The following is a 71764-nucleotide window of genomic DNA, read 5'->3' as shown; positions in this document are numbered from 1 at the left end:
TGTACTGTGGGGTGTTTTTCTTGCCTTCCAGCTTCCTGGTTTTAGAGGTTTCTGTGCCTTCTTGTGTCTCTTTTATGATATGCTTCAATAGCCTCCTTGCTAAGTCAGGGAGAGAAGGAGAGTTGCAAGCCACCAATCCATACCAAAAGTAGTCTCAGGTATAGCTGGCTGAAATTCAGAATTGCCGCTTGGCAAGATATTTGGATATTTTGAACTTTGGAATGAAAAACACACACACACACACACACTCACTCTCGCTCACTTCTGCAAAATGTTCCAAAACAAAATATGCCCCCCAGGTCCCTGGCAGCCACTGGCTGACATTGACATAGTTGGTGTCAGCTTTGCTGCTACCACCCACCTCAGAAGAGCAGCTGGGAAACTGACAATAATCATATCTGTTTCAGTCAACAGCTGCCAGGGGTCCCAGTGCCTGCAATTTTGAGGCACCCAATTATGCGGGCTGCCCCAGAGCTGAGGACACGCAAAGCAGCTGGTTTACCAGGCTATGGGAGTCAAGCAGTTGGAGGAACCATCTGTCCCAGGCATCTGTAAACCCCGAGGTCCCTGGGACAATCTGCCAGGTGGGGCTGTCCAGGAGCTGTGAACGCTGCGATCCCCAGCGGCCCATCAGGCAGGAAACCAGGCAGGGTTCCATCAGAGGCCTGCCTGAGGTTTGTTGAAAGTTCAGTGAACTGATACATTTCTGCAAATCATTTCAGGTTTGACAAATCAACGTTTTCCAAAGAAATTCTCTTTTTTTCAGAAAATGTCTGACCAGCTCTGGTTCTGGGGCCCCTTCTGGAGCAGGGGTTAGAATATTCAAGTCTATGCAACTGAACTCAACATTTTCAGTTCGAGAAGCTTGTGTGAACCAAACATAGTGAGCTTTGCACAGCCCAACATTCTATGCCCAAATTCCCAATAAGAAAAATAAGCTTTAAGAAAATAAGATGGGTGAATGGGCTATGAGTATCGTGTGTATTTTTGTATAAGGAAGTAATTTTCACAAATTCGGCTCCTGGATTTCCCCAATGCTTGCTTATAAATATTAAGTATTTTAGGCTGTGTTCCCAAAGCTAGCACTAAATCGGTGGTGTGTTAAGGCAACTCTTTTTCATATCTGAACAAAGATGAAAACAAAGAGCTAGCTGTAAATGCACATTACTTTGTGTACAGTATTTTTAATTATTCAAAATGAAATAATACTTGGCTCTCATATAGTCCTGTTCATCTGTAAAGCTTGGTATGTTAAGATAACAGGATTTTTTCTTAAATGGACAATGTTTTGTTAGACCTAATATAATATTGTCCGGTACTCTAAAAAGTAATGTCACTTGCTCAAGAAAAAAGGTTAAATAGCTTCTGAAGTTCTTTTGACGTTCTTAAACTATTTTGGCTACAGAATTCTGCTGTGTTGTATTCAGATTTATGGATTTGTAAAAAATATTCTTCTGCTTCTGGAATTTACAATTACTGCTTTCTTATGAAGTTATATCTGTCCCCTGCTTTGCAGGGGCACCTGGGTGGAGTGGCTCTTATTAAAATTTTGTCGTTTTGCTGCTTATGAAACTGCCTCGATGGGAGTTTCTGTGAGACTGTGCCTCGGAGGAGGAGGAATGTATTCACAGGGCACCAGTAAGTGTAATTTGGCTTCTTGACCTTGTCTCCCTACTTGGAAGCTGGGTCTTATTAAATATTTGACACCCAATTCTATTTGTTGCTGGAATTTGTAGTAGATAGTATTGCAGACATATGCACATGTGGTTTTGGAAAGTATGAATGTAAAATTAAAATTAACCATTTATGTGGCTTTTCACTGGGACTAGATCTATGAATGTTCCCTTCTGTTGGGATTTTTTCCTTGATTCTTTTTTGTTGTTGTTGTTTTGTTGTTGCTTTAAGTGAGATGTGTAATGTATTTGTGACAGGGATTTACCACCGGATACGCCCAACACAGTCTTGGTGTGTGCTACTCAGGCCCTTGAATCTGTCTAGATTTCCCAGAACTTTAAATGTTATATTTCTGGGTATCGAAAGGTTAATACAGTGGCATTTCTATGAGTGAGAATTTGAACTAGTAAATAATTAGTCGTTTGGGGTTTGGGCAACTGTTCTAATTCCTTGCCCACCTGCTCAGGAATTTTCAATTTAATCCATTAGAAAGTATGCAGTTTGCTGCATTAAGTGGACATTTTGCTCTCTTTAAATCACTGCTTAAATACTGGTAATAGTTAACACATTATAACTAGGACAGTATGTTTGATACAACAGCTATACCTGATGGCACAGTTCTTCCAGTGGGCAATAGCTGCTTCCTCTCTTCTCCTGTCCCTAAGAAATCATCTCTTAGCTTTATTTTTTAGCAGATATAGTTCCATACATTCCATGTTATTTTCTTTTAAATGTATCCAGCTTGTAGAAACTTGAGGGAGGAGGAAGAATAATCCTTAAATCTGTGGAAGAATGTTTTATCCAGAGCAGAGTGAATGCCCACAGGTGAATTTGCCTCTTGTTCTTCATATATACAAGTGTACACAAATAATAGTGTGGGAGGCTCTAATCCTGTAAGAGAAGCTCTGGTCATTCCTACTGATCTGATTATTTTTCATAGAATTTACAAAGCAGGTAAAGTGCAATTTTAAGGTGTTGCTAGAGAAATTAAATTGACGTACCTTTATCAGATTGAATGTTTAAGTCTGAAACTAAAAATAAAAAGGTTGGCATGACTGATGGTCCTTTTAAAACACACACTGTTTTATATGACATGTCTGGGGGGGTTAGTCATAGAAGCTATCTTTATATGTAAGGTAACAAATGAACAATGTGAGGCAAGGGTTGTAGTTATGTACATTGTTGCTCAGTAGTATAGGATTGTAAAACCTGCCTCACGTGTTCCCCTAAAAGCTGTAGTAAAGAGTATAATTGGTAGAGGTTAAATTCTCTGGGAATAAACATTTCCTCAGCACAAAGTAAAGCCCTGTGAAGAAAGAAAAAAACTTCCTCGAACTCTACTCCAGAAGTGGAGGAACAAAAAGACAGCAAGAAAAATCAAACTATAGGAACAGATATTCTTTTCTAGGCAAAAAATGTGCTTATTCACACTGTCCCTTTTCCTCTTACAGCTTTTCTTTGGGCATATATATTCAATATTCAATATTTTCCCCTCATTCATCCACCAGAGAGCACTCTTCCATCCCCTTGCATTCTCTTTTAGGAGGCTGTCTCTTTTTTCATTATGAAAGGTGTGGTCTGGTTTGGTGGTTGGATTGAATGTCACCCACTCAAGCCATGGCTAAGAGCCAACCCTTCTGGGCAGTTCTGTAGTTGTCTTTTCCCATTTTCTAAAACATGATAGACTGGACATTGAGTTCTCAATGGAAGCAGTCATTGGGTGTGGTTGTTTTCGTCTAACTCTCCTGCTCCCTGAAATTCATTTTAGTTAGTTTTTTTACTTGCTACAGAAATCCCATCAGTTCTGAACTACCGTAGTCACTGAGGGGATAAAAATAGCAAAAATTACAAGTTAATCGAATTCATGCATCTAAGTGAACAAGTTCAAAATCATGCAGTGTTGCCAACTCTCCTGATTTTATCATAAATGTTATGTTAGTCTTAAGGCCATAGTTTCCAGATTCATATGATTGAGAGAATCTCAGCACTCTCTGTCTCTCTCTTTCTAGAACTCCTGGTTACGGGCAATAGCTTGCAAACATGATCCAAGTGCATCCAGAATGCAAATAAAAAGCATCTACAGTTGTTTATTCATAAAAATGTCATGATATTTTGGGTCTGACCTAGGATTTTATAACTCCTGGGGGTTGAGGATTCCAAGAATATCCCATTCTGCAGAGAACTAATTAAAGATGCAGATATTTTGAAAGAAGTGGTTTTGATGTATGTGTTAGGTTTTCCTTAAATTTAAATGGCTCTTTTTGTTTCCCATGATATTTGTGACCTTGAGGGGAAAGGCTTATAGCCTGTATGACTATTATTGCTTCCATTATGGGGGAAAAATAGAATTATTTTTGACAGATGTACTAGTTGCGCAAGTATGGAAGGTTAAACTGGTGACAAGAGCAGGATATGGTGAAAGGAAACTTTAGAAGGCTGTCAAACGTTTATTCTTGCTTGTCCAACTAGAGAAGGAAGAATAATTGATCATTTCTGAATTAGTCATTCAGTGGGAGATACAGAAATAGGGTGACCAGATGCCAAAGATGAAATATCGGGACACCGGGAGGGGGGGGAGGGGGCGGAGCAAAAAAAAAAAGCCGCTGGAGCATGCCCCCGCCCCACTGCAACCCTCTGCAGGCACTGGCTGGGCCCCCGGCTCTGCAATCAGAGATGCAGTAAAGTTCATATGAGATGTCTTGCATCTGAAGAAGTGAGGTTCTTACTCATGAAAGCTTATGCTCCCAATACTTCTGTTAGTCTTGAAGGTGCCACAGGACCCTCTGTTGCTTTTTACAGATTCAGACTAACACGGCTACTCCTCTGATGCTTAATTAAATTTAATATCCTTGTAGGGAGGATCTATCTCTCTCACACTCACACTCACACAATTTAAAAAGAGGAACTTCCCAAAACTGAGGACACTTGTTAGATGCAAATTAAAAGGGGCTGTCACAAGGGTTAAATGCCTGCAAGCAATATGGAGACTATTTAAAAACAGCATAATGGAGGCTAAGACTAAGTATATACCCCTGTGATGCTCTGAACCTCGGGGGGGGGGGGACGACACCCTTCACCCCCATGTTCATCCTTATAATATGATTGTGTGGTATCCAATGCAAAGTTTATCATGTTGGATGTCTTCAGAAGGCTCATGATGCACTGAGCATTGTTGTTATAGTAATGTTACAGTAATTGGTGTTATAGTGATGTTATAGGTTGTAATTTCATGTATATAGTTATGAGGCTGAAAATGTGTCCTCATAGCTTAAAACAAGCCCAGGCAAAAACTCTGCAAGAGCAGAGGGGCAGTTCACACCTCATCAGGGCATGTATGGGACAAACCCAGCCCAGCCTCACAGGAACAAAGGACGCTGGCCTAGGCAGCAACAAAGGATCCCTTGGACTCTTGAGTGAGTCACACCCCCTGGTCCCCATCCTTTGGTCAGTTTGGGACTGCAATGAGGTAATGCTCACCTGGCTTTGAAGGGGGGAGGAGGAGTAAAGCCAAGAGAGAAGAAAGAACATGATAAAAGGGAGAGACATTTGCCATGCTCTCCCTCTCTTTCACCTCCATCTACAGAAACAGTGCATTTGGTTTGAAGCATGTCAGAGACTCCCCTTGGGATAACAAGCCTGGTACATATCAATTTCTTTGTTACATTGATGAACTCATATAAGCTTGCAGCATTCAGCGGGCATAACTGGACACTTCTAGACGGAGGTTCCTAGGGTTGTGTCTGGGATCAGAGATATTGGCTAGTGTCATTCGGTTGCACAATCCAAGCAGTTTATAGGCCAGAGGCTGTGCATGGACAGCCCAGGAGTGGAGGTTCTCACAGCAGAGCAGGGTAAGCCTGGCTCCTAGAGTCGAGGATTGTAGTGACTAGCAGATCACTGGTCCAGATAACACCAGGGGAACGTCACACCCCCAAAGTAAGAGGACCAGAAGAATTTCACCATGACTAAACAGCAGAGTAATGGAGGCCATTGGGGGCAAAAAGGCATCTTTTCAAAATTTGGAAGTCAAATCCTCCTGAGAATAATAGGAAGGTGTGCAGACCTTTTACACTTCACCTGTAAAAAAAACAAAAAGCAGGCCAAGAAAGAATTTGAGAAGGCACTAGCTAAAGACAACAAAAAATATCAGTAAGAATTTTCTTAAAGTACATCAGAAGCAGCAAGCCTGCCAAACAGGTAGTGGGGCCAGCCGCTAGATGACTATGGTGTTAAAGAAACACTCAAGGAAGACAAGGCTATTGCAGAAAAGCTAAATGAATTCTTTGCATTGGTCTTTACTACAGAGGATGTGGGGGAGATCCCCTCATCTGAACCATACTTTTTAGGTGAAAAATCTGAGGAACTGTCCCAAATTGAGGTGTCAATAGAGGTGGTTTTGGAAAAAAATTGATAAATAGTGACCAGGACCAGCTGGTATTCACCCAAGAGTTGTGAAGGAACTCAAATATGAAACTGCAGAATTACTAACTGTGTGGTATGTAACCTATTACTGAAACAAGCCACTCTAGCAGATGACTGGAAGGGAGCTAATGTAACAACAATTTTTAAAAAGGGCACCAGATGAGATCACAGCAATTACAGACTGGTGAGCCTACCTTCTGTACCTGGCAAATTGGTAGAAACTATAGCAAAGAGCAGAATTATCAGACACACAGATAAACATGATTTGTTGGGAAGAGTCAACAAGGGTTTTGTAAAGGGAAGTCATGCCTTGTCAGTCTATTGGAATTCTCTGTGGATGTCAACAAGCATGTGGATAAGGGTGATTCAGTCAATATAGTGTACTTGGATTTTTGAAAAGCTTTTGACAAGGTCCTTCACCAAAGGCTCTTAAGGAAACTAAGTAGTAATGGGGTAACAGAGAAGGTTCTCTCCAGAATCAGTAACTGGTTAAAAGACAGGAAACAAATGGTTGGAATAAATGGTCAGTTTTCACAATGGAGAAAAGAAAACAGGATATATACTGGGACCTGTAAACAGGATACATACTGGGACCTGTACCGTTCAATGATCTGGAAAACGACATAAGTAGTGAAGTGGTAAAGTTTGCAGATGATAAAAAATTATTCAAGATAGTTAAGTCTAAATCTGACTGCGAAGAGTTAAAAGATCTCATAAAACTGGGTGACTGGGCAACAAAATAGCAATTGGAATTGAACATTGATAAGTGCAAAGTAATGCACATTGGAAGAAATAATCACACACAGTGATGGGTTCTAAATTAGCTGTTCCACTCAAGAAAGAGATCTTGGAATCACTGTGTATAGTTCTTTGAAAACTTCGGCTCAATGCTCAGCAGCAATGAAAAATGCTAACAGAATGTTATGAACTATTCGGAAAGGGATAGAAAATAAGACAGAAAATATTATAATGCCACTGTATAAATCTGTGGTGCAGCCACACCTTGAATATTATGTCCAGTTCTGATCACCCCATCTCAAAAAGAATATGGTGGGACTGGAAAAGTTTCAGAGAAGGGCAACAAAGATTATCAAGGGTATGGAACAGCTTTCATACAAGGAGAAACTAAAAAGATCAGAGCTGTTCAGCTTACAAAAAGAGACAACTAAGGGTGCATATGATAGAGGTCTGTAAAATCATGAATAGTGTGGAAAAAATGCATACAGAAGTGTTTTTACCCTTTCCCACAATATGAAATTCAGGGGTCATCTGATGAAATTAAGAGGCAGACAGTTTAATACGAAAAATAAAAGGAAGTACTTTTTCACATAGTGCATGATTAACCTGTGGAACTCATTGTCATGGGATGTCCAAAAGTGCAACTGGGTTCAAAAAAGAACTACATATGGTCATGGAGGATAGATCCATCAATGGCTATTAGCCAAGATGATCAGGGATGCAACTCCATGCTCAAGGTGACCCTAAATGTCTGACTGCCAGAAGTTGGGGGCGGGGGAGTTGTGTGGATCACTCTAACTGTATGCTCCCCCGAAAGCTCTGGTAGTGGCCACTGTCAGAGAAAGGCTAGTGGGCTTAGCTGGACCATTGGTCTGACCCAGTATGGCTGATCTTATGTAACCAATCAAGTGAAATTTGGAAGAACAAGAAGGATTTAGGAGACAAGTGAAGGAAAACAGTCAGCTAGGGTGGATGAAAAAAGGGGAATAACACTTGCTAAAGGCTTGTATATCCAAGTGCTGTCCCAGGGAGACACGAGCTTATTGGAATATGCCATTAAAGAAGCTATTCCAGGAAAGCTATATTTGTATAGGTAGGCTCTGTTGCCACAAAGCCCGCTTTTAAACAAAAAACTGGGACACAGGACAGTGAGGAAGTCTCCAACGAGAAACTGCTGAGCTGGAATTGATATGCAAATTAGATACAATCAATTTAGGTTTAAACTAGGGTGAGCAGACGTCCTGATTTTATCGGGACTGTCCCGATATTTACTTGTTTGTCCCGCATCCCGACCGATGTTTGGTCGGGACACTGGACAAAGAAGCAATTTTTGCCCTCCGCACTGGTTTGCACCCCCCCCCCGCCCCGACTCCACCCCCTCCTTCCCCATTGGATAGCTCCCCAAATCCCCGCCCTGGCCCTGCCCCTTCCCCACGCATGCCGCTTGTGCGCTGATCAGCTGTATGGCGGCGGCGCAAGCGCTGGAGGGAGGCTGGACATCAGCGTGTGTGACGCGGCCGCCATGAAGATTAAGAAGGTGGTGCGGTGCAGCAGCTGCGCCTGGAGGCCAGCGGAGGAGGGATGTGCGGAGGGGGGATGGAGGGAGGAGGGTCAGGCAGTTGCTCCGAGTCCGCGCCTCTCTCTTAGCGCGGCAGCTGTGGGGGGCTGGGGTGCGGGCGCTGTAACCCAAAACCTCCCGCCCGTGAGTGGAGCAGAGGCGGCGGGGGAAGAAGGAAGCGGCTTGGCTCTGCAGTCCCACACACACCAAGGCGGGAGTGCTCTGGTTTGTTCACTGGAGCTTATGGCAGCTACAGGGTGGGGAAGGGGGGGTCTGTGCCTCCTTTGCGGGACTCTCCCGGCCCTGGGTGGGTTCTCGCTGTCCCCGGCTCCTGTGGCCTTCCCGGCCCCACCCCCCGGGACTTTGCCTCCTGCACCAGGCTTTGTGTGCAGAGGTGGGACAAGCCCGTGCCAGGAGGGAGGCTGGCTTTTAGGGCAGAGGGGCAGCCGAGTGCTGCATCTCTGATTGCAGAGCCGGGGGCCCAGCCAGCACCTGCAGAGGGTTGCGGTGGGGCGGGGGCACGCTCTGGCGGCTTTTTTTTTTTTTTTTTTGCTTTCCCCCCCCCCCCCCCCCCCCAGGCGTCCTGATATTTCATCTTTGGCATCTGGTCTCCCTAGTTTAAGCAGAGACTGGGAATGGCTGAGCCATTACAAACATTGAATCTATCTCCCCTTGTAAGTATTCTCACACTTCTTATCAAACTGTCTGTAATGGCCTATCTTGATTATCACTTCAAAAGTTTTTATTCTCTTACTTAATTGGCCTCTCAGAGTTGGTAAGACAACTCCCACCTGTTTATGCTCTCTGTATGTGTGTATATATATATCTCCTCAATATTTATTCCACTCTATATGCATCCGAAGAAGTGGGCTGTAGTCCACGAAAGCTTATGCTCTAATAAATTTGTTAGTCTCTAAGGTGGTACAAGTACTCCTGTTCTTTTTCCAGTAGAGCTAAACTGGATTTCTGCTTCGTGGGAAATCTCAATATTTCACAATTTGGCTGCATTCTGAGTCAGAACTAAATCCCATTTTTCAAAATTTCTCACAAACTGGAAATCCTGGAGAAAAAAAAAATAATTTCAGAGACACTGACACATGCTGCAGCTCCTGGAAGCTGTCCCAGGCCCTTCTGGCAGGGAGCCTGGAAGCCCTGAGAGCACTTCCCTGCTGCTGAGCCAGAGCTCCAAGGGCTTTTGGACTCCCAGCTCTGCAGCCGACTTCTTCAGAGTCTCAGATCCTGGAAGTCCAGGGTCCTCTGCCTGGGGGCAGTCCACAGAGGATTGCAAAATGTAGGCGCCTATGCATAAAGGAAGCATTCTGAAGGAATGCTAAGTTACCACAAAAGTTGTTGCATTTATTAGCCCGTTCTGGAGACAACAGCTGCTGCTTATAGGACAAAGCACATTTAAAGTAATGTCAGGAACCATGCGTAAGACTAGCACAAACTCACTGTCAGAAATAACTCCGCTCTGAGGAAAAAGTCACTTGAGAGAGAACTTTTAGGAGGGGTTAGGTTTAAAATAATTGCCATTTATAAATGAATCTCACAACCTTTTGGAGCCTGGCTTACTAACACTTCAAGGCCCTATTGAATCGGTTTCTAAAGGGTGGGCAGTGATTCCCTGGTCTGACTGCCAAAAAAAATTGGCAGTGTCAAAAGAACAAAGACACACTCTTTAGAGATTCAATTTAGGACAGTGATTGCTCTGAAAACCATAAACTAATTTGGTGGCTGGCACATCACAGCCCTACTCTTATGAGAGTCCAATCTTCCTAAGTCACCACACTTGAAGAAAAACTTATTGGGAACAAAGCTCGAATTCCTTTTTTTTTTTTTTTTAGATCAACTGCTTTGTTACATTTCTCATTTATATTGAGGAGAATCAAAGGAAGCTTTTATGAGCCTGAACCAAAACCCACTGAAGTCAATGGAAAGACTCCTATTTACTTTAATGGACTTGGATCAGGCCCTGTAAGAACAGATGCTGTATGTCTAAAAGCTTCTCTTAGCTTAAAGTTTTTCTTGTGCATCTGGCAATGCAGGACTATTGCAGTTTTCATTTTTGTGTATCATATTTTAGGATACTGTGTTAGCTGGGCTGGTGTCTGGGGACCTGATCCTCCTCCCACTGAGGCAAATGGAAAAGCTCCCAACTGTGTCGGTGGATGCAGGATTTGGACCTGAAATAAGTAGATTCCTCTTTGCGACTTATTGTGCTATTCAATTTCAATATGACTTCTTTGATGTCTGTGAGGTATGCTCCTGATCACAAAACTTCTGAAAGACACTCTCAGATCAACATAGAAAATTGAATGTCAAATATTTTTGAAAGGAAAATCTGTCGAGAAAAAAACAAGGGTACACGAGGGTGGGTGAAGCCAGTGTTTTGGCACTCCCAGCTGCTGCTGCTCCTGGTTTGAAAGTAGGTCAAGGAATTGCCAAGGAAGAAAGAGGTTTTGCAAGTGTTATGGTGCTGCTGGCCACAGGCTAAGGCTGTGTTATACCATGGCACCAAGTGATTTCTCAAAGAACTTGCCACAGTTCTATGGCTTGGAAATTCTCTGGCTGAGCTCACATGACGTAGCCAAGATCTTTCACCCACCTCTTCCTTGACATTTTGTAGCCTGCCTTACGCTATTGAATTGCATTAAACTCTTACTTCCATTGCTAATTGGAAATCCATTTACTACTGATCCTAGAGTTACCTTCACTGGTAACAATTAATTTTTTTCTGATAAAACTACATACAAGATTTTGTTCCTCTTTTTAAATGCATTGTTCCCTGAATACAGGATGGCAAGGCAGTTCCCCCTTCACTAGAGAAATTCTTGCTGCTGATGGTGAGGGGCAAACACATTTAATTTGTTGTCTAATTGTCAAGTAAAGTCACAGACTGAAATTTTTTAGATAGAAAGGAGTTAAAGAAAAATTGTTGGAAACAGATTGCTAATCAGCCTTATGGGTCTAGGCGAACAGTACTTTCTCCTTACTGGAACACAGCCATGGTGTAGAAATAGACTGAAGTCATAGAAGAGAGCTGCAATAATTGCTTTTACTTTATATTAAAACGTTTTTGCTGTGATAACATCTGGGCCTACAGCTAAATTTGCCTTCAGATTATTTAAAAATGTTTCCACTTCTTAAGAGTGAAAGGTACACTTACTATTTTGTGTCAGGAGTGATAATGGGAAAGAGAATTCAATGTCATGGGTCTGATTTTCACAAGATCAGGCATGTAACTGAACATGCAAAAATGGGAGTATATTTGCATGTCTAATTTATGCCTATATTACCCTATTTTAATCTACAGTCATAGTAATCTGCACACACAATTGATGCTTGGAGCAGCTTACAAACTGGGGCGTGGCAGCAATGCTTAGGCAGCTTTGCAAATGCCAGCTGGTGAAAACGTAGGCACATACGGGCTTAGGTGGCAGCTGAGTTTTGAGACCATCAGTGGTGCCTAAATCAGGTGGATGTCGACACTTACTTATCTGTGGCCCTAACTCTATATGTGCTTCATTTCCCCTTCAGTAGAATTGAGATGATAATACTTCCTCACCGCGCAGGGGTGTTATAAGGGCAAGTTAATCATCTATCAACACAACTCTGAAGGTACAAATGCCTTGAGTTTGTAAGTAGAGTCAAGATGAGCTCTACCTGACATTTGGTGGTGAATTATGGTGACTGTGGAAAATAACTCCCGGGGCTGATCTTGTTTGCATAGGCACACCCACTCGCTTGGCATGAAACAACAGCAACTGAAAGTGGTTACTTTGGCTGGTGTGGGATCCCCAGTTTCTCTGTTATTGGGGCAGGAAGAATAAAGTTTTGTTACCCTGATTCTGTGAATCAAGGCCAGTGGAACTCTTGTATGACAGAAGGACTCACCATTACCTAAGTAGCACTTGCTTGACAAGGGGCATGGGTTACAAAACCCAGTGAATTAAGAGAGGATGGGGACAGGTATTTGTACCTGATGGTATGGGCCCCCTCTGAGGGCTTGAAACACCAATTGCACCACCTCCTCTCTCCACTGTTGAATGTCAGAGCTAACTTTGATTCCATTAGGAGTCTAGCTACAGGCTGCTGAGCTGAATTCACTTTGGGCCAATGGTGGAAGCTATATTGCTAAGCAGCTGGTGGAGCAATTTGCAGGGACAACTGGAGGAGCAGCAAGTGGCTGGAGTGGCTCACAGGTCGGTGAGCGGAGCAGCTCGTAGAGCAGAGCAGTTCGTGGGACGGCAGGAAGTGGACTGGCTCGTGGTGAAGGCTGCGGCGGAACCCCATGGAGAGATGGCTGGCCGGCCTCGGATCCCGTAAGGTGCCCCTTAACACCCTGCATGCCCCCCTTTTATTCTGGGGCTGCACTGACCAGGGACAGAGACTTTGGGGATTGTTGGACTTTTGGGACTTTGGGTGGTTGCTGGACCCAAGAGACTTTGGGGGTGTTGGACTTTGGGGACTCTGGGTGATTTTTGGGTTGCTGGATTCAAGAACCAAAGGGAAAGGACACGGCCCAATTTGCTGCGGTGGGTCTTTTGCTCATGGTTTGTGTTATGAATCCTGTTTGTGGTGTTTTTCCAATTTAATGCTGATGTCGTTTACCTCGTTATTATATTAAACATTTTCTGCTACAGTCAGACTCCGTGCTTGCGAGAGGGGAAGTATTGCCTCTTAGAGGTGCCCAGGGGGTGGTATGTAATTGTCCCAGGTCACTGGGTGGGGGCTTGAGCTGGTTTTGTATTGCGTTATTGAAATGGAACCCCTAGATACTGAACCCGGCCCTTGTTGCTGCCAACTTAGATGGGCAGAAGGGTTACAAGTTAAACCATAATTTCTAAGGAAAAGAGATTTTTCAATGCAAACATGAGGATTTAACTAAATGGAGATTTACTTGAAGCCAGATGGTGTCTGTCTTCAACAGAGTTGCAAGTGAAATACAAGTATTTTGACTGTTTTGAAAATTGTACTGGGATTGTATTGGGGGGAAAAGTGAAAAATACACATTAGTTGAATCAGATCTGAGGGCTTTTCTGTCTTTAAAAAAAAGTATTTGTTAGAAAGAGGACTATGTTAATGCAAACATAGGTGCCTTTTAGTTTGCGCTAGCAGTGTACCCACAGGGCAGTTAGACGGCAAGTCTTCGGTGTGCTCTGAAATTCACACCTGTGTAGTCTGCACTATGGTGCAGTGTAGACACTGCTTTACATGCCGATTACCATCTCTCAGACCAGCAAAGATTAAAAATTGTGCTATGCAATGGGGAGTTAGAGAAATGAAGACATAAAAGAAATGGGAGCTTTCAGCTCTTTAATGCTATCTATTGCTTCTTTCCAACCCATATAACATCAAATTAATTGGCAATCATAATAGTAACATAATGGTAGCAAACTGATCAGATAATTCAATTCAGAGAAGATAAATTTTATGACACTAATATAGCCCCACAAGGACAGTCTTAAATGTTTCCATCCATCTCATATAATTTGTATAGTCTTTATCAGCAGGATCTGTGTTATCTGCCAGTATACGACTCCACCTAGTTGTGACCAAGGTGGCTTAGTATTTAATTTTTCTTTATGGCTGCCATGGAAAATTCCTCTAAGACCAAAATGCATTCATAAGATTTATTCATCTCTTAATTCAGGTCATTCATGAAATGTTATAACACTTAAGTGAAGACTTCACATCATACCAAACACACCAATGTGATAAGTGTGTCTGAGTCAGATGGAAGCCCTAGGTGTGTTATGCTGCTTCTCTCTGGTATCATGCTAGGAAGCCAGGGCTTCTATGAATCCTCCTTTCGTCTCCATCCTGAAGCCTCTTCACTTTCTGTGAGAGCTGAGCTGTGTGCACACCACTCCACTCTTTCAAGAAGAGCTTTCTCTCAGCCGTTAGTATTTGTCACTGTATTTGCAGTCAGGGTAGCGGTAGGCAAAATGGGAATCGCAAGATTGCAAAGATTTCAAGAGCTCTGTCAACTTTCCAGCGGCATCACTGACTTCCTGGTCTGCTCTGAAGCTGTCTGCACAGAGCCTTAGGAACCTGTCTATTTTCTCCTGAACAGGTTGGAGGAATTTTCCCTTTAGGAGCTTAGGTAGAAGCTCTTGACACACCATGACGAGGCTCTGCTTCTCTCTGACTGAATTACAGGAGGGAAATGCAGACTGGCAGTCCGAAGCCAAACAGCTAAATATGTCTTTATACTCCTGTTGCTCATCAGTCATCTGGAGACCTAATAAAGGCAATAAAAACATTAGTTAGAAATGTATAAATCTTTTATAATCATACATGTTTGTAATTTTGGTAAGAAAATGTCATTTAAAATAGTGTATACCCATGTTAATAATAACCTAGGTTAATTTAGCACCTTTTGTCCCAAAGCACTTTGTAGGCTGTATGTATAGGGTCATTTTCCACACTTCTGAAATGTATAGATGTCTCTGAAAGGTTGATGTGAAAAGAACTCATTGCTACCCCGCAGTGTTTTATAGATGGGGGAGAAGAATAATGCATTCCATTAAAATAGCAGAGGAACTCGAGTACAACGTAAATACTGAGCTGAAACTTGACGTTCCTATAGAAATTGCCACAAGTACTTAAGGCCTCAATTTTCCCTTTCATCCAAAACCAGTAAGACTCAACAAGAGGTGATCTGATTGGAGCTGGACCAATAATGCAAAAGATATATAACTGAATGTTTCACTAGAAGATTTTCACAAAATCAGTATAAATTTGTGACTACACCTCTACCTCGATATAACGCTGTCCTTGGGAGCCAAAAAATCTTACTGCGTTATAGGTGAAACCATGTTATATCGAACTTGCTTTGAGCCACCGGAGTGCTCAGCCCCGCCCCCCGGAGCACTGCTTTACCGCGTTATATCCTAATTCGTGTTATATCGGGTCGTGTTATATCGGGGTAGAGGTGTACTTGAGAATTATGCAGATGACTGCATAAGCTGAATGCATTTTTTTAAGTGTGGGGAAAAAAAGAAAAAAGTGAAATGTGTTAAGTTTATTAGACGAATGCTATTTGCTCAGCTCTAGTTTTGGTGGTGTATTACTTCACAGTTTGCCTGGTGAAAGGCAGAGCTTGAATTGAAGACAAACTGGCAAAAAGGGGTTGTCCTTTGTTAATAATTCTAAAGTCAATGGGATAAAATGGTCTGGAAGGATCTAAAGGATTTGGCCAAATATTTAAAACTGAGATAGGCCTGTAAAGTTTCTGTCTGCAAATTAATTTTTTGTGACACCAATTTTTAAAGAAAGAAGTGGAAGCTGTTGAATATTAGCATTCAAACATTGCCGTGTCGTCCACTGTCGCTAGTCACAGATATTACCAGTGTGTAGCTGTGTAGTGCTACAAACACCGTTCCAATGCTCTTTAATGTAGTGTTAGTCACAGCACCATTTACAGTACCACTGAAAGGTCTGTAACATTCTGAATACAGAGCTAAGCACTGCAGGAGCTGGTTCTGTTTTTATTGGCAGTAAATTTCTCCTCTTGAACTTTTAATTATCCAATTTACCGAGCAATTGTTGATGTTTTAAATAAAACTAGCATAGCTAAATCCTCCTATGACAGATGCTTATTTAGAGATCATACTAAGTACCTTCCTGCTTGTCAATGATTCCCAGTGTGCTGGCATCCCGGATGAACAGAAGCCCATTGTTAAAAATGCCAAATGTGCCAGCATCAACATGGACGAAATAAAAGAAATAGTTCATGTCATTGTTCCTCATGGAATTGACAAGAGAGAGGAGCTGGAGAGCCAGATCTGCCGCCACCTCAGGAGGAGAGCTGTAGAACTCCTTTAAAGGCCTGGTGCTGGCAGTGACAATCAGCCGGCCACAGGACCCCAAATACTTTGGAAATGGCCATCCCTCCGCTTCTGGGAAAATCTGTGGGAAGAGAAGGAAAATAATGGATCTAGTCACTGTAAATACTGAGGTGTGTATGTGGTGATGCACACATACAGAGTCTCCAGGAATATGCAGTAAAGTGTGTGTGTGTGTGTAGTGGGGTGGTCACCCTGCTCTGGTTAGGAATGGGTTAAAAGCAGCCAAGGGAGGCTGGTTGGGGAGTCAATCATAGGTGTGGTTGCACCAAATTAGGACACAGCTGGCCCTGATAAAAGGGTAGGCTGAGAGAGTGGGAGAAGAGACTCTTGCTCCAGCTGGGGAGGAGGGAGGACCAGGCTGCCTGGGAGAGCAAGCAGAGTACCTGAGGCAGAGCAGAGCTGGGGAGCTCTGGCCTGGTGAGTCCCCAGGCTGAGGCCTTGCTAAAGGCCAGGGGAGGTACTAGAGCTGCAGCAGGGCTGGCCTTACCATGAGGCGAACTGAGGCGGCCACCTCAGATGCCAGACTGGGGGTGGGGGCGCCACTAGGACCCAGAGTGTAGAAAATTGTGTCTGCTGCTGGTGCATATGTATTCTCTCTGCTCTAGATGCACAGAGATGGTGGAGTGCTGTGCTGGAGGAAGGAGGGCACAAGAGACATAACAGGCAGGCAGGAGAAAAGGTGAGAGGGAATAACAGAAAGCAGCAGGAGCTGCAGGGAGAGAGAGGAGGAGGAGCCTCTTCTGTACCTGAAGAAAAGTGTAGATCAGAGAAGAGTATGGTAAAGGCGCAAGAAACAGCTGCTGCTGAGTTTAGTTCCTTAAGTCTAGATGATCCAGGACTGGGGACCTACTTGAGCAGTAGCCTGATGGACTTCCTTGTAATACATGGGCCACAGCAAGTGAAAAACTTCATGTCCCCCAAAGACAATGAAAATAGAAGTTTCCATCCAACACATTACTGGCGTGAAATCCCCAGTGGTGATAAAGTGGAGAGGCCATGGGTTATGTACTCAAAAACCCAGAATGCTGCATACTGTTTTTGTTGCAAACTCCTCCTAATGTTCCAGCCACATTGGGTTCTACAGGAACAGAGGACAGGAAGAATCTTGCTAGAAATCTGACATGCCATGAGAAGGCAGCAAATCACCAGAGAGCATTCCATAGGTGGAAAGAGCTTGAGATGAGACTAAGGTTAAAGGCCACCATAGATGATCAGCATCAAGAGAAGATTGCATCAGAGTCTCTTTACTGACAAAATGTTCTGAAAAGGCTCATTGCCATTGTGAGAATGCTTGCTACCCAAAACCTAGCACTGCATGACACTTCAGATCAGCTATATGTGCCAAACAATGGAAAGTTCCTTAAAAGTTGAGCTGATGGCTGAGTTTGATGCTGTACTCCAGGAACATCTAAGAAGAGTCACCTCCCAAGAAATGTACACACACCACTACCTTGGAAAAACAATTCAAAATGAGATCATACAGTTACTGACATCAAAAGTCAAACAGAAGATTGTGGCAGATCTGAAGTCAGCAAGTTATTCTGGACTGCACACCTGACATCAGCCATACGGAACAAATGACTTTAATGGTGTGTTTTGTAACAACAACAGAACCTAGTGAAAATGTCCCTGCAATGGTGACTGTCAGAGAGCATTTTCTAGAATTTATTGACATTGATGATACTACAGGAGCTGGTATGACAAATGTGCTTCTTAAAAAGCTGGAAGATACGGGAATTGCGATAGCTGACATGAGAGGTCAGGGCTACGATAATGGTGCCAACATGAGAGGAAAGAACAGAGGAGTGCAGACACGGATGCGAGAGTTAAACCCTCGAGCTTTTTTTGTCCCATGCAGTTCTCATTCATTGAACTTGGTGGTCACTGATGCAGCATCAGCTTCTAGTGAGGCTGCTGATTTTTTTAATGTAATTCAAAGCATCTCTGTATTTTTCTCTGCATCAACTCATCGATGGCAAATTTTGAAGCAACATCTGGGAGCATCCTCTCTGACACTGAAACCATTGCGTGCCACATGATGGGAAAGTTGAATGGAGGCGATAAAGCCTATCAAACACCAAATTGGGAAGATAGATGGTGCCATAGTTGCCATTACGGAGGATAATGCTATGACAGGAACTGTTCATGGGAGAACAATGGCAGAGGGAAATGGAATCACCAGAAACATACATAACTTCAAATTTCTGTGTGGCTTAGTGTTGTGGCATGACATACTGCTTGAAATAAATGTTGAAAGCAAGAGACTCCAAGGTGTTGACCTTGATATATCTGGAGCAATGGAACAACTGGACAAAGAAAAGTCATACCTACAGTCTTACCGGTCAGATGAGGGATTTCAAAACAGTCTGAAGAGTGCACAGAAGTTGGCAGAGGAACTTCACACTGAAGCTATTCTTCTACCCATTCAAGAATACAAGAGTCACCAAAGAAGACGACATTTTGATTACGAGGCCTGGGATAATCCCATAAGAGACCCCAAACAACAATTCAAAGTTGAATTCTTTAACCAGGTGCTAGATTTTGCAATACAGTCAGCTGAAGAACGTTTCATGCAGCTCAAGGAACACAGCAGTATATTTGGGATGTTGTATGATATTCCAAAACTCCTCACTATATCTGAAGAAGACCTACACCAGCAATGCAGGGCACTAGAGACAGTGTTGACACATGATGACATGCGCAATATTGATGCAAGTGATGTAAGTGATGAACTGAAAGCCCTTTCAAGATACATTTCAGCAGGATCAACTCCAAAGGCTGTTCTGGAATATATGTGCACAAATAAGATGACCACCCTCTTTCCAAATGCTTTTGTTGCTCTGCGCATACTTCTAACACTTCCTGTAACAGTTGCTAGAGGAGAATACAGCTTCTCCAAGCTGAAGTTAATAAAAACATATCTACACTCCACAATGACACAGGAGAGGCTGGTTGGCCTTGCAACCATCTCAACAGAGCATGAGCTGGCCCAGACTGTGGACCTTCAGGAAGCAGTTCAAATCTTTGCAACCAAGAAGGCACGGAAAGCACCACTTTGATTATTCAAACAGATAAACATGCCAGTGTTTACTATGCAGACAAGAAAAGTTACATTTGCTGTTCAAGCGTTTGAAAGTTAAGTGTTACTTAAAATTTGTGAACAAGGCATTTAAAGTTGTTAGTTCTCCTTTATTGGGGTAGGTAGCAGAGCAGTATCATGAGAGGTGTAGAACAGGAAGAAGGCAGAATTGAGACCTTTCAAAGTTTTGGCCCAAGTGAGGGGGCATGGGGGCGTCATTTGAGCTCACCGCCTCAGGTGCCAAAAGGTTGTGGGCTGGCCCTGGGCTGCAGGGAGGCAGCTGGGGCTAGAAAGGCAGCAGGTCCAACCCCCCTTGCCGATGATGAGTGGCCACTTCAGACTGCAGTTTGCCACTAAAGGAAGGGGCTAGATGAGGACTGGCAGTGGGTCACTGAGGCAAGGTGGGCTTAGGGGATTGGGGAGGGGAGACCCAGAGTGTGGGGGCATTGCTGTGGGGCAGCATCCCAAAGCAAGGGGCACCAGGGTCCGGGAGGGATGCGGGCCTTGAAGTGCTAAAAGTGGTGGAGATCAGGAGGAAGCAGGCACGGGTAGCAAGACACCGAGCAGGAGGCGTTCTGAGGCTGGAACTGAGCTAATTCCCAGAGGACCAGCAAGAAGCGCTGTGGTGGTGAGTGCCCACCGTGCTACTCTGTGTGTGTGTGTGTGTGTGTGTGAGAGAGAGAGAGAGAGAGTTTGTATGGTTTCAGGTGAGTGGTGTGACATGGAGAGGCCAGAGAATGGAAAGTGAAAGTGTATTTGGGTGGTGCACTGTCTTTTGCTACATTAGCAGTCTCTGCTGTGAGGGCTCTGATTGCATTAGAGGATTATTGGATTCTTTAAGAAATTGTGTTCTAAACTCATGATTTTTATCAGGAATCTTGCAATTTTGGGGGCTTTCTTAAAGCCTCTAACTGGTGGAATTGTGTTATTACCTGAAAGTTGACTGACTTGTATTTTTTTAGAAAAGAAGTTTCTAGCCCTGATGGCAGCAATGAAACATCTCAAGACAACTAAAAATAACCCCACATTTATTATTTTTAAATATCTCATAAATGTGAAGCCAGTGTAATGATTTGGGGGGGGGGGTCTGATTCCATATTTTTGAACATTTGTGATTGAGAATACTGTGGTCTCATCATAGTGTTGCCAAGTTTTGTTATAATTGGTGTTTCTTCTTAAAAGGCCAGCTCCTGGAGTCATGGGAATAGTTGAGGGCCTTGGCTGTCACTTTTTAAAAATAGTTCCTAGCGCTCATGGTTTAATAGAAAAGCATGAAAATATGACTCCAGTGCACTTTAAAGACTAAACACTGAGAAGCAAATAACAAGAACCCAAAATGTATTATTTTTTTAATCATGACTTTTGGGGCCTGCCTAATGATTTTTGAACATGTGGCATTTGGACAGCAATACCAGATATATGTCTGATGCTACAATATATAGTCAGCACGCGTGCGCATGTACACACATACAATGCTCCTGAGATAAATAGCAATTGCTGCACTATTTGATAAACAGCGGAAGCCTACAATATATTTATCATGCGCCTTTGGCCATATTACTTCATCTCTGCCTGCTAATCCATCTTCCACCCCCAAGACAACTTCCACCATTCCGAAGCCCGGAGCTGTTTCAAACAACTGCTCTTGTTCTTTTAAATCAATCTGCTGCAAAATCAATCTGCTGCTGGTTTCTGTTTTTCATCCCCCAGTGTGGAGTTACTCTCCTAAAATTACCTGGAACTGAGGCCCAGGGATGGGCATGGACCAGCTACAATTTTTGTGTGTCATGAATGTAAAGTCTGAGATCTCATGACCCAGAAGTTTTATACCATTAGAAAAGGGAAACTCAGAACTCTCTGGAAAGGCCAAAATAAAGTCATGACATTTTTAGGCATAGAAAAGCTATTTTTAGGTTATTTTTGGATGGCTCCTGCTGAGCCCCAGGCAGTTGAAGCCATGGTAATTCAGGTATGGGGGGGGGGGGGGAGAGAAATAGTTCACATTTTTCAAAAATGTTCTAAACCATTTATAAAATACTTTCCTGTAGCATCCCCAGAATACATGGCTATGTGATATAGCATAAAGATTCTGTCTGCATTCATAAGGATGGACTCGCCTCTCGCAAGCAATGCAGTTATCATACCACATCGCATCAAGAGGGAATCTCTCTTTCTTAACCTCACAAACCCAAAGGTTTTGGTTAGATTATTACTTTTCAAAAGTAACTTTCTTGCAGGCTTCCTAATGCATTCTGAAATAGGCACTGCAGAGACCGAACTTCTACTTTTGATTAAGCAGAGGTCCTGGTATGCCAGTTCTGTGTTCCTGAACATTATTAAAGGCTGCCGTTCCCTTTTCTGGAAAGACATTTAGGAAATGAAATCTATCCAGAAAGATTTAATTTTTCTTTTGTAAAGTGTTTTTTTTAGCTATTAAATTTTGAAGTGGACTAATGAGCATTGTCGAGATAAAAGTTTACTCTAAATGCTCCCTGGCGTACACCATCATAGTGACCTAGCAGGCTGAGGTAAGCAGATCTCCATGATGACATAAGCAAAGTTTGCTGAGAATGTCAGAGATGATCTGAACATACACCACTGGCAGAGTGAAGAATAAGACAAGGGTCTTTGTGAGTGACCAGGAGCCAGATTTCAGAAGAATTTGGCACCCACTCAACAGCTCCCAGGTAGTGGCAGAATTTCAAAACTGCCCAATATCTGGCCCTTCCCACTGAGAGCAATAGGAGCAGATGGGTACTGAGCATATTTGAAAATCTGGTCCTGGAGTTCAGCCTCAAACTTGCAGTCTGCCCAGATTCTAGAGGTCACTTCTGGGCATGAGTGAGAGTGTGGGACAATGCTGGGAAGGGGTATGGATCTGAGACAGCTGACAAGGATGGGGAGTCAAAAAATAGCCTGTCCCAGGAAGGGTGCTGTAGGAAAAGGGACAATATAGGGGTTGATATGAGTTGGCCATGAGGAGTAGGAAAGAAGTGGACAGTGCTGTGGAGGGGGATCAGAGGTTCCCTCTGAAATGGCTCTTAGGAAGAGGATGATGCTAATCCAAATGTAGCACTGAATTTTGGTTCAGTCCTAGTGTGTCTGATGCATGTAAAAAATGAATATTAATGCAGCATTAAGGCTGAGGAATCACATAGCAGGAATCAACCTTGCGCTAATCCATTAGTCTGGGTCTCTCTGTTTAGATGATAAATTATTTGGAATTTAATGCAATATATTAACAATACAAATGAAACATGACCCACTGGAATTTTGTTAAAAGCAACAGAGGGTCCTGTGGCACCTTTGACTAACAGAAGTATTGGGGGCATAAGCTTTCGTGGGTAAGAACCTCACTTCTTCAGATGCAAGTGAAGAAGTGAGGTTCTTACCCATGAAAGCTTATGCTCCCAATACTTCTGTTAGTCTTAAAGGTTCCACAGGACCCTCTGTTGCTTTTTACAGATTCAGACTAACACGGCTACCCCTCTGATACTGGAATTTTGTTGTTTCCTTGAATTCCAATCCACACAGGTTCTATTGTTAGAGGTGTTGAGCCCCTGCAGGTTTCTCTGCCTTCAAAGGGAGTTTCAAGTGCTCCGCACCTATACACATCAGGCCCAGGTTCTTCAGAGTTGACTTAATTTTTTAGCCTCAATGAGGCACAAGGTCCATAAAGCTTAGCATGATAGTGAAAGAACCTGCTGGGAGTCCTGAGCAAGTGGAGAAGGTCATACTTGAGATTGGTTTCAGGATATTTCACCACAAGGAGAGGCACCATACCTGTAACAGGATGGGATGTGCATTCACTGACAGTGTGTAGAGGAGGCGTAGTTTGTCCCGGTCTGTGAGGTGATCCATGTAGATACTGCCAGCATCTGGCACCTCAGCATAGCGCCGCACTATTCTGTCTAAGAGCCGCTGTGAGGGACAGCGCAGCATTGGACTAGGTAGCCCCTGGGAGGAAAGAACAAAGGTACTTGGGATGACTATACTTGGCAGCTGTAAAAGTTCACAATATTTCAGCCTAGTAGGATCTGCTCTACATGCTATTTGAGAACTCTGCCAGCAGGTTTGTACCAGATCCCCCTTACAGCTACCTTTATAAGGGATTCCTCTCAATTACTGTTAGCAACGTGGAGCAGGTTAGGGATATTCTACAGTAGACTCTTCTTTAAACACTGAACTATGTTGGCTACAATCCCATGTTTCAGACTTTCCCTACGCTATGTATTCATGAAGGTATCTCAAAACGGCACACAGTTTCTGAACCATCCAATCCAACCTGGAGGTCTTGCTCCTGTCTGCCTCTGTGTCAGTACATTGAACTAATTTTGCTTCTAGGGTCTGTGTCCCTCTGTGCAAATCTCTGTAGTAAGTGTTGTTCATTCACTGGTGTTCTCCATCTTTCTGGAGCCCTCTCCCTTCAGTGAGTCACTTCCTTCTTTCAAAGAGCATCTTCCAAGCACATCCTTGTTCACCTTAGCCTATGGCTGATCTTTTTCTATGATATTATTCACTAGGGATGCTAGATAAAATTTAAAAACTCACATATACATATTGTATGTAGGTGCCTGTATAGGATGTATTCTCTTTCTGATAAGGTTTACATATAGGTTTAATATCTTGCTTATACTTGCAGATACCAGCAACAAATGATTCTCAGGTTTATGGATTCATCACATGGTAAGCTGCATTTTCTATATTTGAATATCTGAGTTATAAAAGTACATAAAAAATCTGCAGCTGGTATAAATGACAATGTTTATTTACACTGATGTACTTTGACATAGCTTAATTTTTAAAACACATGCACTTTACTTTGTCAGTTATGGAGAAATGACACGGAGAATTAACTCTGACAGTATCTAAATGTTACTAGTCCTCTTATATTTCTCTCTTCCAGAACAGCATTAGCAAGAAGATATTTATTCTTTGTCTAGCACAAAACTAAGCAGAAAAATGGCAATTCTGTCTTACAGTTCTCTCAGACATGTTATTGCTGACTTCGAGTCACTTTTCCTTTGGAAGAGAAGTGAGGGGGGGGGGGGGAAAGAGCCAAGCAGAATTGTGTTAAATGGTTGATAAGTGGTGACGAAGTTCTCTTGTCGCTGAGAGTGTATGCAAATATTTGCAGCCAAAGTTAGAAATCCCTGCTGCCTACAGGAGTTTGTAATGCAAACGCTGAGACCCATAACTACGTGCTGTCGGAGCAGAAATGGGGATACTTTAATGCAATAAAAAAATGTAATTTCCAACTTCATAGCTCATCCTATTATATGAACTTGGCAAGGTGATCAAAGCTGTTCACTTCCCATGGAATTATTTTTGGGATTTCCTAATTAAAACTGTGACTGGCGCTTTTTCCACTACAAAGATCAGAATCCTATAGCTGCCTCATTCCCACTGCTCAGCAGGGAGCAGATAAGTGAATCTGAAATACAAGTTGGTGTGAACATGCAGGAGTATCCAATGTATGTTTGTCATTAATTTGGGAGCCAGAACACACCCACTTGAGTTAAATGGTCTTCAGACTGCTCATTCATACTTTCTGACTTGAGGCCAGTGCTATTTATGGCATGGAAACAGAATGAACAAGGGTGAGGCTGGAAGCTGAATAGGTGAAATCCTTGTTTCCCACATTGATATCAACAATTAATACAATTTCTTAATATTTTAATTACTTACTAAAGACCTCGGTCCAGCAAAGCACTATTCAGGTAAATAGGCTTCGTTAGCTTCAATAGGTGTACTAACATGCTTAAAGTTTAGCACATCTTAAGTGCTTCACTGGAGTGGGGTCAGCATTTTTAGGGGGAAAGAACAGTGCCATCTCTGTCAAGTATCAGGGGGTAGCCGTGTTAGTCTGTATCTACAAAAACAACAAAGAGTCTGGTGGCACCTTAAAGACTAACAGATTTATTTGGGCATAAGCTTTCGTGAGTAAAAACCTCACTTCTTCGGATGCATGAGTGCCATCTCTGCTGCTGAAAAGAAAATCAATTAAAAAATGTAAATCTAAAATTGTAAAATTGTCAGACAAAATCCACTGACTGGACACACACCTGAAGATCTTGCAATTCAAAGCACTAGAAATAATTGGTTTATCTACAGAATGTCTTAAGTCCCTTGTAATGTCTTCTCACCCTATAAACTAAGGCTATGTCTACACTACAGCCCATGTCGGCATAACTTATGGTGCTTGAGGTGTGAAAAACCACCTCCCTGAGCGACATAAGTTATGCTGACATAAGCACTCCTGTCTGTGCACAGCGGTATGCAGGCAGGAGAGCTTCTCCCACCAACATACTTCTGCTGCGCGTGGAGGTGTTTTTATTATGCCGATGGGAGAACTCTCTCCTGTCGGCATAGAGTGTCTACACAAGATGCACTGCAGTGGCGCAGCTGTATCACTGTACATATAGACATAGCCTAGACATGTCAACTCATTTGACAGCATGTTTGGCGCTGTGTCACAGTGCTTCTCATTTAGTTTGGTTTAAAAAAATCCCACGTTTGTGTCTAATAAGGGACTGACCCAGGTATATCAACTTTCACTCACTTGGAATTTTTTCCTAGTCCATGACATGCAGCGAACAGGGCCGGCTCTAGGCACCAGCAAAACAAGCTGGTGCTTGGGGTGGCACATTTCTAGGGGCAGCGTTCTGGCGCCGGCCATGCCGCCCCTAAAAATGTGCACCAGCTGCCCTAGCTCACCTCCGCTGCTACCGCTCGTGTGCCACGGTGCGTGAAACAGCTGATTCACACACCGCTGCTCGCCCTCCCTCCCAGGCTCTCAAACCTGGGAGGGAGGGGGAGATCCCGAGCAGCTGCTGCATGCAAAACAGCTGATTCGCGTGCTGCTGCTCCCCCTCCCTCCCAGGTTTGAGAGCCTGGGAGGGAGGGGGAGACCCCAAGCAGCCACGGCACGCTTGTTGCTTTTCCCTCTCCCTCCCTCCCTCCCAGGTGTGAGAGCCTGGGGGTAGGAGGCAGGGCTGGGGATTTGGGGAAGGGGCGGAGTTGAGGCGGGGCCGGGGGTGGGGTAAGAAAAAAACGGGGGGGTGGCCAAAATTGGTTTTGCTTAGGGCGGCAAAAATCCTAGTGCCGGCCCTGGCAGCGAATACAAGAATACAAATTTGTGTGTGTGTGTGTGTGTGTGCTTATTTGTGCAAACAGAGCTCTTCCTGACACAGAAGAGACCTCTGCAGCACAACCATCCTGTCTTTATACTATCACAATCACAAAGTACTACCAAACAGTCAAGGAAGGGATAAACTCAATCCCGAATCACTGCCATCTGCAGTTCACACTAAGGAGTGACTGCTATGTATATTATGTGAATTAATACAATTAGAAATGAATCCAGGCTGCAAAAAATTTGAATCTGGATTTCAAACCACCCATAGGTTTTGCATGTTTGAATCTGAGACTTTGGTTCAGCCCATGACGGAGATAGAGGACTATTGCAAAAATCAGGATCTTGTTCCAGCTTCAGATTCCAGCATTATTCTCCACTTAAAGTTCAGGTCTGTTCAGACCTGGAGGTTTGGTTCAGGCACATCTCTAGTAACAAGGCAATAAGTCAAAAAGAGATTGGTCTGGGAGATGGCTGTGGATCAAAAATACTTTCCTACAAAGGACTAGGCATTAGATGAATGAACCACTTGCTGACATTTAATGAGCAAAGTGAGGTTTTAAAGGTTGCTCCTCAGGGGCCAGATACCTAAAGATGGTGGTTATGTGGTGGGAGCTGGACTATCATGCTGATTAACAGCTTCACATTATAACTTATATGTGCAAAATGGGCAAGCTGAAAAACTTGAGGGTTTTTTCTTGTACCTTGATAGTGTTCACATCTTTGGTGCCTCAAGCCTTTTCTTTGCTGTTCTTTGTTGTTAGAATTAGAAATTTGCCCTGCAGGAGATCTCTGCTGAAACTAGCCGACTTTTTTATTGTTCACCTCACACCGAAAAAAACAAGCAGCACGTGATGTGAACTCTGATGCTGAAAGTGATGAATTCTGGAGCTTGAAACACAGACAAAACAGCATGTCGCTATTACTACTGTACAGGCTAATACGTGCAATCCAGTGCTGCACACAAACACAGAGTTAAATCAAGATTGTCTCTGGGGCAAGCATGATTTCAGTACTGAAGCATTTGTAGCTCGCAATAAAGATTTTCAGTGTGGCAGATGAAATAATTATTGTGGCAGGCAGCCCAACTGATAGTTGGGTCAGGCAGGGCAGTCAGTGAAAAGTGAAAAACATTATTTCATGGTCTGTCATTTTGATTCAAGTATGTTAAGGTTTGTCATAATTTTCTGTTCTATAAAAGAAAATTACTTAAGCCCAGTAGTTTCTGTCAGATCTCTTATACATCCAAAGCTACAGGGAGGCTGGTGCAGCCACCAGCTTAGTGACCATAGTTTGATGGGGAATACTGCTACCTTGACTACATCAATAGAACCCCGAGCGTTACGAAAAATGCCAATCACTGAATAGTTCTTGTGTTAAGTGTTTGCAGTTGTTTATCATCTCACAAAACAAAGCATTCACCCCGACATTGATTTGCACTGCAAATACCATACCACTGAAATCACAGCTCAGAGGGGACACACCTCTGGAGCGCTTGCTGTTTAAATCTCAGGAGGGGTATCTGAGAGATCTCCAACCTCCTGCAGCTGAACAGGTCAGAGAAATGCACAGAAAACCCGTCATTCATTTTACAGTGGGACTAAACCAGAAAACCTGGCTCTGAATTTCAAACACCTCACATTTCAGGGATGTTTGGTTCCAGGTTTTTGGTTCAGCCCGTTATAAAGAGTGGCCATTTGCAAAATTTGGATCCACATTTGGATTTTAGGGGAGGTATTTGCAATCTGGGGTATTGGTTTAGGTCCACCTTTACTGAGAATTAAAAGTGAGGGGGAAAACAACTGCACTTCTAAATGAGACCAAGTTTATATTCCATTCAAACTAAGTGATATCAGTTTATGCTAGTCTGCTTCATTTTCAGATTCAAAGACCCATGCAGCTGTGAAAGCTGCAATCTTAGATCAGTGTGTAAGGTGTGTTTTGTTGATTGCAGAGCACCGTGTCCTGCTTTGACTTTCAGGACCAGAAAGGTTTGAAAACTTGCTGAAATTTGCTCAGTGAGTTTGTTCTTGAGTTTGAATGATGCCCTGGCCTTGGCACCAGCAATTTGGCTCTCGGGCATGAGGGAGCCTATGTAAGTTCAGCATTCTCAAATGTGCACAGAGGAAATTCTAGACTGTAGGAGAAAGTAGGCTGCAATGTCAGGGGGCATGCAAACAGAATTCACCGTGTGTTGGGATTTTGTTTCGTGTGACGTGTGTTTGTGACACTGTCCAGCCCAACTGAAATTGGGTTTCAGAGAAATGGAGGAAGTGTGGGAGGAGTGAGGGGGCTTTCTGTAGTGGCAAGAGCCTTTGATAAGACGGGGACCCCTGGGAGAGGAGTAGGAGTTGAATAATTAAACATCTCTATAGCAGATCTCAGGAAGAATTTCTCCATTTTGAAACATACAGGTTTCCTGAGTTCAGTAGATAGATATTTTAAGCACATCAATTTGTTTGGCCATTGATTTAAAGTAATTCTGCCCCACTCTCATGACAGCGCCCAATTTTATACACAACCTCCCATGAAACTTGCTCACCAGACGGGTTTCACCAGCTTGCCCTGCTATACTATATTGGGTTTCCCACCTCAGCACCAGTAAAACGCTCCACACTGCCATCTTGTGGAGAGAGACTGCCTTAATGCACATGGAAAACAATTCATTGCAGGATTTCAAAGGAGACATTCATATAATGCAGCTGATGAAAAAATGTGAATCTTAGATAAAGAGTCTTTTTTGAACATTTGCTGTAACCCCCAGTTGCCTTTCCTTCTTCGTTTTTTATACGACTATTAGATGAAGTACAATATATCTTCCAAAAAGTGGTGTGTAGCCTTTTCCCAAAGAGATGTTCTGTTCCGTCCCAGGTTTATTTTGTCTTCCAGCTCAAATGTGCTCATTTTTCTAGCTGCCAGCTCTGAGAGTCACACTGGGCTCCTTCCACCTTCTTGCCAGTAATAAAGGTTCTGCTCAACCAATTAGCCCCACAGTGACACCTGGGTAACTCTTTTGCTGTCAGTGGTTTGCACAGGTGCCCCTGATCGCAATTTAGTCAACAACCCTGTTACTGATGATGCCTATGGATTTGCAGCTCACTCCGTCTCAACTGTACTTGCTCTGCAGGCTAGCAGGAGTAAAAAGCAGCAGAAACTCCTGATTGCTAGGAGTCAGCAGAGCTGAGTGAATGTGCCCAGGGAGCGGATCTGGTGGGTTACAGGCTGACATTTTTATGAGGTTCATTTTCAAAGCAGATCCCCCGCTTTAGAGAGTGACCCTTTCGAGCCCAAACACTCAGCTGAATGATCCTCCTTCCATCCCAGCCACCAACCCGCTCCTTTCCCTCCTTTTTTAGCAGTCACTACAACCCTTTGCTCAGGGGGTGGGCGGTGTCGGTCTCTTGTCTGAAAGCCATCCTCAGCAAAAGGCAGCACCCTGCCCCTTGGCTGGAGTGGGAACGGCGCCTTCCTCACACACTCTGCAGCAGGTGCTCAGAGCTCAGGGCTTCTCCAGAGCTGGTTTGTTTAAAACCCGCTCCCGCCTTTTCTGCTGTGTGGTTATCAGCTTGCACCATATGCCTTTTATCTCTCTCGTCTTCTCCTCCCTCTCCCTAGTGGCAGTAACCACCCAGCGGCTTCCCTGAAGCTGTGACTGACACACCTGTCTCGCCTCGCTTACCCTGTGACATTTAAGGATTCCAATAAAAAGGCCAGCAAACTTCCTCTTGCATGACACATGTTGCTATAGATGGCCTAGAGATTAAGAAATAGGAATCCTAGTCCGGTGCCTCTGGGCTCCTTCCAGGCCTGTGGAGTGAGTCCTGCAGTGCCCTGGGGTTAGGATGCATGTGCTCTGTCTCCGAGGGAATCTTGGGTGCCCCCTCAATGTGGTGCTTTCTTCTCATGCACGCACAGTGGGATCAGCTGAGAAGGCAGGTGTTTCCTGACCCTCCGGGAGGGAGGGAGTTAGTGGTGACAGAGAATGGTGCTGTCCTCACCAAGGGCTGCTGGATGCTATAAATCCCCTCTCCAGGAGTGGGGGGAAGGCTGACCTTTCAGAGGAAAGAAACAACTGAAAAGCACAGTTTTTTAAAAAGCCTAGTCATTTATCCAGTGACAAGGGGAACAGATCAATAATCATTGTAGCAGGGTTCAGTGCTGGCAACTTTCTTAAAGTCCCAGCTCCTAGAGTCAGGTGATTACACGAGAATCTCTACTTTCTTTGGAGAAAACAAAGTTTCTAGCCCTCATGGTTGCACAAAAAAGCTTGAAAATGTGCCCCTTAAAGCTCAAACCTGGTGGGGGGTGTGTGTATGTTAAAAAAACATTATTATTATTATTTATTATTTATTTTTAAATCTCAGGATTTTGGGGGGCTTGACTCATGGTTTTTTAATGTATGTGGTTTGCCATATTGGGGTGTTCAACAAGTAGATGGCTCAGACAGGATTCCAGTTTGGATCACAGATCAAAGCTTGATCCTGTTTCTCTAAGGGGTCAAATCTGATCCCTGAATTAAAGCACCTCAAACAGTGGGAAGGTTCAGATTTTGAGCCCTTGCAATTAGGGATGTTTGTATCTGGACTTTAGATTCTGCTCCATTATGGGCCAAGTCACAGCCTGGAGAATAGAGACTCGTAAAATCAGCACGTTTCTTAAAAGTTTGCTGCACATCTGTGTTCCCTGCTCACTTTTCATAGTCCCGGTGGTGTCCCAACCTTCCTTCACTTTAAAAACAATCCTAGTTTTAAAGTCTTGGTTGGTTCATTCTACCTCTCCTCCCTGGGCCTTAATCTTGTTCTCTCCAGCCATTCTCCACCAGCACTTCCTGGCAATCATTTCCCGTGGGATGCTTCCTAAGGGGTTGACGGACCAGTAGCGATCAGCAGAGAAGGCAGAATGGAACTGAAGGAGCTTTGTAAAAAGCTGCCAGTTCTAGTCTTGATCATTACAAAAGAAAATTAAAATGGACTGGTTTGGATATTAACCTCTGCTTCATTTTTATGTGGGAATCATCCACGTGGCACTGAAGACACTTTCCCCCTCTTCTTGTGTCCCCACTACAGTGCTCTGAGAGCCTCAAAATCCTATTTCTTGTGGAGCCCTGCAAGCTTAGAGCTTATGCAGCTCCAGTGAGTCACAGTCCTTGATTCTTTATGAAGTTTTAAAAATAAACAAACGAAGCAATCAGAGAGTCCCCCCAGACTCTGTTACAGGAGGTAACTGCAGTAGCTGCCAAATTGGTGTGCTCCTCATTAACAGGACCTTGCATACTCACCTGCACGAGGTCTGGTGTGAGGCGCTTTGCTTTCAGCCACTTTTGGAATCTCTCCGTCTTCCTCAAGACCCGCTCGATGCTGCAGCTTTTTGCCTTGGAAAGGGAAGCACAGATTCTCTTGTCAGCTTGGTCATGCTGGTATTTGGTGGTTAGCCTGGAGATCTCAACCAGCCGCCAGCTTTTGGCATCGTCTGTGTAGTTCCCGGAGTAACTGGGAAGGTAGTCAGGAGGCAGTTTTAAATGAGAAGCAAGCCAGTTGTCAAACCTGCCAAAGCAAAGCAAGTTCCCAGTGGAGACTGTTAATAAACCACATGATGTTGGACAATTCAAGCACAATTTCCAGTTTTCTTATTTAAACTCCAGGGGCTAGAAAAAGGATTTGATCATTTCTAAAATGTTTTAAATTGCAGAGGGGAATGGTGAAAAGGACGCTTTTAGGAGGCCCCACACTTGTTCTAGTACTCCTCTCTCCCCACTCCCCAGACCTGTTGGCAAACGTTATGGAAATTCGTGTGTGTGCGCGTGTGTTGTGTTTTGTTGAACAACAAAAACTCAACCCAGTAACCTTGTATTATGAGCAGCCCTACAAAACTGTGCACATTCAATAGAGGAAAGACACTTCTGGTAACTAAGCAGATTCTCATTTCATGCTTACAGCTGGTACTTACAAACAGTGGAGGAAAATAAGAGTTGTTATAATGCTAGGAATTGGGTAGTAGCCCTTTAAATAGGTTAGGAGCTCTCTAGTAGCCAACCTGTCCTCTAATGCAGAAGCCACCAGAGCCCTGCCAGAGTAGCAGTGTACATATGTAGCTAGGCCTGGTATGGTTTTGTGTAGTTAGTAAACACTGTTATTTGGAACCCAGCTGGGTCCTTGTAGTTTCATCCTCTCATAATGCTGTGCAGAGAACATAGTTGCTACAGTTATACATGATTAAGGTTTAAAGCACCCAAGGATTATGCTGTACTTCAGTGTATGGTGCTGCTGTGGAAAACAAAAGTAAAACTCTAGAGTCTCAAGGTACCTGTGGAAGAACATGTAGGTCTGTAAGTCTGTGTCACTGTCCAATGGTGTTGGTCCCAGGGATATGAGAGACACAAGGTGGGTGAGGTAATACTGGACCAACTTCTGTTGGTGAGAGAGACAAGCTTTTGAGCTGACACAGAGCTCTTCTTCAGGGCTGGCCCAGATCTCTATTATCCCCTCCATTAAAACTGTGCTACAGGAGATTTAATTTGCGCTGCAAAGGCAGCATGGACCTTTCTTTAATATCTCACTGGAAGGATTCAGTGTATCAGCTCCTTGTCGTATTGCTCTTTGGGGCCAAATTTTCAAAACTATGTACCCCAGTGCCATGGGTGCATGTGTAAGTCATCTGTTGCACACAGCCAGTTAGACCCCTTACTAGTGGTGTGTGTGTATATACACAAATATCTGATGTACATGTCTAATTGTGTTATGTGCATTATTAAGCCTCACATATCTTTGATGGCAGCCTTGGATATGAACCCAAATCTGAGTTCAGGTTGTGAACCCACAATCACTTGTCCAGGAATCAGAAGTGTTGCCAGTTGAATGCTTTTTTGTGGACTCCCTGCATTATCACTGCATCACCAGTGTCTCGCTGTTGTCTCATCACTACAATTCCTACTGGGAGTAGTGGTTGTCACTGCTGGTAGCAGAATGGATATGCCCCAGTTGCATTCCAGATATTCCTACTGTTGTGATATCATATGATCGGCCATGCTGCATTGGGTGGTGATTTTATAAAGTAAACAAGTACCTGCTGAGGACTGAACTGGGTTTTTCCACCCAGAGGACAAGGGTATTAAACAGCACCAATTAGTTCCTATTTGAATGGCTAATTAACTGTCTTTGCGCCCCTGTTTTCTTTCCCCCAAAATCGCTGTGATGGTGCGTGTGAAAACGGATAGTGCAGAGGATTCCCCAGCAACCTTGATCCATGCTGTGTGGAGTGGAGGGAACAAAATCTGCAGCAGATGCCACAGCTGGGCCCTCTAGATGGAGAAAAGGACTATGCAGCAGAGCTGGTCAAAACTCAGAGTTTCCGTTCTGTGGGAAATTCTGACATTTTGACCTTTCTTTTCATCCTGAAATGGGAAGAAAAGTCAAAATTTCCCACAAAAAACATTCTGAAATGTTGGGTTGGAAATACAGAAATGTCCTTATTGAAATCACCCGATGAAGCATGCCTGACCACATGGCATCACTTTTCATTCAGGCATGGTTGAACCACTTCATTTTTACTATTCTTCTGTGAGTTTTTTTTATTTTTCTGAATGAGTATTTTCTGACAGAAAACTGTTCCATTGAAAAATTCCAACCCGCTCTATTCTGCTCCCTGCTCGGGGTAGCTGTTTTTCTGCCCTGAGTCTATGGGTCACCCAAGAAAAATGGACAGCCAGAAGAAGGCGGAGCCATGCTAAGTAGCTGGCTTCCCCACCCTCAAATGAGGAAAACCTCCTGAAAACTTAATGTTGCTTGGGACAAAATTAGCACACACTGTGCCCTGGGAGTCTCCTCCACAGCATTACAGGGCACAGCTGGAGTCTGGCAGCTGGTGACAGCCTGGCTACTGGCCCTGCTGTGCTCTCCTACCCAGGGTGGGGTGCCTCCTGGGAGCGTAAAGGGGAATCCTTTCACAAAGTTGGACAGAAGTTGGAGGACTGGGAACCTGACCTTCCCACTTCTTTGGGGGCAGGGAAGTGGGGGGGAGGGGAGTTCTGGATACGCAGCTTCAGTGTAGCCATGGAGATTTTTCACTAACTTGTTCCCCGCCACACAGTATTGCACAGGAGGGGAGCATATGGGCCATGTAATTAGATTCTGGAGATTTTTCTTCTATCAGCCCCCTCAGCCCTGCCCACACACACATTTCATATGTAATAATTTAGGGGCACAGCTGAGTATTTTGCAAGTAACACACTTGAATAATGTGGCTTGAACGCTAACTTTTTGCTAGCCTAATGTCAAACATGCGGTGCCAATAAAAATTTCCTAATTATAATCAGCCCTGAGAGCATTGGAAAGCATTTCCTAATTGCATCCCCACATAAATTAATGTTAATAATTTGAAGCTAAAATAGGATTGGCAAGCGACTCCATTGAGGGTTGGGTGAAATAGATGAAATGACGTTAACAAAATAAAGTAAGTTTGAAAGCTACAGAGGAAACCTTCTTGACTTTCAGTCAGGAAAACAGCACAGAGAAATAATGAAGGAATTAATTAGATTGTCTCTGCTCTAGGATCCTACTTCAAATGTTGGTATATTTAATCCATTTGTGGTTGGTGATTTCTAGAGCTAAGAGAATAATTTGCCGCATAAAGAATTACACCAGAATATTAGCCTTTTTCTCCAGTAAAATTCCCTCATTTTATTGTTTCAGGCAGTGTCATCTTCCCTCCCTGCCCCCACAAAGTAAAGTTTTGCTTTTGTACAAACTTTCACAAGAACTCATTTAAGTTGAGAACATAAGATAGGAAGGGACCTTCTGGACCACTGAGTCCAGTCCCCAGCTGCTGCTACAGGCATACAATCACAGCCATCAAGCTCCATTTTAAAACTACTTAAGTTGGAGTGTGTGAATGCTCACAAAGCAAAGCGCCACTCACCAGCAATGGTTCCATTCAAGATGTGCAATTCAGATTGAGATTGGAGGCTTTTAACCCTCGGCTTCATACATGTTCACTTGGAGTGTATTGGTGCTGTATTCTAGAACCATAGGGTAGAAGGGAGCACAAGAGTCATCTGGTCTAACCCCCTGCCAAGATGCAGGATTTGTTGGGTCTAAACCATCCAAGACAGATGGCTGTCCTATCCAGCCTCCTTTTGAAAACTTCCAGTGAAGGAGCTTCCACAACCTCCCTAGGCGTCTGTTCCATTGCCCTACTGTTCTGACAATTAGGAAGTTTTTCCTGAGATTCAATCTAAATCTGCTCTGCTGTAGTTTGAACCCACTGCCTCTTGTCCTGCCCTCTGTGGCAAGAGAGAACAACTTTTCTCCATCTTTTTTATGGCAACCTTTCAAGTATTTGAAGACCGCTATCATGTCCCTTCCTTAATCCCCTCTTTTCCAAACTGAACATACCCAGGTCCTTCAGCCTTTGCTCACATGGCTTGCATTCCATCCCTTTGATCATCTTTGTCATTCACCTCTGGATCCTTTCCAGTTTCTCTACATCCTTTCTATACATTGGTGACCAAAATTGGACACAGCACTCCAGCTGAGGCCTAACCAGTGCCGAGTAGAGCAGTACTATCACCTCTCGTGACTTGCATGCTATGCCTCTGTTAATGCAACCTAAAACTGCATTTGCTTTTTTTTTTGGCAACAGCATCACATTACTGACTCATGTTGAAGTTGTGATCCACCCCAACTGCCAGATCCTTCTCCAAGTCAGTTATCCCCCAATCTGTACTTGTGCATTTGGTTTTTCTTCCCTAAGTGTAGCAGCTTACATTTGTCTTTGTTGAATTTCATTTTGTTTTCTACAGCCCAGTTCTCCAATTTATCAAGCTCCCTCTGAATTTTAGCTCTATCCTTCAAACTGTTGGCAACCTCTCCCCTTGCCCCACGGCTTTGCGTCTTCTGCAAGTTTGATCAGTGTGCTCTCTATTCCTACACCCAGGTCATTAATAAAGATATTAAAGAACACTGGACCCAGAACACATCCCTGTGGGACCGCACTTGAGACCTCCCTCCACTCTGACATCATTCCATTAATAGTTACTCTTTGTTTGTGGTTGTTTAACCAATTATGTATCCACTTAATGGTAGTTCCACTGAGCCTGCATTTCTCCAGCTCACTTATAAGAATGTCATGTGGGACTGTGTCAAAAGCCTTGCTGAAGTTCAGGTATATTATGTCCATTGCATGCCCCCTATCCAGCAAACCAGTTACCCTGTCAAAGAAGGAAATCAAGCTGGTTTGTTTTTAGTAAATCCATGCTAGCTGCAAGTGATTACCCCTTCATCCTCCAGGTACTTGCTCACTGAATATCTTGTACATTGCTCTAGTAGCTTCCTGGGTAATAAAATCTGGTTGACTGATTTATAGTTTCTGGCTTCTCCTTTCCCCCCCCTTTTAAAAATGGGCACTACATTAGCCCTTCTCCAGTCTTCTGGGACCTCTCCTGTCATCCATGAGTTTGCAAATATTATTGACAATGGCTACGAGATTTCTTCAGCTAGTTCCTTCAGTACCCTCAGGTGAATAGAATTAGGCCCCCCAGACTTGAATTCATTCAAATTGGTCAGAAGATCTCTGATGTGTTCTTTACTTATCCCAATCTGCATCCTTTCCCCTTTATTGTCTATGGTAACTAGACGAGTCATCTGGTCACATGTTTTTTGTGAGAAGACTGAAGTAAAGTAGGTATTGAGCAGCTCTGCCTTCCTATCATCTTCCGTTACCAGCTCTCCTTCTCCACTGAGCAGCAGACCCACACCATCCCTGATCTTTCTTTCTGTCTGACGTATTTGAAGAACCCCTTCTTGTCTCTAACATTCCTTTCCAACTGTAACTCATTCTTTGCCTTGGTTTTCCTGATTTTGTTCCTAGACGCTCACGCTGTTCCCATGTATACTTCCTTGGTGACATGCCTCTCCTTCCATTCCCTGTATCTGGCTGGCCTTGTCAAATGTCATGGCTTAAACAAACACTAACCTTTTCCCCACAGTTGTTCAGCTGTGGTTAGTTAACACAAGATTCTAACCAGAGGCGTACTTAGAAAGATTAGCATTAGAGGTGGAGTTTGGCTGGAACTTGAGTGTTCTAAACCCTTATGCTTGTAGGGCTTGAGGTTCAGGGAAATGTGGAATCTAAACTTGGTCTATGTTAGGGATTTTTGTCAAATATGAAATCAAATCTCCATCTGTACCTCAAATCCTCCATCAATACGCAGTCCCATTGTGCGAGGCGCTGCACAAACACAGAAGGACATAAGCCCTGCCTCAGACAGTACTCAATACATGCTAACACAGCCACAATTGGCAGTCATTTTTTTTAAATTTTGAGCCCGGGTGTGCTTTGTGATTTGAATAATTCAAATATGCATGTGCATTGGACATGGTGCCCAAAGGATCATACAGATATAGTTAAATGGCTGCCTCTTCAACTGAGCAATATACAGGCGCCTGAAGTCCAATACTGATCATTAGTTTGAGTACGAACGAATGAAAGGTTCCTTAGCAAATCTTAAGGCACAGTAACACAATTCTGGGGAATCTGACTTTGTTTTAAGTACTCCTGTTTTTGGCATCATGTATAGCCAGCACACCGATGGCATAATGTACTTTTCAGTTATAAAGTTTCATCAGTGCGTGGGACCACACTAATAAGTTGCTTGTCTAGAATGCCTTTCTGCTGAGGATCTGAAAGTGCTTTTCAAATTAATTAAGCCTTTCAACATACTTGGCAGGCAGGGATTAGTACGTTCATTACAGACAGATCCATTTAGGCAAAGCTAGGTTAAGTGACTAGCACAAGACCAAGCTGTGAATCAGTAGCAGTGCTGGGAAGAAAACTCAGGCATCCTGTTTCCCATCCTCATGCACAGATCACATTTCCTTGATGGTTAATCCAGCGTGCAGGCAGGCAGTAGCTCCCCAGACTGATGGAAAAAATGACCTAAGCATGCTGTAACTGAAATACATACATTGCTTCGCTGATGGTGCTGTATAGCTTATATATATGGGGTGGGGTGGGGGGGGAGATTTTCAAAAGCACCTAAAAGATTTAGGAGCACAAGTCCCATTGACAGTCTCCCCCCGTTACTCCTAAGAATAGCATTCCTGTGTTGGAAATTAGTTACAGGACTAGACTGCAGCTAGGTGTTCAAAAAACCTTGTGTGTAGGAAGCCAAGTGGAGTGGCAGTGTTAACCACTGCAGAAAAAAAAATGTTTAAAGCTAATCAGAGTTTTACATTTAAATGTTTGTTCTTTTCAAAATGCTCCCAACACAAACATGCCTTGTTACCACTTTGCAGCACTGAATTGAACAAACTGTAACTACCACAGAGAATTTAGTAATTTTTGCTTCACTACTTTTAGCGAGACAAAACCCCCCTTGGCAAGCCAGCAATGAACTCCTCCTTTAAAGAATAGACACCACGCCACTTATAGATTTACAGCAGGCTCATAGGAGAAGAGCTTTGACATTATGGAGCCTCCATATAGTTCTCAAAGGCAAAGTGGAGAGTGAAAATGCCAGTTACAACTCTGCTTAGGCACCTCTATGGTAGACTGTTCAGGAGAAGAAGGTGTGAGTGCATTGCCAGCCCTCTATTCCTATTACTACTAATAACCCAGAGGAGTAAAGCAAATGTGTAGAACTCCTTTGACAGGCTACACAGCTGAGCAATCTTGTACTAAGGTACCAACTGGGCTGTCACACAAATATCTAGAGCTTACGCATGCTTAACCTGCTACAGGCAGTGCTGGTCTTAAAAGGGGTGCATGGGAAACTGTTCTGGCCCCTCATACCAACATTCTCTGTCCCCCGAGGTTGTGGAGGGGCAATTACTAATACTCCCACCCCAATGGCTGCAGAGTGCCAATGCTATTACTAACACATAGGTTTAGAGTGTGGGTGCTGGTGGTGGCCTGTGAGCTACAGGCGGTCAGACTGGAATCTGGTGGTCCCTTCCGGCCTTAAACGCTGTATGTCTGTGTGTGTGGAAGAGGCAGAACAGTCTCCATGTGATTGTCCAGCCTTAGTACCGGATTAATGATCTGTGTATCTGCAGGTTGGAGTGCTCCTCGTACATTCTAAGACCTGCTGGTGTTATCCTAGGGGCCAGACCCTCAGCTGATGCAAATCAACATTACTTCATTGAAATCAATGTGGCTATGCTGCTTTAGGCCAGCTGTGGATCTAGCCATATGTATTGTACATTCTCTCTCTGCTTTTTGGAGCAGAGACCCTACTTCATTTGTTAACTGCCTATCACAATGGGGCATGGTCCTTGTGGGGCCTGCTCTGCCCTACTTTAGTACAAATAATTGGACAGTATGGCTCCTTTCTGCTACTCTTACATCGAGTAGTACATTATTCTGCTTGTGGTCCCATTAAATTAATGGAGATATCCTATCTCCTAGAACTGGAAGGGACCTTGAAGGTCATCCATTCCAGTCCAGTCCCCTGCCTTCACTAGCAGGACCAAGTACTGATTTTGCCCCAGATCCCTAAGTGGCCCCCTCAAGGACTGAACTCGCAATCCTGGGTTTAGCAGGCCAATGCTCAAACCACTGAGCTATCCCTCCCCCATTGACTTGCTGTGTTAGGGGCTAGTCAATGCAGGAATGCCAGACTGATTAGGATTGTAAGCTCTTCAGGGCAGGGACCATCTGTTTGTTGTGTTCGAACAGCACCTTTCGCAGTGGGGCCTTTCACCATTACCACAGGGCAAATAAGCATCATCGATGATCCTATAGCATTGCTAAACCTGTCTGAGAAAAATCCTTATGGTTTTACTATAGCGCATTTTCTATAATAGCTTAAAGATAAAAACAGTAATTTGTCTAGCATTACTACACTTATATTACTGTATTAAAACTACAATTTTACTACAATAATTCCTCCACACCTGGGGCTCTTAGATCTATAAAAGAGAGAGTGCTTATAAATCATAATAAAAACAATAAACCTTTCCCCTGTAAATCTCCTTTTTTTCTCCTCCTCTACCATAGTTACATTTTTTCCTAGTGTCATATGGTGTGTTATGCTTTTGAGCCTGAAAATTGTAAGATCAATCTGATAACTGCTTGGGTGCATGTTTAATTCATCTAAACATATGTGCAATATCTGCAGTTGTCCTCAAGTTCTTAATGAAAACTCCAGCTGCAATTGTCCCTGATGTGCAGAAGTACCTGTTGTCTTTGTGCTTGCAGATTTATATCTTGGTTGAACTTAACTAACAGGTGCATGAAAATCTATATATTTCATGTGATACATATGGTGCTAACATTTCAAAAATGTAGCTCTTAATGTTTATGCCATGTTTACAGTGACTCAGTGCAGTCTATCAATAGCTTAAATTTGTAAAGACAAATCCTCTTTGGTCAGCTGCTTAGCAGAAAATAATTCCATAGACAGCTAAGTAAACTGGCATACTATTTCTCCCCCCTCCCCCCACCCCCACTATCCACTTGAATTGGTTCAATGCCAACTTATCAGCAGAAAGTTAAAGTTTAGAAATTTTACTTACTTTACTTCAAAAATCATATTCAGGGCTCAAATCTGGTGGTGATTGTGTCGTCTTAAATATACTAATATACATTATTTATAATAACTTGACACTGTAATGGAAACCTGGGGATAAGTTACATTTTGAGGAGTTTTTCACTAAAGTACTTGGAAATGTTAACAGTCAATTTTCATGTTACTATGCAGAATGTTTTCAAAATTATTGTGCTGAGTTTCTGACCTTATTTCTTCTTTAAAGAATTTCTTGCAAATCGATGTTCCGATGCAGGCATTACATTTATCGAGTCCCAGGAAAGTCCGGCCAAAACTGTAGCTGGGTTTGACATGGGGCACAGAAGAAGGAAAAACTGTTGCTTCTAAGAAAGGAGTCCAGCTCACGGTCAAAAACTGAAGCAGTATCAATAAACCTAGAATATTAGAGCAAAGGTAATACATCCAGCACCCCATCTATGGTAGCTGCAAGCTCTGCCTTTTTTGATGCTATCCCACCCTTCACTCTTTGTGCTTTAGATGATCTCAGTTTGCCATTGTGAGTCCCTAAACACCGAGAGAGGGTCTTGGTCCATGAGATCCAGAAACTGTCCCATCCTGCCAGCTGGTTGGTGGTTCTATAAGTTTGTGTTCTGGGCGGGAAAGAATATAGGGTGGGGGGTAAGGAAATGCATGGAGGATGCAGATAACTTGGGTTGCCATAGTTACCTTTCCTCTGCTTGGTGCAGCTGTTTCAGGCCCTGATGCCCCACCCATCACCGCATTAGAAAATAACAAGAAGTTGTTCTCATCTGTACATTATGCAGACAAATGAAGGATATCCGTAGCACAGGCATAGGGTATACAAAGGACACTTACATTGGAACTGCCTCAGCTGGAACAACAGTGCACCAGAGGCATGAATTTTAACATGAGCAAAAAGTTTAAACATTATGTTTTGTTAGTTGAGTGTGCGTGCGTGGGAAAGGCACACGTCAAAGGCCATTGCCAAGCTCTCAATTGTGTCGTTTCTTACAAATCCGCTCTGCTCACTTCTCCCCTTCTAACAGTGAAACTTGAATGGTGGTTGAACAGAAGAATTGCTCTTTTATTGTTGCTCAGTAATTGAAAATCTGCAACCTGGTAATCTTTTAAATGGCACAAACTGTCCTAGAAGTGAATATTTTGTGGTAAGTAGGATAGGTGCTTTTGAAAATGTTACCCTTTAAAAAAAAAAAAAATGACCCAGATCCTCAAAGGGATCTAGGCCCCTAACTCCCATTTGAAAAAGGGCCTAAGTGCCTAAATCCCATAGGGTATGTCTACACTTCAATTAAACATGGGTGGATGGCCTGTGTCAGCTGATTCAGGCTTGTGGGGCTCAGGCTGTGGGGCTATAAAATTGCAGTGTAGACATTTGGGGTTGGTCTGGAGCCCAAGCACTGGGACCCTGCAAGCGGGAGGTTCCCAGAGCCCAGGCTCCAGCCCAAGACCAAACATCTACATTGCAATTTTATGGCCCCTCAGTCCAAGCCCCATGAGCCTGAACCAGCTGACAAGGGCCAGCCGCCAGTGTTTGTTTATAGTGTAGATATACCCCTAGATTGTCAATGAGACTTAGGCTCCGAAGTGCCTAATTCAGTTAGATGTTGTTGGAAATTTTACCCATAGCCTCACCCAAAATGGAGAAAGACCAGGGGAAAATTTGGGAGCAGGCAATGGTTTTAAAATGCAATTATACTGACTATTCCCGTTTTATCCAAAACCCTATTATCCAAACCGCCGCATTGTCTGAATCCCTGGCTTGTCCCCCAGCATGAGATAGGTACAAGCTGCAGCATATATCTCATGCTGCGGGACAAGCCAGGGATTCGGATAATGCAAAGGTTTGGATAATAGAGCAGAGACCTCTGGCCAGAATTGCAAGGAAGGAACCCCGGCTACGGGGGAAGCCACCCAACTGCTATTGAAGTTTACTCCACTGCTCAGCTTTTCCCACTGCTAGAACATTACTTCTTTTCCACTTACAGAAAACAGTCCCTTTCGCTCCCTCCGGGCAATACCTCTTCAGTGGTACATTGGTCCCGTGATAGCATCACCCCTTAACCAGCTTTTCCCCATGCTATATACATTAAATCCCATCTGTCTGTCTGTCTCTCATTCTCTAGTTCCTTTTATCATTAGAGTTGCTTGTCTTTGAACCCTAAGTTGTCACTATCCTTTTGACAGTAGAGACTCAGCATTCTTGACTCCCTGGCATATGCTTTAATCCTGAAACCATTTAGTCTGTGGGAAAAGAGAGGACTTCATTCCCCAGGGCTGTCAATTTGGCCTTTTCTGCAAGCACTATATTCATTTACATTTATTAAGTTAAAATATCTATACACTAATAACATTTCTCTTCTTCTGTGGCAGACTACATTGACATTTGTATTGCTTTTGCACTATTGCCTAGGTTAGGAATACAGAGAGCAAAGATTATTTTTGCAAAGTAATATTACATGTGTGTGTTCTTTATTACTGCATACTACAGTTTGTTGTTAGCGGTGTGCCCAGTCTGGCAGTTCTTTGTGTATTTTAATCAGCAGGGAATGCAGTGTGATGACAGCCCTGGAGAGAACGTGAATGGTGACTGCACTTTGTGAACATCGTCCCTCTTGCTTTCCTGTGCGATTTCATCTCAGAGCTGAGTTTTGCATTTGTTCCTTTACTGAATGCTGGGACAGGTACAATCCACTAGTGTCATCCTTTCCTCAGCTGTTATCAGTACATATTGCAGCAGCCCAGGGCATGGTCTGACCTGCCATCACCAAGTTGCATTTTATACAGGAATTCACATCTTCCAAGTACTACAAGCACTAATTTATCATCTCAGCACCCGTGGCAAACAAGTAACTATTCCTCCAGACCCCACCCTTCCCAAATACCAAAAAAATATCAGAGGAGCCCTACAGGCTGTCTTGAAGATCAATAGATTCAGGCTGTTTTGAACTGAGATGTGGCCCATATAGGGTGACCAGATAGCAAGGGTGAAAAATCAGGATGGTGGTGGGGGAGGGTAATAGGAGCCTATATAAGAAAAAGCCCCAAATATCGGGACTGTCCCTATAAAATTGGGACATCTGGTCACCCTACGCCCATAGTGGAGGGGCCCTCATGGTGTCAGGAATCCCAGGTCTGTTCTATCAAAGTGACCCTGCCTTGAGCGTCATTCGACCCTGCTGCTTTCCATAGCTCAAGACCTGTGGCAGATGAAGAACATTTATTTCATCTGTGAATTGGAAATGAAGGTGCATAACAGGAAATAGACACATCCCCACCTGCTCTTCCTAAACCACTTGTAAGTAAGGATGGACGATACAAGTTCAGAGTAATGAAGAAGGTTTCCTTCCCATACCACAATCCCTCTCCTTCCAAACAGGAGCAAACACCCCATCCTTTGATTAGATCAATCAACTATATTTCTAGGGAGCCCACTAGCCTACTATCTCAGTGCCAAGTGACCTGTTTGAGGCTAGCTCCTGTAGTTCTCTTCCAAGGCCAAAACATATGACAGCAGTACTGCGGTATCAGCAGAGGACTGGCTTGTTGGGCAACGTAAGGTTCACCTGGTGGGCTACAACGTTGCTGCATTTCCTGCAACATACATGTACCAAAAAAAACAAATAAATATAAAGCTGGAGCATTGCTGTTGGGTAGTGAGGTGCTGCTCTAGGCCCACTGCCCCTGCCTGTGTCCACACCTCCCTCCCCCACCTTACTACCTGGGCCTTGCTCCCTGAATGACCACTGCAAGGCCTTGGGAGATGAAAGGGCAAATCCATTGCACAGTATGTAGGTCAGGGCTAGGGATGCCACCAGTCCCTTATTACAGGGGACATTTTTTCAACGAGATCGGGAGTTGGTGAGTCCTGCAAAAAGTAGCAAGAAATACTCCTGGGAATGTAGGTGAGTACTGCTTAATAAAGATAATATCCAGAGGAGGGGTGTGGCGGGGGTGTTAAGAAAACTGTCCCTTATTTTTCGAATGCTGTACAATGTTGGCAGTGCTCAGGGCAGAGTCTGGCATGACGCGATGATTCTAAAAGTGCTTTCAGTAGTAATCAGTGCCAAGATAGTGAAGTGCTACCAAGTGACCAGTACAGACTCAATATTAGACTGCTTCACGCTTCCATTGTGATTCAGGCATGATGTATGGGTTAATAATTAGAGCTGCTTGACAATTTTTTTGTGTTTGTCAATGAAAAATGGCTTTTTGAGTGCTATGAAAATGAGAACATTTTGAATGCTATAAACATTTTTAATGAAATTTTCTTCAAATTTTTCAAATTTTTTGACTAAGTGATTCTAAATGAATTGATTTGAAGCAAATACATTTGTTCTAATTTGCACTGAAATAAAAAAAAAAGTTTTACATTTTGTTGTCCTCCCCTTCCCCTGGTATTTCTTTTCACTTTTTCCCCCATAAAAGAGAGGGGAAAAGATGAAAGGGAGAGTGAGGAGAGGAAAACAAACCAAAAAGGAAAAGAGAAAGGGGAGTGGAGGGGAAATCCAAAAATGAAACACGTGAAATTCAGAACAGTTTGTTTCATTTTGAATCACTAGTTGGAAAATCAGACAAATCCACAAAACATTTCCAACAGAGCAAAAATTCTTCATTTTTGTTTAACAAATTTTGCAGGAAATAATTCTTGTTGTTTGGCCATCTTTATATGCAATTCCTCAATGGTATTAATAACCTGAGAGAAATAAATGACAGTAGTTGTTGTTCGGTGTCTCCAGGGGAATTGACACACCATAACCTGTCATTCCTCCTTCAGCTTATCTTGACATCCAGCTGCTTCTGCTGCTGAAGGGGAAACCTACTGTTTTGAACTCCTCTACCCCTCTGCTGGAAGGCAGCTAAAGGAAGAAGTCAGATGCTGGGGACATTGGGTGGCCAATGAAGGCCAATTTTAGTCTGCAGGAGACTGAAAGACTGGTACAAAAGACCACCAAAGACTCTCAGCTACTGTTTTGGCTGCAGCTTCCAAAGGAGAGCCTGCCAAGAAGCTTAAAGTGTGGAACAGGATCCTGCATTTGCCTACGTCAGTGCCCTTAGAGACTGAAAGTGGGATATAGGGATCTCAAGCCCAGGGGACAGTGGAAAAGGATAGTGAACAGAAAGTTGGCAGAACATCCGACAGCTGTTCAAGCAACTGTTTGGGAGTCAATGCAACCACTTCTTATGCACTCAGGCTTACTGGTAACTACCAGTCCTTGAACAAGCCATACAAGGTAAGAGGCACAGAGGTGATATATTGAAAGAAAAACTCAGTTTAGCATCAAGGGAAATTTGCAATGCCAGTGGGCAATAGGCTGTTCACAAACAACAACTGCACGTATTCTAGTGAACCAAACGTTTAACAGTGGAGTTATTTGTTTGTAATTATAGTTATAGACATCTTGTAAGTATACATGATCGCAGTTGAAACAACTGCATACACATGGATTAATTCATTGAACAGTGTTATGACAAGGCAGCTAACAAATCACTGGATCCCTTCCCAAGCAAAAAAATATTAAAAAAAAAAACCACCCCTCCTTCAAGATAAAACAAGAAGCATGTTCCCTGCATAATATTCCAGGGGAAAAGATGTTCCCACAATATTTTTCTTGGAGCTATAGTATCAACTCTGTGTCCTAACAGTTCAAAGGATTAAAAGAAAAATTGGAGGCTTGTTTTTTTGGCATCAGAACGTCAGATTTTATTTCAAATTCATCCTTAAGGCAGAAGCAGAGCAAAACAAATGGGTCCCCCTAACGTGAAAATAATACAGTGGGGAGGCCCCATGACAACCAGGCCAGTTAATGAAATAGAACTGTTACAAGAATGCATTTCTTGTTGGAAACCGGGCTACATATAGGCTACTGCATGCAGAACTAAAAGGAAGCCTTCTAAAGCAATGACCTGTGAAAGGAACAAACTATAATAAAAATGCGATAAAATAAGACCCTTAACCTTGTGACAGGAACACTGAACTTTGTTGAGTCATTTAGGCTCCAGATGTGAGCTATCTAATAATAATAATTTGGTAGGCAACATCTGCCAGATTGTAAATCTCTGTTTAGTTTTTTTGTGGGGGAAGGTTAACCCACAATTATCATTGATTTCACTGCGTCTATCTGTGAATGCAAGGGGATGCCTGGTGGTGTCTGAGATGAGAGAGAAGAATTAGCGAGAAGAAAGCTATTCTGACTTATCCCAGAAGACTGGCCGGGTGCCTAGCTGAGGGCTGGAGGAGTTCAAAAGGGAGCTTTCACCCCAGATTTGCACTGCAGATAGCACTGAGTGTTCCTGCACTGTACCAAAGGATCAGGCTCTATGTTGCTGCATGCTTTTAGCATTGTCAGCTGATGTTTACCAGTAACTCTGAGGAGGCCCCTTTTCCAGATGCAATCACTAGTCTTGATGATCATTCATGAGTTCCCATCGGTGCAGAACCAGAGTCGATGTACACTTGTATCTAGTGTAAACAAAAATATCCTGAAATTTGGCTTATTTGAAAAGTGTAATAATTGGATGTGGAAATCTATGTGGATACTAAATACATCTATTTTCTTTTATATCTTTCACATCTCTCCCAAAACCTGAGATCTATTCTCTCAGAATATATTCCTTACACTCACTGAGATCATTGCACAAATGCTAAGGCAAAGCATTTAAACATGTGCTTAAAGTTAAGCAAGTGCCATTGACTTCAATGGGGGACTTATACACATGCTTACATGCTTTGCTAAAGCAGGGTCTAAATGTCTAGACCAAGATTTTCAATAATAGGTGATTAAAGTTAGGCTCCTGCATCCGACAACTGAAATTAGATCAAAGTATTACAGCCCACGGGAGACCAGACTCTTACGTGCCACAGGCAGATAATAGGAAGCACTGAGTTGCACCAGTGCCCAAGACCCCCACAATGGCGGGGAAATAATTGAGATATGCCCAGATAATTCTGGCAAGTGACCCACATGGTGGAGAGAAAGGTGGAACCGCTCCCCCCACCCCACCCAAGGTCACTGCCAATCTGACATGAGGGAAAATTGCTATTGTGACCCCACATACAGATAAACTGTACTGTGAAGTTTTTTGGATATACTAGTATTCCCACTAGGAGTTTATCCATGGAGGATGAAATCCTGGCCCCACTGAAGTCGGTGACAAAACACTCAAATCAATGGCACCAGGATTTCACCCAGATGATTTTAGGTCTCCACAATCCCCTGTAATGCCATGTGGAAGACTTTCTTACAGCTTTGCTACTCGCTGTAGCCTGCTATGATTGCCCTAAAGTGACAAGTAGTCACCTGACTTCTCAATGGAAGACAGTCAAGTCGTTTTGGGGACAACACAGTGGGTGTTTTAAAGACTACTACTACTGACAGAAGGCATTTGGCAGGTATGGTGGATGATGTTTTAGGTGGCAGTTAGGGATCCGCTAGTGGTTCCTCAGCTCAAATTTCAGGAGAGCTATTTAATTCTTTTGTAAATTAGAACGTTAAACATTTTTATTGCCATTTACTTTTCTTCCACCAGTTGGGTTGCCTTACTGTTTCTCATCACGCCTATAGTAACAGCAGTATCTAGTTAACCTCCTGACTCAGGGTAAGTAAAGCAGCCTGATTTTTTGCCACCAAGAGACATGAAAAACAGTATAAATAAAATAAAAAAAACTGTCTTTTTTTTTTCTAAAATAGCCTTTCTGTGAAACGTAGCATAAGTGAAATATGTGGTGGCGTATTGTGGTAAAATGTTTCTATTGGCTGTTCTTTGGCATAGTCTGCATAACTCTCCCCAGGTTCCACCATCCCATGAGTAATATTGTCTTCTGCCAGTAAAAACTTTATATCATGCCTTAACATGTCCTGCATATATTAAATAGTGTATGTTATGAAGCACTGACACCCCGTGACAGGTGTGCTGTAAATCAATAAATACATTAGAAAAACTTCACATGTCCCCACATCTGACTTTGAATAGGTTTTCAGCCAAAATTTCACTGATGTTTGACCCAGGATGAATAATTTTCCAAATACCCACGAGAAGCCAAGTAGGAGGAGGTACCATTTCCTCCAGTTGAGCTACTTTGCAGCATGGCCAGCTTGCTTACTATATCTGTCTTAATCCTCACGGTTAATTCATCCCAAGAAAATAAACAAATCTACCCCTTCCTTGTGCCGCACTTTCATTCCTGCTTCCTTCCACCTCTGCTCTCTTCTGTTGCTATCTCCATTCTCCCTCTTCCCACCGGGAAATGCAATCACAACACAACAGCCTGAACCTTGGGCTGACATCAGTGGGACTAATTGCAGAAGTAAGGGCCCCACCTGCTTGGATCCCATTGTAGGACTTGGTTTTGGAGACATATGACTGACCAACTTGAGAACACTGTGGCCTCTCCTGTCCTGGATCCCAGTGGTGATCAAGTGATAGAACACAGAGGTTGGTCCTTGTTTTCACTCTCAGCGGTTGGGTTTTGGCTGTTGCTGACATCAGCAAGAACCAGAAAGTGAAACTAAAGTCAGGGTTAATGTCCTTAAAATATCACATTTTAAAACCTTTGCCTTGTTTTCACCAATCTTACATCCGTTTCCATGGAAATGGGAGCAGAACAAGCCAAATAGCCGTAGAGCCAATTTCAGTTGCTGGCTTCCAGTTCTTGCTTCTGGTTCCAGGGATGCCAAATCAGCAAAAACAAGGCAACTGTTTTAAAATGCTCCTGTTTTAGATGATTGTCCTTATTTAACCTTCATCAGAAAGTCTTCTGGTAGGAACGGCCAGCCAGCAAACATCAGTGACAACTCTCACTGGCTGTGTTCAGCCTATGGAAATCTGCCAAGACTGGATTTACAAGCCAGCTGTAGATTTTAGGAGCCTTTTGTAACATTCCCCAGTGATGCCAAACTCATGAGATTGCTCCTCCCTTCCAAAATCTTGAGATTTTTTTTTAAAAAAAGTTTATATTGTGGTTTTTTTTCAGGCTTTTGATTTTTGAGCTCCCCTGCCCCTCCCCAGTGCGTTTGTGTGATAATTGGAGTCACCCACACTCCCAAATGTATCGGGTAAGGGGATTTTGGCCCTTGCTGCAGGAGTTCTCACTCCCACATCTGCCTGCCCCCTGCCCAGCCATTAATCCTTTTCCCCCCATCAGTTGTCCCCATACAGCGCCCACCATCAGTTTGGCTCCCCCAGTCTCCCCATCAGTCCCCACTTCAGTTTAGCCCCCAACCAGCCTCACCCCTGCTCCTCCTGGGCTTCTTCACCCTCCTCCCCCAGGCCTGAGGGGGGGACTCTAGTGCTGTTCCCTCTCCCCATTGTAGCCTCAGAGGGGAGCTCCAGGGACTCTCCACCTCCCCTTTACCCCTTCCCAGGCTGGGTGCTGCAGTGGGCAGGAGCAAAGGTAATATCCTGTCCGTGTTTCTCATAGGAGGAGGAGGGAGCAGAGCTGTGTTGAGCTGCTGGGCTCCTTGCTCCCTCCTTGGCCTCTCCTGCTGTGAGAATGGCGAACGGAGGGGAGAATTTCTGCCAGCTTCCTTCCGGTGGGGCTGAACTTTGCAAGAAGGCTGGAGCTACTCGCAGCAAGCGCCCAAACCCTCTGAGTGACATCCAGGCATTCGGGGGGGGAGGGAGGGGAAATCCCTGCATTCCTCTTGTGGGGAAGGAAGGGCATGTAGGTTTTTATTTGCTTGGATGGGCACAATGAGTTTTTTGAGGGAAAACTGACTAACAAATTCTGCTCTGTAGGGTCACGCCAGTTACTCAATTACTCACCCCTTTAGAATCTGGATCCCATCAGCCAGTTCAGAGGCCCTCATTCTGAAAGCCCCAACATCTGTACTAGAGCTGGTTGAAAAACTTGCGGTGGTGGCAAATTAAGGATGATTTTTCAAAATTTTCCCTTTCTCTCCCCCTCCCCCCCCACTTTTGCAATTCAGAATGTCACTGGTTTTTGTTTACAATAGACTAATAGCTCTGCTATTGGTAGGAAAATGTGGAAAAACATTAGCGAAAATGTTATAAACAATTTTTTTATTAATTTCAAAATTGGAAATTATGTCAAAATCTGATGATTTCTGAGCAATTCCAGTAGAAACCTATTTTAAAGAAAGGAACCAGCTTTCCCTTAACCATGGGGACACGGATGTGGGAGAGAATCATGGGAGCAGAAAGGAGCTTTACTTTGTGGGAATGTGTATGCGGGGGAAGCGATGCAACTCCCTTCCTCAGTGCTAACTATCTTTTTGAGCTGCTCATAGGTTGAATCATGTCCAGAGTCCCACCAGTTACCTGCATGCTCTCCAAGCATGTCTTTAACTGTCTGCAAACCTCCCTATCTCCACCACCACCCCGCCTTGCCCTCTGACGGAGGATCACATCACAGGTCCCCGACAGGCCCTTTTCTAGCATTGTAGCACTGGATACCAGAAGCACCAGATATTAAAAAAAAAAAAAAAAAAAACAAACCCAAAACTGCTGGCATGTGTCGTAAAAAATAAAGGTTCTAACAAATGAGGCTTAAAACATCACTCGCATGATTCTACTATTAATATTATTCTTTTTTTAAAATAACACAAGCTCTGATTCTGCAAAGTTTTACACACACATGCTTAACTTGATGCCCTGAGAGTAGTCTCCTTGACTTTAATGGCATTACTCACAGGACATCAAGTTAAGGATGATTTTTCAAAATTTTCCCTTTCTCTCCCTCCCCCCCCCACTTTTGCAATTCAGAATGTATGCAAAACTCTGCAGGATCAGGGCTGCAGTGTTCAGCTATTCAGTCATAAGAAACATCCCCATTTTCAGATGGCTTCCTGTTGACATTCTTTGACAGAGGTCCCAAAATCATGAGAACCTTTATGAAAATGTCCCAAAGACTTCTTTTACAAAAAAATACATTTTTGTGACATACATGTGACAATGTTTTAAAATTCAAGGACCTCAATCTTTTTGCATTAATGGACTTTTGCTGCTGTTGACTGATTAGTTTTTAGTTATACAGTAGAACCTCAGAGTTACGAACTGACCAGTCAACCACTCACCTCATTTGGAACCGGAAGCATTCAATCAGGCAGCAGCAGAGGGGGAAAAAAAAAGAAAAAGCAAATGCAACACAGTACTGTGTTAAACTGCTAACCAAAAACAAACAAACAAAAAAGGGAAAGTAGCATTTTTCTTCTGCATAATAAAGTTTCAAAGCTGTATTAAGTCAACGTTCAGTTGTAAACATTTCAGAGTTAAGAACAACCTCCATTCCCGAGGTGTTCGTAACTCTGAGGTTCTATGGTATTGGAAGGATTCCATTCCTGCTTTGAGTCGGAATTCCAATGCAGCCTTAACTGTGGTGCCTCCATCATATTTTCCAGTGCAGAGACTTAATCTCTGTTTGAACTAAGGTAAAATAATGTTTCAAGAAAGTAACAGCATGAATTTTAAAGAGGGTTGAGGGATCCACCATTCCCCCAAGTATGTTTGTAATTAAAAACCCTGTGTCGTTTCTGCCCCTCCATTGTAGACTCGACCAAATAATTTAGGCTTGTAACTGTGTCTCAGGCCATCTCTGTTCCTAACTCTTGGAAAAACCAAAACTTTTGGACAAGTTTTAAATATGGTTTTTTGACATTCAGTGGCTAACTATAGAGGGAGTTTAAAAGGAGCATCTGCCCAACTTTTCTGTAAACAGCTCCTAGCACCATAGCATGACTCAAGGGAGAATGAGAAAGTTTCACAAAATTTGCAAAGCAGCCTAAAAGCTTTTGCTTCATCAGGGCATTCACTGGCGTGCTGACAATATGGACCTTTGCTTTCTACTATGTTACCTTACGGTACCTCAACTCTACTGTACATACAGTCCTGTAGTGAGGTGGTGTGGCTCCCCGCTGCTCCGGAGGGGGAAGAGCCCATCCGGAGGCTGGAGTGGGTGGAGCCAGGGAGCTCTGAGCCCACCCCTCAGAGGATCAGGTGGCGACCCAGAAGTATAAAAGCTCACCCTCACAGCTTAGTCAGGCCCCAGCCGCTGGAGAGACCAGACGGCTCCAGTCTAGCCTGTTTATTCTGATTATCTAAGCAGAGCATTTCGAAGGTCGTAGTATCATGTCTGGTCGTGGCAAAGGTGGTAAGGGGTTGGGAAAGGGGGGCACTAAGCGCCATCGGAAGGTGCTTTGTGATAACATTCAAGGTATTACGAAGCTGGCTATTCGTCGTTTGGCGCGCCGTGGTGGTGTAAAGCGTATTTCTGGATTGATTTATGAACAAACCTGAGGAGTACTGAAAGTGTTTTTAGAGAACGTTATCCATGATACTATCACTTACACTGAACATGCCAAGCGAAAGACTGTGACTGCCATGGACGTGGTGTATGCTCTAAAACGCCAAGGTCGCACTCTCTACGGATTCGGGGGCCTAGTTTTCATCCCGCTTTAAAGTTGAAACATCTCCAGTCTAGCTCGTGACTGGGAAGACCCCACGGCCCAAAGCGGCCGCCAGGACTGGCCGGGCCTGTCCTGCGCCCGCTATCTGGAGGAGCCACCGGGCCTGCCGATCAATCCCTGCCCTGACGAACCCATGGTCCTGGATCCCCCAGAGGCCGACACCAGGACCCAGGTAGGCCCCGAGGGGGAGTGTGGAAGTAGTCTGGGGGCAGCCGACCCCAGTCTGGCTGCAGCACTGCCAGAGCCTATGTCCGTGTGTTGCAGCCAGGATCCCCACTGACAGCAGCGGGTCTTCTGCCGCTGCTAGGGCCCCGGGCTGGGATGCAGTGGAGTGGGAGGGCCTGCGTCCCCCCTGCCACCCAACCCGTGGGTGGCAGTCTCCCCCTCTCCCAGGCCTTTTGAGGCTTGGGGCCTACTATTGTTGCTCAGCCCTGACTGAGGGCCTGAGCTCCTGACTCAGCATTTGTTGCCCCGCCCTGACCTAGGGCCCAGGCTTAATACTTTGTCCTCATTTATTGCTCAGTCATGACTGAGGGCCTGAGCTCCTGACGTAGCAGTATTGCCCGCCCTGAGCAGGGCCGGGTTTACCGTGTTCTTCCGGTTACAGCAAGAGCTGCCGAGGAAGACCCCACGGCCGGACAAATTTCCCAAGCTCACCGGTGTGTAGTGAGCCGATGTGGCTCCCCGCCGCCCCAGAGGGGGTCGAGCCCTGGCAAACTCTTGTACATGTCCCATTGACATCAATGAGATTTATGCACAGGGATGCAGGGCATAGTCTGACAGCAAGACAGCCATTACTAAAAGTGTGAGGGTGCCAAACCTCAGCCTTTCCTTCAAATCAAACTCAGCACTTCCTGTAGGTCACATCAGAACCAAATTTCTCTCTTCTAACCGCCAGCCACATGCAGCCCTATACCTGTGTTGATCTTCTTGTGAGGTCTGATTCTTTCTGTTGTGACTGATATGCTGCTCTAGTCAAATTTAGCCCGCTCCAAGGCTTCCCGGGGACCACAGTGGAGCTGGGAGGGGTGTGCTCTATTATACGGGCCATGGGACAGGAAGTTTGGAGACCTGGGGTCTATTCCTGGCTCTGCAATGGATCCACTGTGTGACCTTGGGCCAGTCATTTAATATTGCCAGCCTCTCTTATCTTCTGCTCTTGATCTTTTTTTATTTAGACAGTAAGATCTGTGGGGCAAACATTTTCTCTCACACGTGCTTGTACAGCACCTAGCCCAATGGGGCCTCAATCCCAACTGAGACTGCTTAGTACGAGTGTAATGCAAATGAATGATAATAATGCACAATAACACAAATGTGTCTGAGGAATCTGCGTGGACTCTGTGTCCAAATCAACCTTGACTGAAATTTGAGCTTCATCCAGGACCTCTTCAGTAGAACTTTCTCTGAGAACTGCCTGTAGAAAGAAAGTTTTTGTGATTTTTTTTTTTTTTTTTCTCTTTTCTGTCTGGATACCTGCAGATTTTTCAGACTACTGCTGAGGTGTATTTTGTGCATTAGCCTGGTTCGCTGGCCTAGTCACAGGATAAAAGGACCGCATGGTTTTTCTCCTGTGTCCCTGACTGGATGAGGCTATCCCACCTGTGGCTATGTGGCAGGGAGGACTGCTCTGCAGCACCTCCTGCAGGGCCAAATGTGACACTGCAGCCTTAGTCTTGTTGGTAACCTGGTCCGAGTGAGTTTTCCTGAGTAGGGGATGTCAGGGTATCGATGCCATAAGCCGTAGACTCCATCACAGGCTGGTGGTATCAACTTGCCCAGGATTAAATTTTTCATTATATGTACTAATGATTTTTATTCTACATTTTTTCCTGCTTCAAAAATTAGACTGTACTTTTCAAAGCACAGATGGAGTTGAAAATACCATAATCACAGAACAGGATACATTGTCCATGTGTGGGTAAATTAGACTTTTCCCAGGAAGCTGTTAAATGCATTATTTAGCATTTACAAAGAAAGTGATAATTAGAAAATACGCAAAGGAGGTTTTATTCCTGTAATTATTTTCAAAGTTGGAAGTTCCCACATGGTCAATGCTGGGTTAAAGAATTGTGGGGCTCTTCCTTAAACTACATAGTGCATGTGATACAGTCTGTAAATATAAGAACTCTATTATTATTGGAGTTAGATCTTTCTCAGTAGAAAACACTGACGCGCCACTGACAGGGAAAAGATTGTGTTCTTATGCCAGAAGCTGGGAATGAGCGACAGGGGATGGATCACTCGATGATTACCTGTTCTGTTCATTCCCTCTTGGGCACGTGGCATTGGCACCAACTTTCTCCCGTGCTCCCCCCACCCCTGGCCCCGCCCTAACTACACCCCATCTCCACCCCTGGCCCCGCCCCCATTCCAACCCCATCCCCAAACTCCTCGCCCTAACCCTGCCCCCTCCCTGCCCCTATTGGATCCCTTCCCCAAATCCCTGCCCCAGCCCCGCCTCTTCCCCCAGCACGCCACGTTCCCCCTCCACGTTCCCCCTCCTTCCCCGTCCTCCCTGCCCCACAAATCAGCTGTTTCGTGGCGCAAGCGCCGGGGTGGGGGGAGAATCTGGATGCGGCACCACACTCGCGGAGGAGGCAGAGGCAGTGGTGAGCTGGAACAGAGGGGTGGGGCGGGGCCATTGGGAGCTGCCGGTGGGTGCTGAGCACCCACCAATTTTTTTCTATGAGTGCTCCAGCCCCGGAGCACCCACGGAGTCGGCACCTATGGCACCTGGCATTGGCCACTGTCAGAAGACAGGATACTGGACTAGATGGACTTTTGGTCTGACCCAGTATGGCCATTTTTATGTTCTTACTGTATTTTGAGTATGGGAGAGTACAAGCAGAGACTGAATATAAGAATAAAAATTGTATAAGCCCCAGTGAGTGAGAGAAAGCATTACAGTATTCTGAAATGGAAGAAAACGTGTGTTTGTGTTTGGGGGTTTTTTGGTTAACATTACAACCACAGTTCTCAATTTTTTCCTATTTTTTAGTTCACTTTGTTACATTTTTTTCTGCAAACATGATTATTTTTTATAGAATTCTTCAGAACATAACATGTACCTGGTGTACTTAATTAAATTGGGTTATTCAATTTTCGAATAAATCATTAAATCCAAACAATTAAAACTGACACATTAATATACAACAAAGAATGGCCTTAATTACAGTTCTACAGAGGCATCTTCCAAGATTGGAGGCTAGTAGAATACTCTTTGATTACGTCACTAAGTCCAGGTTTTGCGTTAAGGCACTCTCCTGTGAGGCAAGGCACTACGTTCTGGACTGCCCCACATTGAGCTTTTAATTCTGCTTATCTGCAAGAATGACTGTTCTGCCTCAACATTTGTGACTGTCAATTTAGGCAAATCTGAAGAGGGATGTCCACATTTGCAAAAGTGGATTCCAGGTGGTGACTTTTCAACTACTTTAATTGGTTAACTGATGATTTGCTCTCTTCATTTTTTTTGTTTGTTTTGCAAATGAACAAAACTTTTCAAACTCCTCTTCAAAAGTTGCTTCAAGATCAGATAGATATCAAGAGCAGAGGTGAGCTTACATACGTGTTCCTGAGAGCTATCTCTTTTATGCCGCTCCTTTCAAAGATAATCTGTTTTATATTTATTAACTTGGGATAGGTCCTATTCTGAATTTTATTAGCTTTCATAGAGACCTTTCATACATGACTTTAATAAAGGACTATTTGTGATGATTCCCAATGCACTATGGCCTTTTACTGGTGGCACTGGGACCTTTTGAGTACTGTATGTATTTTTCAATACATTCATTTAGTTTTTCTGTGCAGGAGCGTCCCTTTTCTCTTTCTATTATTTACTGCCCTCTAGATCACAATTTCTTTGCATGTGCTTTTCTAATATGCTCTTAGGGCAATTGGTGCTGCATAAAGCCTTCTGGGATCAGCTCTTAGTAATGAGGGAATTAAAACCAAATAATTTGTCTTGAAGACGCATCTTGTACAAGTGATCATGACATTCTTCGCTTTCCCTCATAATGTGTAGCATTAAAGCATCATTTTTCAAGTTCTGATTTGCATTTTGCTGCCTTTTCCAGGTTTCTCTATGGCTGTCATTACAAGATGTAATTGGTGCAAATAAAAAGAATGCAAATTTTGGCCCTCTTTTGGTTGTTGAAATTTTAAAGTTTCAACAAAAGTTGTTAAATCTTTGCATTTCAAAGTTTTTTGATCAGCTGGTCAGAACATGGGATGACATTTTTTTGCACAAATTTTCATTAAAAATTTCAGTTAGCTTTTCTACCCAAATTGAAAACTGGCAACATATTTAATCAAAATTGCAAATTTTGAAAGTTTTTGCCCATCTCTAGCATTAAGAAGTAAATTGCTAAATCAGTGGTTCTCAAACTTTTTGCACTGGCGATCCCCTTCATGTAGCAAGCCTCTGAATGCGACACCCCATCCCCCCATTAAAAACACATTTTTTATATTTAACACTATTTGAAAGTGATATTTGTATGTTTGTTAATATCACTTTTCACAGCAGACTTACTAGCTAGCTGGGAGGCATGTACTTGTAACCCTCAAGGAATAACCTTGTGTGATCCCCAGTTTGAGAACCTCTGCGCTAAATCCTCTTTAGTTACTGCACGGTGCCTGCTCTCTGTTCTCAGGGAAAACAGGGCAATTCTTAGCATGTCCAAGGAAGGCAGCCTGCTTTCCTCTGTGCATCACCCTCTGTGCAGTGTTCCAAAATAGAAGTCTGGCTGGTACCTAAGCAGCAGTTTTTCCCAATGAACCAACTCACTGTTCAATTGTAGCAAAATCTCTTACTCATTAAGAGCCTGATTCTGCCCTCATGTTGAAGAGCACCTTACCTCATGCTTAGTCACATTGACTACTTCCAGAGTAAAGTATGGTTCCTTGTGAGTTAAGCATATCAGAATCTGGCTCTAAGCTACTTTTCCTTTGGTTTGGTTGCCTTTCTGTAGTGAGAGAAACGTATTTTTCTTCGAGTGATTGCCCATGTGTATTTCACAGTAGATGAGTGCACTCGCCATGTGCACCGGTGCTGGAAGTTTTTCCCCTAGCAGTATCTGTAGGGGGGGAACGCCCCCCGAAGTGGCACCTGCCTGGCATGGTATAAGGGGAGCTGCGCGCTCTCCCCACCCTCAGGTCCCTGTTGCCGCCAGTGAAGGTGCGTCGGAACTGCTCAGTTCCAGCCTTGCTGCAGCTTGTCCCCAGAACTGTTCGTTCAGTAGTACCTGTAGTCAGTTTAGTTTTCAGTGAAGTTTAGTTAGTTAGTGAGCCTGGGCCGGGGCATTCCCCGTGCCCCGGGATTTAAGTTGTGCGGCTCCTGTAGGTTCTTTGCCAAGGAGTGACCTGCACACAGACTGCCTGCGCTGTTTGGGAGAAACCCATATCAGCGAAAGGTGTAAGATTTGCAAGTCGTTCAAGTCCCGGACTAAAAAAGAAGGGGACATTAGACTCCGGGCCATCCTGATGGAGTCAGCGCTGGCCCCGACCCCGGCACACCACTCTGATCCAGTACCCAGCACCGCGGCATCGGTACGCAGAGACCCGCCGGGACCTTTGACTAGTCGGCATCGCTTCCCTTCCATGGGGCAGGCCAAGAGGACCAGAAAGACTCCCTCTTTGCAACGGCACCAAGGGAAGTCTGGGACAGAGACTAGACCTATGTTGGGCAGTGCTCGGTCCCCATCGGGGCCCTAAGCCTCTGACTCACACGGAGCGGAGTAGCTCGGCCCCTTCGGAGCAGGCCTCTCTGTATGTCGGGATGCCATCTATGCCCGAAGCCCTCCAGGCGGCTAAGGACGTCATGTCCATGCCGGTGCTGGAAGCGCCGCCGATGTTGGCCCCACACTCCAGAGGCAAGCCGCCGCTGGGATCACCGCAGTTACCGCCGGCCCGGTACCGGTCTTGGGAACATTCCCGACACAACTCACTGCCCAGTGACAGTTCAGGGCTCAGTCTATGTGGATTGCCCTCGATGCCGGCCAGACTGTCTGGATGGGTGCCATCCGATCAGGATTCCCAGCACCGCTCATCTTCACGGAGCGAACACAGACAGGACCGTGGCGGATGTCGCCAATAGTCTTTGTCTCGAAGGCGGTACCACAGTCGGTCACGGCATGACGGTCGAAGCCATTCCCACTCGGAATCCTGCTCGAAGTCTCCACCAAGGCACTGTCGCTCCAGCCGTCGATCGCTGGCTCCTCTCTGTTGCGGGTCCGCCCGTCGAGATCACTCGTGGAGCAGCCACTACCATTGTTGCCGTTCTCCTACCCTGAGGTCGTGGTCCTGTGGTCAACCTAGATTCCAGCACCACCGGAGGCAGCAGCGTGTCGTATGCCAGCCCGTCCTCCACTCACAGTCGCCCGTCTACAGGCCAGGCTAGTCAGCCCAATCGGCTGGCCCCACTGGTGCCTCAGCAAGTGCAATGGTACCATGCGTCGTGGTCGGCCCAGTGGTACGAGTGGGCACTGTGGCCTCCGGCGCAGCCCCCGATGGGGGCTCGCTCAGTGGCCGGGGCGTCGGAAGCACCATCAGCCTCGATCCCTAGGCCGCCAAGAAAAGGGTCAACAGGCCCCACTTCCTCGGTGCTGTGCCCGGAGTCTGACCAGGTGGTGGATGCTTTGGTGCCAGCCGACACCCAAAGCACCGCACTGGCCTCTCTGCCCTGTCCTGAGGAGCTGATTGTGGCCCTGGCCCCCTCTGTCCCACAGGAGGACTACCGAGCCCATCAGGACTTACTAAAAAGGATGGCCGTGAGCCTCCATCTCCAGGCTGAGGAAATGGAAGAGCCCTCAGACTCCCTGTTCAATGTGCTGTCCCTCTCGGCATTGGGCAGGGTGGCCTTGCCGCTCCATGAATAGGTGGCAAAAATTTCAAATGCCCTGTGGCAAACACCGGCCTCGTTGGCTCCCATCTCTAAAAAGGTGGAGCGCAAGTACTTCATACCCACTAAGGGGCACGAGTATCTGTATACCCACGCGGCGCCCAACTCCTTGGTGGTCAAGTCAGTCAACCACAGGGAACGACAGGGGGCAGCCAGCACTGACCCCAAAGAACAAAGCCTCTCGGAGGCTGGATGCTTTCAGGAGAAAAATTTATTCGTCGTCAAGCTTCCAGCTGAGAGTAGCAAACCATCAGGCTCTTCTGGGTTGCTACGAGTTTAATCTCTGGGGATCCCTCCCCAAGTTCAAGGACTCTCTCCGGGAGTGCGATAGAAAGGAGTTTAAGATGCTTGTGGTGGAAGGGGCAGCCTCCGTGAGGGCATCTCTGCAGGCCGCTTCAGATGCAGCTGACACAGCCGCATGGTCCATGGCCTACGTGGTGTCCATGAGATGGGCGTCCTGGCTTCTACTCTCTGGGCTGTCCAGCGAAGCAAAGCACAGTCGTCGATGCAGGATCTGCCTTTTGACGGGAAGGCGCTGTTTGCAGAGGAAACGGACACATGGCTGCACGGCATGAAAGACTCACGTACGACCCTCCAGACCCTGGGGCTCTATGTCCCTGCTCCAGCAAAACCCAAGTTTAAGCCACAGCAGGCTCCCACCCAGGCCGTCCTCCTGAAATACGAGGCTGCCCACAAGAAGCAAGGGAACTATAAGAAGTGCCTGCAAAGACAATATCGGCGTGCCCCCCAGCCTGGGTCCTCTAAGGGCAAGCAGGCGGGTAAAAGGCGGTTTTGACGGGACGCTTGGGGATACCCTGCCAGTTTTCAGCAGGGATCCACCCCCAATAAAGCTCCCTTTTTCCAATCGATTGTGTGCGTTCCTCCCGGAATGGTTGCGGTTCACCTCGGACCGATGGGTCCTCAACACCATCTCCTGAGGTTACACCCTCCAGTTTACCTCCTACCCGCCAAACCACCCCCCGCCCCCGTCCCTCTTGGGGGACCCATCGCACGAGGCTGTGCTCGAGCAGGAGGTCGGGAGGCTCCTGGAACTAGAAGCAATAGAGGCGGTGCCCAAGGAGTTCCTGGGCAAGGGATACTACTCCTGTTACTTCCTTATCCCGAAGGCCAAAGTGGGGCTCAGATCCATCCTGGACCTGCGAGGTCTGAACCAGTACTTGGTAAAACTCAAGTTTCACATGGTTTCCCTGGCCTCCATCATGCCCTCCCTGGATCCAGGGGATTGGTACGCAGCCCTCGATCTACAGGACGCGTACTTCCACATCCACATATTCGAGGAGCACAGGCACTTCCTCCATTTTGTGGTGGAACAGAATCACTACAAATTCATGGTTCTCCCATTTGGTCTGTGCACTGCCCCCAGGGTCTTTACAAAGTGCATGTTCTTAGTAGCGGCCTACCTCAGGCACCAGGGGATCCAGATATTCCCCTATCTGGATGACTGGCTGGTCAAGGGCACCTCCTGGTTGCAGGTGAGGGATCATGTGGCACTCCTCCTGTCCACATGCAATGCGCTGGGCCTGTTGGTAAACAACGCCGAGTCCACGTTAGTCCCGGTCCAATGCATAGAGTTTATGGGGTGCTCCTGGATGCAACGTCGGCCAGGGCCTCTCTCCCTCCAGACAGGTTCGAGACCCAACTCGGTGGCCGCCTCCCTACGGTGGTGGTCCACATTGAGCAACATGCTCAGAGGGGTCCCATTCAGGGACAGGGCCCCGTCCATGGAGCTGGTGTCCGATGCATTGGACCTGGGCTAGGGAGCCCATGTGGGAATTTTCAGACCCAAGGCCTGTGGTCTCCACAAGACCTGACCCTTCACATAAACGTCAAGGAACTCAGGGCAGTATGGCTGGCGTGTACGGCCTTCTTGCTCACACCTAAAGGGCAAGGTAGTCAGGGTTCTCACAGACAACACAGCCTCGATGTTCTATATCAACAGGCAAGGCGGGGCCTGATCCTCCGCCCTCTGCCACGAAGCCCTCAGCCTGTGGGACTTCTGTATAGCCCACAATATCCACCTAAAAGCCTTTCACCTACCAGGCACCCGGAACGTGAGGGCGGATTGCTTGAGCAGGGACTTTTCCTCTCAGCACGAGTGGTCCCTACACCCGGAAGTGGCCCTTCAGCTTTTCCGGAGGAGGGGAACTCCCCAGGTGGACCTATTCGCGACCCGTCAGAACCGTCGATGCCCCCGGTTCTGCTCCAGAGGGGGTCTGGGGAGGGGTGCTATCTCCGATGCCTTTATCCTGCCCTGGTCAGGCCACCTCCTATACGCTTGGGTCCTAGAGAAAATAAAGACGAACAAGGCCAAGGTCCTCCTCATTGCCCCGGTGTGGCCCAGGCAGCACTGGTACGGGACCCTCTTGCGCCTGGCGGTGGCCATTGCTGCTCCGCCAGGATCTGCTCTCTCAGGACCGGCTCCCTCTCCTCCACCCCAACCTGGCAGCTCTCCACCTCACGGCGTGGCTGCTCAGTGGTTAGGTGGCGAGGAGAGGACATGTTCAGCTCCGGTTCAGCGTGTCCTCCTTGAGAGTAGACGGCCATCCACTCGCCGCTCCTACATGGCGAAGTGGTCTCGTTTTGCTAGGTGTGCGATGGACCAAGGTGTATCCCTAATGGCCGCCCCGATCCAGCTTATTCTCGATTACCTCCTCCGCTTGAGGGCCCAGGGCCTGTCACCCTCCTCTGTCAGGGTCCATGTGGCAGCCGTATTGGCTTTCCATGTCCCAGTGCAAGGACACATGGTGTTCTCCCATGCTGTGACTGGCCGGTTTCTTAAGGGTTTGGACTGGCTTTACCCGCATTCTAAGCCCCTGGTCCCACAGTGGGACCTGAATCTGGTGCTGGCTCGACTTACGGGGCCCTCGTTTGAGCCACTGGCCACGTGCTCCTGGTCTCCCCTCTCATGGAAGGTGGCCTTCCTGGTTGCTATCACGTCATCCAGGTGGGTCTCGGAGCTCAGGGCCCTGATCTCTGAGCCACCGTATACCATGTTTCATATGGACAAGGTCCAGCTCTGCCCAGACTCTGCGTTCCTCCCGAAGGTGGTCTCCTCCTACCACATGAGTCAGGACATTTTTCTACCAGTCCTTTGCCCCAATCCTTACATGACAAATGAGGAACGCCGCCTCCACAAGCTCGATGTGAGGCGGGCTCTGGCTTTCTCAAGCGAACCAAGCCATTCAGAAAGTCCGCACAGCTGTGTGTCGCCATGGCTGAGCGTGCAAGAGGCCAGCCGATTTCCACTCAACGGCTGTCCAACTGGATCGCTTCGTGCATCCATTTCTGTTATGAGCTGGCGGGTGTTCCCCTGCCGCCCGTTGTTAGGGCACACTCGACGCGGGCACAGGCCTTGTTGGCTGCCTTTGTGGCCCATGTCCCCATTCAGGACATCTGTAGGGCCGCCACATCGTCTTCGGATCACATGTTCACCTTGCATTATGCGATAGTCTCCCAAACGAGGAATGACACCGGGTTCGGCAGAGTGGTACTCCGTCCCGAGAACTTGTGAACTCGTACTCACCTCCAGCAGATACAGCTTGGAATCACCCACTGTGGAATACAAATGAGCAATCACTCGAAGAAGAAAAGACAGTTACCTTTTCCATAACTGGTGTTCTTCGAGATGTGTTGCTCATGTCTATTCCACATCCCGCCCTCCTTCCCTGCTGCTGGAGTTGTCTGGCAAGAAGGAACTGAGGGTGGGGGGTGCGCACAGCTCCTCTTACACTGTGCCAGGCAGGTGCCACTCCAGGAGTTGCAGGGGGCGCTCCCCCCCCATGGGTACTGCTAGGGGACAAAACTTCCGGTGCTTGTGCATGAGGTGAGCACGCACACCTATTGTGGAATAGACATGAGCAACACATCTCGAAGAACACCAGTTATGGAAAAGGTAACTGTCTTATCTTTCTCCAAGTCCCTTGAGTATGGTTATCACTCAACACTAAACCTATTACTTAAATCATTGTGAATATTCTTCAATTAGTATTAACAAATTACCTTGTTACTGTGCTGTTTTGTGTTGAGCATAGAGGTGTTCAGAAAGATGAGCTTGCCCAAGCATTGGAGGCTTGTTCCAACCCCTTTGAAAAGATATGCAGTTCAGAAGCAACGTATTGACTTTCAAGAGACTTCAGTCTCCGAGAGACAAGGTGGGTGAGGGTAATACTAATATTTTTATCGGACCAACTTCTGTTGGTTAGAGAGACAAGCATTCAAGCCCGAAGAAGAGCTGTGTGGCTCAAAAGCTCTTGTCTCTCGCCAAGGGAGGTTGGTCCAATAAAAGATATTACCTCACCCACCTTGTCTCTCCCATATCCTGGGGCTGACACGGCTGCAACTACACATCAGTCTGTGATACCCACTCAGTCCTGGTCACAGTACAGAGACTTTTAAAGGTGATGTGTGTTCTTTAACATCGCCTGTGTCATTGCTCCCTGAACTAGAAATGGCCAATAAAGTATCTTCTCTTACAGCCAGCTATTGTTTTAAAAAACAAATATGGCTTTTTCCTTTAGAATTGTTATCACCTGGCTGGGAGCAGATTACTTTTTTTCCTAGATCTTAATTTAACTGTAATGTTTCTGGGATTTCCCATGTAGTTAACTAAAAAGTTTGTAAGTCTTCCTTACGCTTTCTGGGGGTGGGGAATAACTCATGTATAAAGATTTCAGAATCTTGATTACTTCTCGGTTGCTCTGCAGTGTAGGAGACATTCTAATTCAATGTTAGTTTCTTGTTTGTGGTGCTGCCAGTATACATTTGATGAGGGCCCCTGGTTTCCTGTGGCCCCTCATCCCTTTTGTGCATTTTATTTCTGCCACAGCTTGGTACACACCCTATCCCAAACCAACTGCCAGCTGGCAGTTGTAACAGGAAGAACAAAGAGTGGTCTAACTGCAGTGTAGTCACACATCTTAAGTATTATTTATAATACCACACTGTTCATCCAGTGTCCTGAAATAGTCAATAACTAATGTCTCGACAATGCTGCCGAAGGAAAATTCTTTTCTACCTACCTGCGTCAGTTTATACCCTGAAAGCTCTTCCTTTACTTTAACAAACACAGATCATGTAATGCAATATATTTCACTTTAATGTTTTAAATATTTATTTTTCAAAAGGCGTGTGTGACTTTGGTTTGGTATCTTTTGTTATTGCTAGTGTTATCTTTGAAGTCAAATCCAGAAAAAAGACACATCCTCTTCTTAAAGGCAAGGGCTACGATTTTCAGAAGTGAGGAGTGATTTTGGATGCCTAACTTGAAGGGGTCAGATTTGATTTTCAGAGAGTAGGGACTAGAACTTGTTGAAAATCAGGCAGCTTTAAGGCATCTCAAGTAGAATACCCCAAAACGGAGCACTCAGTATTGCTCCTCACTTTTGGCCAAGAATGATATTTTTAAGTAGATAATTTGTCATTATACACGACTGAGCAGAGCCAGACAATCTGTATTTTGGTTCTATTTCATGCTGTTTTTTAAATGCCACCATATTTAAGGGTTTGAGAACTTTGTGTTTTTCTCTCTAACAGTTTCAAAAGCATTACAGAGGTTCATTCAATTAATAGAATTGCTCAGAAACATAGTATACCTCAAGATGGCACTCTTGAACTACAAAGCTTTTAAGGGAAGCTGAATAAGAATTTCTTACAGGACATTCAAAGACTGAATTCAGTGGAGAGGTGGAACCTAGGCAGGAATACCAAAGCAAAGATCAAATAGCGCAACCGCTCCAGACCTGGCCAGTAAGACCTACTGAAATGTATAGCGTTATATTGCTTCCAAAATTCACTTGAAAGCATTCGTTACAATGCACGTATGATTACTGATAAAAGCTACATTTAGCTAACACATCACTCTACAAATGAGATCTTTCATCTTATTTCTGTGCTTCATCATCCCTAGTATTTTATCACCGAATTCCTGATATGACATGAAGGAAGCCTTAAGCTTCCTCATTGTTTGTCCCAAGTCTGTTAAGCATTTTCAGGATGAGTTTAGGATTGGGATGAAACCTGAATGACTACTATTGGGCACTCTTACAGTTATAGGTAAATTTTTAACCTGTATATGTAAGAGCTGGAGCTGTTTTTCTCTCCCCCATTTATCCTTCTCGGGGTGGCTCTCCATCTGCCTGTAAGATTCTGGGAGTGCTGTGCCCCCAGTACAATTCCCCCCTCTCTTCCTAGGACCCTGTGGTAGCCCCTCTGCTGGGGCTGCATGGAATGGGGGCTACAGAGGAGACTAGCTGCTTTTTCTTTGCTGCACCTTCCCTAGGTCCCTGCCACAACTGCTACTGAGCAGCTACATAGTGATCAGCCAACAGCAGCTGGGAGTGACAGGCATGCATGGGGGTAGCTCCTCCTGAGATGGGTCTAGGGGTCCCTTCCCCAACGGTTCTTGGTGGTGGGAGGCCTTATACTCTGCAAACTTCATGGCTGTCAAATCCTTCCTCCTGGAGAGAAGGCATTACAGGAGATTAGGAAGGTAACCTTCCTGTCTCTCTGCCCCCTTTCTGAGGGCTTCTTGAGGACAAGAGATGACCTAGCCCTGAGTTTTGTGGATCCCCAATCTCTCACCTTCCTAGGTGCTGTCTGATCAAAAACCAATCCAAATAATTTTTTACCACTCAAACCATGGGATAACCAATTATACTCATTTACAGTCAGTCACAGATAAGTGGGACAGTAAATACAGGAAGAGAAAAGATGATCAACTAAAATGGTTGTCATTTATAAGAGTGGTTGCCAGCCACTGATGTGTGTGTTTCACTATGGCTTTTGTGGGTGGTGCTAGTTTAAGTGCCTCCTCTCTGTGGACAAGATGGCCGCTCACCTTACGCTCCCACTGGGAGAGAACTGTGGCTTTCAGACCCACAGTTAATTCCCCAGCAGGCTCCTGGGGCAGTGCAGTATGGTGCTACCCCTGCTCTGGGCTGTGAGTACTTTAGCAATCTAGTCCTATATTTGTGCTGTGCTCCAGTGTGTCACTGCTGCCTTCAGTACTTTCCTTGCAGATGTTCATGCTCTAAGCCACAGTGGCACTTGGGCAGTATGCGATTGCGGTCTGGTGCAGGCCAAGTTCTGTTGTGGATTAGCAAATGCACAGTTGAAGGGGAAGCAGCAGAGGCCAGCTGGTATAGATATAGTCTTATTCTGGTTGGTACAGTTCCTCAAAGCAGATGAAACACTGTTTGCCCACTTGCATACTGCACACTTCTAGGGCAGTTCCTAATGAAAATTCTACACTGTTAGGAGGTTATAATTTATTCAAACTATTAAGCATTGGTGGTCAAATTTATGAGATAGAATCTATCTCCCTAAACTCCAGATGTGTTGGCCTGTCCCTTACTCCCTTGCAAACAATGGGAAAACAATATGGATTGTTCAGTTCAGGAGCGCTCCTAGCAATGAGTTAAAATGAACAGATGCTGTTCATACAGACAGCACATCATCTGATCTGAAATGTTGCTATTTCTTACATTGTAATAATGATAAAAAATAGTAATGACAGCACACTTAGAAAAGTGAAAAATCACATCCTAAAAATCATATCACATCTCATCTCTTTTAAGCTGTATGGAGAAGAACCATTGAAAAAGGCCAATAATTTAAAATATCAAGCAGTGCTCATCTAAGGGCAGTGAGAGAAACTTTCAAACACAACAGCAGAGAGGACATTTTCAAGTCCCTATGGCTTGCACTTTACCCCTGTAGAATTTCTGTGTAACTTTGAGGTATCCAGTCTTTGAGGAGTTAAAGGCCAACTCCAGATATGAGTTTGGGTCTCCTACTTTACTCTCTGATTTCTGTATCACTTGAATCGTTTCATGTACTTGCAACTCTGGCAACGGTGTATCTCTGAAATGCTTTGCATATATACTTACCATTGCAAAAATGTTAAAAAGCAGCCCATCGTGAGTGAAATGAGAAAGTTAATCACTTGCACAAAATGTTTTGTGAAAATCGCAGCACAATCCAGATGCTTTCTGTTGTACCTCTCAAAGCTTAGAAACAAAAGGACACCATCATTTGAGTGTAAAGTGCAAAGCGACATTTTCCCCAAGTCCTGTAATCCCCGTTATTAAAGTACCGTGCAAGCTCATGTAAATTTGGATACATTCTATCCATTTTGTCCATGCAAAACCTTGCAAAATATCCTCATAAGTTTTCCTGGAATTTCCTAATGTCCCTAGTAACAGGATCATCTTTAATGAAGGAAGGGAAAATGCTTCCCCTTTGCTTTGGCATGTGAATGATTTGAAGAATTGCTTATTCACTAAGTCTTAGGTATTTTAAAAGCATGCTTTTCTTTTTAAATTGGAGTCAATGAGAGTCTGAATAAAGTCAGGATAAGGCTCTCAATCATGGTTTAGTCAAAATATGGATCTACTTAGTTCTTTTAGTCTTCTCGTAGATCAGTCTCCTTAATCATGTTTATTACTCGTCTCTGAATTCCTTCCAGTTTACATTATTAATTAGGGTATAGTGAAAATAATTTTTGTGCCCAATTTATTTAATGCAATTTGACAGTCTTCACAACATTGCTTTTCACAAAACTTTGTGGTCTCTAAAAATTGTATGACGCAGGCCAGCACATAAATTCCCCAAACTAATGTCAAGGACGGATGTTCTCTGAGTTTCTCCTATCATGACTCCCATTGAGTACTACCTCATTCCTTGAGTACTCCGTGTATATCACTGGAATGGCAGGGCCCCTCAGGTTGGGGAGCACCCTGTCTATTTTCTGTCTCCCCTGGCTGACTTCTCCCATCTATTGAGGGGTCCCTCTGGCATCAGGCAATGCTCAGGGGCAGGAGTTAAAGCTGTCTCAGCTGCCAGATAGTTCTCCAGCAATTGAACGGCATTGGTAAGTGACTCAGGTCAATGTCTGAGCACCCAGTCCCTACCCTCTTTTGGGAGGATTTGGGCAAACTGCTCCACCAGGTTGAGTGCAGCCACCTCTGGTTTGAGTCACCTCCAGCATAGGTTTCACAGTTTCTGGGTGATGACATGGGGTTGGGCCCCAGCAGTGCACCTCTTTCCCCAGAACCTCTGGAGGAAGGTCTCCTCGGTGATGTTGGGGTAGTCCAAGATGGCCACTCTGACCTAGGGGTAGTCCTGGGTGGACTCCTCCTCCTGTCCCCGATATGCAGCCTGTGCCGACCCTGTCAGGTAGGATGCCAGCAGGATGGCTTACCGGTCAAGGGACCATTGGGCAGCTGTCGTCACCCACTCACATGTCAGGAAAGCCTTGGGGTCATCCTCAGAGCCCATCTTTGTGAGCTTCCTTCTGCTCTATGCTGCTGGAACGGTGAGCTGCAGATCTGCTCTCTTCGAGCTCTGTCACCCAAATGAACTGTTTCCCTGTCTTCTAATTCCTCCACCAGATGGAGCATTTGCTATAGGTGTGGCGGGGTGGGGCTGGCTGGGCCCAAAACAATCCCTTAAATGCTTGTTGCCCAATGTGGGGGTTGTACACACCATCACAGAATCCCATTACTATCACTGGGATGGTCACAGAGTATGGCATTGTTCAATGTGAGTAAGGGCCACATTCTCCCATCCTAACTGCACAAAAGTGCCATTAAATCATTTTGGACCAATTGTGATACCCTGACTCATGATGGGCAGTGTGACAAATACAGCAATTTCCTGCAGTATCTTTGCAAGATCTTATTGAATGAAGTTTAAGTAGCTGTGAAGTCCATTGTATTATAAATGCAAAGTTTATATATTAGTGTGGAAATATATATAACGTCTCTGAGGGGGAGACAGGACCAATGTAAACCCTGGGAAGTGTTAGGAGCTTCAAAGGTCTATTTTAAACAACATGCCAAACCAGAAGATGAACAAAGTTAGGTGGGTTTCCTAGGAAATACCCGCGGGGAGGGAAATGCAAATTCCCATCTCCGGACCCAACTTTTTGAAGCTACCCCTGGGGGGAAGAACCATTGTCTGGCTGATTACCTACTCTGCAGGTCAAAGGCCCAAGAAGGGACGCTCAGATTCATGGGAATGCTTGTTCTGAGCTAACAACTGTTATGAACTAGTGATCTCAGAAACCCCTTGGGTAGTTTGAAGGACTGATCGCTTGTCAGAGCCGTTGTTGGAACTGGGGGGATCTCTGGTAAGCTGATTAGCATGTGTGTAGGTTCTTTTATTGTTTTAATGTGTTTTCTCTGTAAGGCTTTCACCTTAAGAATAAATGTGCTTGCTTAGAAAGGGCTGTATGGCAACTTTATAACTATGGGCAATTACGCTGGTTATAGCCTCTGAGGAGAAGGCAGAGCAGGCTTGCTGGGGCAGTCTGACCTGCTGGGGAACTCAGTCTAGTCAGGGAACTGTGCAGCCTGGAAAAATCTCAGTTAAGAGGGAGCAGGGCTGTCCTTAGGCATACGCAGCTGTGTAGGGCACCTGAAAATTTGGGGCATCCCTGGATCTTAGTGTCCACCCACCTGCCTCTTCCTATTCCTGTTCTGACCCTTCCTGCAGGCTCCCACCACAGCTGGCTGCTGCAGCCTGGTGAGTCTTCCTCCGGAGGGGATCTAGTACTTAAAAGTGAAAAAGCCTTCGAGCCTGCCAGACCTATTAGCACAATACTGAAACTGTTAAAGAGCCATTCAAGTGGTAATGAAGTCATTTAACAGGCATTTGCCAACCCCCAGGTATATACTGTCAGTTTCTGAATTTACTGACAAAAACAGATGTGCAAACTGTAATATTTACTCAGAACATGTTAGTCTACAGGACCTTAGTTTAAAATTTGCTTTTAAAATATTTCATTACTGTGTTACTGAAGATTATAAAATCACATCTCTAAAAAATTCTTGCATAGATTTTTAGATGCACAATCTGAGTAGTCATCTTTAGCCTTAAATGCTTGGATCTTCAGACATATAGTTTTTTAAATAAATCCTTCAAAAGACCACCCTTATCTAAAATACACATGCAAGCCCAGGCTGCTTTCGGGCATAGTTTACCAGTTTAATAATACTGCATAGGGCCCCATAAATCCTAAGAGTGGCCCTGGGAGGGAGATGCACGCAAGTCTATGCCACAGAGAGGTGACACTGGGAGCTGGAAGCCTAAGGGTATGTCTACACTACGAGAGTAGTTTGATTGTACTTAAATCGAATATGTGGAATCGATATTACAAAATCGAACGTGTGTATCCACACTAAGGACAGTAATTCGACTGTGTGAGTCCACACTAACGGGGCAAGCGTCGACATTGGAAGCGGTGCACTGTGTGGGCAGCTATCCCACAGTTCCCGCAGTCCCCGCTGCCCATTGGAATTCTGGGTCGAGCCCTCGTTAGTCCAAGCAGCGTTTGAGTCGCCTGCTGGTCTTCCTGCCGCCACCTCTCCTCCCGTTCACTGTGTGCTCGCTGGTATTGCGACATGTTCTCCCTCCACTGGGTCTGCTGGGCCGCATC

General features: G+C 44.8%; 1 protein-coding gene and 1 pseudogene across 4 annotated transcripts; one reads left to right on the top strand and one right to left on the bottom strand.

Moving 5' to 3' along the window:
* Window positions 1–13678: 13678 nt before the first annotated feature.
* Window positions 13679–41553, bottom strand: DIPK2B (divergent protein kinase domain 2B). Of its 4 annotated transcripts, none has more exons than XM_054016478.1 (5): window positions 41189–41553; window positions 31738–32002; window positions 23108–23281; window positions 16018–16306; window positions 13679–14636 (listed from the first exon to the last, which is right to left on the bottom strand). In XM_054016478.1, exons 1-5 carry the CDS (start codon window positions 41413–41415, stop codon window positions 14296–14298), a joined length of 1296 nt encoding a protein of 431 aa, XP_053872453.1. In that variant the 5' UTR covers window positions 41416–41553; the 3' UTR covers window positions 13679–14295. The 4 variants fall into 4 exon arrangements, with proteins under 4 accessions (XP_053872453.1, XP_053872454.1, XP_053872456.1 ...); XM_054016479.1 differs by having other exon boundaries at window positions 31738–31948; XM_054016481.1 differs by lacking the exon at window positions 41189–41553 and adding an exon at window positions 40970–41181.
* Window positions 41554–53067: 11514 nt separating this feature from the next.
* On the top strand, window positions 53068–53397 carry LOC128835753 (histone H4-like; annotated as a pseudogene).
* Window positions 53398–71764: the final 18367 nt, after the last annotated feature.

This window comes from Malaclemys terrapin, chromosome 1 (genome assembly GCF_027887155.1).
Source record: "Malaclemys terrapin pileata isolate rMalTer1 chromosome 1, rMalTer1.hap1, whole genome shotgun sequence".
NCBI lineage: Eukaryota > Metazoa > Chordata > Testudines > Emydidae > Malaclemys > Malaclemys terrapin.
This window is presented reverse-complemented; position numbering and strand designations above follow the sequence as displayed.

Excerpts from the sequence above, each read along its gene's own strand:
- DIPK2B (XM_054016478.1), bottom strand. The coding sequence starts at position 41,415 with ATGGGGTGCTGGATGTATTACCTTTGCTCTAATATTCTAGGTTTATTG. Across the intron at positions 23,282-31,737 it reads TCACACCAGACCTCGTGCAG|GGGCTACCTAGTCCAATGCT; the intron begins GTGAGTATGCAA and ends CTTTCCTCCCAG. Across the intron at positions 14,637-16,017 it reads AATCATTGACAAGCAGGAAG|GTCTCCAGATGACTGATGAG; the intron begins GTACTTAGTATG and ends TGCCTTTATTAG.